General features: G+C 45.7%; 2 long non-coding RNA genes and 9 other non-coding genes across 11 annotated transcripts; 6 read left to right on the top strand and 5 right to left on the bottom strand.

The window, feature by feature from the left end:
- Positions 1 to 25,901: 25,901 nt before the first annotated feature.
- Positions 25,902 to 25,975, bottom strand: trnat-ugu (transfer RNA threonine (anticodon UGU)). Its single transcript has one exon. It is a non-coding gene; the product is annotated as a tRNA-Thr (tRNA).
- Positions 25,976 to 26,573: 598 nt separating this feature from the next.
- trnaa-cgc (transfer RNA alanine (anticodon CGC)) lies at positions 26,574 to 26,645 on the bottom strand. Its single transcript has one exon. It is a non-coding gene; the product is annotated as a tRNA-Ala (tRNA).
- An 878-nt stretch (positions 26,646 to 27,523) lies between these two features.
- trnaa-ugc (transfer RNA alanine (anticodon UGC)) lies at positions 27,524 to 27,595 on the bottom strand. The gene has a single exon. It is a non-coding gene; the product is annotated as a tRNA-Ala (tRNA).
- Positions 27,596 to 33,441: 5,846 nt separating this feature from the next.
- trnat-ugu (transfer RNA threonine (anticodon UGU)) lies at positions 33,442 to 33,515 on the bottom strand. Its single transcript has one exon. It is a non-coding gene; the product is annotated as a tRNA-Thr (tRNA).
- A 4,305-nt stretch (positions 33,516 to 37,820) lies between these two features.
- Positions 37,821 to 39,579, bottom strand: LOC115539233 (uncharacterized). Its single transcript, XR_003975770.1, has 2 exons — positions 39,129 to 39,579; positions 37,821 to 38,782 (listed from the first exon to the last, which is right to left on the bottom strand). It is a non-coding gene; the product is annotated as an uncharacterized LOC115539233 (long non-coding RNA).
- A 6,682-nt stretch (positions 39,580 to 46,261) lies between these two features.
- On the top strand, positions 46,262 to 46,380 carry LOC115539244 (5S ribosomal RNA). Its single transcript, XR_003975777.1, has one exon. It is a non-coding gene; the product is annotated as a 5S ribosomal RNA (ribosomal RNA).
- A 435-nt stretch (positions 46,381 to 46,815) lies between these two features.
- On the top strand, positions 46,816 to 46,934 carry LOC115539253 (5S ribosomal RNA). The gene has a single exon (XR_003975781.1). It is a non-coding gene; the product is annotated as a 5S ribosomal RNA (ribosomal RNA).
- A 421-nt stretch (positions 46,935 to 47,355) lies between these two features.
- Positions 47,356 to 47,474, top strand: LOC115539272 (5S ribosomal RNA). The gene has a single exon (XR_003975798.1). It is a non-coding gene; the product is annotated as a 5S ribosomal RNA (ribosomal RNA).
- A 435-nt stretch (positions 47,475 to 47,909) lies between these two features.
- On the top strand, positions 47,910 to 48,028 carry LOC115539271 (5S ribosomal RNA). The gene has a single exon (XR_003975797.1). It is a non-coding gene; the product is annotated as a 5S ribosomal RNA (ribosomal RNA).
- Positions 48,029 to 48,449: 421 nt separating this feature from the next.
- Positions 48,450 to 48,568, top strand: LOC115539264 (5S ribosomal RNA). The gene has a single exon (XR_003975790.1). It is a non-coding gene; the product is annotated as a 5S ribosomal RNA (ribosomal RNA).
- Positions 48,569 to 68,684: 20,116 nt separating this feature from the next.
- LOC115539234 (uncharacterized) lies at positions 68,685 to 69,446 on the top strand. The gene is made up of 2 exons (XR_003975771.1): positions 68,685 to 68,833; positions 68,944 to 69,446. It is a non-coding gene; the product is annotated as an uncharacterized LOC115539234 (long non-coding RNA).
- Positions 69,447 to 71,928: the final 2,482 nt, after the last annotated feature.

The following is a 71,928-nucleotide window of genomic DNA, read 5'->3' as shown; positions in this document are numbered from 1 at the left end:
GACGCACGTATATGTACGCGCGTATATATACGCGCCTCATACGCCCCTAACGCGAGTAAAATGTTGCTTGGTACGCATGATACGCGTGTACGCACCTCATACGCACGTAAACCAATGGTTCCCTATGGAAAAATTGTATACGCGTCTATACGCGAGGTACGCGCTTGGTGTGTTCGCACCTTAATGGGATGCAGCGCCTCTGCTTGTGGTGTAACTGTTTGACCATTGGGTAAAACTGACCTGAGAGTTTCCAGTGTACAGGGTGGACTCCCCAGTCCAGCAGAGAGCAGCTTCACTCCTGAATCCTGCAGATCATTGGTACTCAGGTCCAGCTCTCTCAGACTAGAGGAGTTGGAGCTGAGAACTGAGGCCAGAGCATCACAGCATCTCTCTGACAGATGACAGCCATTCAGCCTTCACACAAAATAAAGAGAACAGGGGTCTCATTTATAACCGTTGCGTACGCACAAAATGGGGCTGAAATTGGCGTACGTGACTTTCCACGCCAAGGTTGTGATCTATAAAAAACCAACTTTACGGGAAAATGTGCGCAGCCCTAAGCAAACTCTGACCCATGCGTACGCATGGTTTGGAGGAAAAGGAGAATTGGCGACACAGATGGTGTGGTGGTGAACTGAAGTCAGACCAAAGAATTGTAGAGTGAGAACAACGATTATGTTTTATCATCGCCCTTCATAAATTTAATTTCAACCCGTATCATGCGTTAAATCCTAATCAGAATAATTTAAGTCATTTGCGTTATTTCTCAGTTATTACTCCAGAAACATAAAAAAAAATTCTCTATATTTAATCCCGTCACTCCATACTGTCCACTGACGGCGCGACTGCATGGAATAAAGCATCTGTCAACACGAGTCAATAACATAATATTTGTATGTGACACTGTAAACCAGGGGTGCCCAACCTTTTTTGACCCAAGATCTACTTTTCCAGTAGCCAACCTCCCGAGATCTACCAGCCTAGTGTCAACATTGCCAACCTACCTTCAAGCGGCGGCGGGGGGGGGGGTTTCAGTGGGGGTTTCATTCCGTCTGCGCACGGCACCTTCTCAACAATATTCAATAATCTTCCTCCCACTCAGGGTGAAAATGGTAGGTCTTAGCTCGTTTCCCCCTCAGCCATGCCAACGTTTAGGAGTGCGTAACTACTGTTGACGGGCTTTCAACTGCTGTTGACAGCGCATGCGCTACCGCGCGTATATGTCCCGCGCAAATTGTATTTTATTTTTTTAAAAAAAAAGTTTTTTTTTTTTTTCTTCACCCTCGCGGTCGACTTGGGATCTGTCGGCGGTCTACTGGTAGACCGCGATCGACTGGTTGGGCACCCCTGCTGTAAACACATAATCAAATATCAATTAAATCCCAAGTGTGGAAAACCAAGCCACACTCCTCAATCACAAACGTTGTCCGTTACTCTTGATGCTTTTCATGACAAATCACGCATTAAAAAAGGGGTTATGTTCAAGAACATTTTACGGGGTTGATTACAACCTGATTATCCAAGGTGTTCTCGGTCAGTCTTATACCGTAACCCTATAATACAGAGTTCTGCGCCGTGGTAATGCTGCAACTATAGGGCACTTCTGGCGGACCATGCAAATGGCAGGATTCGGAGGGAGAGGGTATTTAGGGACCATAACAATTTATTGGTAGGCTACATAAAAATATGTAGCTCTACGTCAGACCACTTCTTTTTTAATTCTGGGACTGTGCGCTCCGTGCTACTGACAGAGTTCACTGCTGCAGCAACATGTTGCCACTCACTCTGCTTTTTGTTGTTGGCGATCCCAATCCCGTGGCCGCCGAACAAAACTACCTTTCGGGCCTCCATCTCACCCACAAGTGTCTCCACTTCAACCTCCGTGAAATTTCGCTTTTTTGCTTTTCTCAGTACTTCTGCCATTGTTTCCGAAAAGACATAATACTTGCATCTGAGTCTGTTTTATATGCAGATCGAATTCATGAGGTCATTTGCATTGACCATTTATGGTTAAAAAGGGGCGTGTACAGGGCGGAACGTGAAGCTGATTCAGCTGCGCACACTTGTAGGCACACTGTGATTTATAAAGCAAACATTGCGTACGGTGTACGTACGCAGGGTTTTATAAATCTGAATATTTTTTGGCGCACGCAAAACTTGGCTTCTGGGCGTACGCACATTTTTAGTAACGATCCCACGCACAGTTTTATAAATGAGACCCCAGGTGAGGAACTGTGATTAAAATAACATGCATCTTTAAGTTATTAAATAATGAAGGAATGTTATTGGTTTAACAAAAAATACCAAATAATTAGATGTATAAATGTTACATTTTTGTTTAGTTGAGATTGAAAATGTTTTTTAAATGAATACTCCTTCTATATTCTATTGTTGTGAATATTCTCTTATGTGTACTGTAATACATTACACGTTAAAAGGACACCTACAGAGATGTTTTGTATATTATTACAACTTTATTCTGTTATGAGAAGAATAGTAATACATGTTCTTATGAACCTACAGAGATCTTTTTCATATTATCTAACCTTATATTCCAGTTGTAATTATATTGTGTAGTGTGTATTGTAATACATGTTATTAGTGAACCCACAGGGATGTTTTGGAGGCTTTGATCACTGGCAGCAGCCTCAGAAGACCCTCCTCTGAAGCAGAGTATTTTTTCAGGTCAAACACGTCCAGCTCCTCTTCTGATGTCAGTAAGATGAAGACCAGAGCTGACCACTGAGCAGGGGAGAGAGATTCTCCGGAGAGACTTTCTGATGTCAGGTACTGTTGTATATACTTCACTAGAGAACAGTCGTTCAGCTCATTCAGACAGTGGAACAGATTGATGCTTCTCTCTGGAGATAGATCTCCTTTTATCTTCTCCTTGATGTAAGTCACTGTTCCCTTATTGGTCTGTGACCTACTTCCTGTCAGTCGCAGCAGACCTGTTTTGATCTGAGTGGTCAGTGATCTTTTTTTCTGTCCCAGCAGACCTCGTAGGACAATCTGATTGGTCTCCAGAGAGAGGCCCAGGAGGAAGGCGGAAGGAACAAGTCCAGGTGTCCGTTCTCACTCTGTAAGGCCTTGTCCACAGCACTCTGGTAGAGGAGGAGTTTATCTTTGCTGGAGGTCGGTGGTTCTTCTGAGAGCAGATTGACACCAGTATCGATGAAGGACAGAAAGACATAAAGGGCAGCCAGAAACTCCTGGATGCTCAGATGTACAAAGCAGAACACCCTGGTCTGGAACAGCCCACACTCCTCTTTAAAGATCTGGGTGAACACTCCTGAGTACACTGAGGCTGCTCTGATATTGATGTCACACTCTGCCATATCTGCCTCGTAGAAGATCAGGTTGCCTTTTCTCCAGCTGGTTAAAAGCAAGTTTTCCAAGAGAAAACAATGATATCCCTGCTCTCTGAACTCCAGTCTGGATCTGTTTCAGATCTCCCATGGTACTTCCTGTCCCCCTGTATGGACCTGAAACCCTCAGGAAGTGGCTGTACATCTGAGTCACGGTCTTGGGCATCTCTTTCGATCTGGGATTTTTTGAAGATGTCCTCCAGAACTGAAGCCGTGATCCAACAGAAGACTGGGATGTGACACATGATGTGGAGGCTTCGTGATTTCTTGACGTGGGAGATGATTGTGCTGGCCAGCTTCTCCTCTCTGAATCTCTTCCTGAAGTACTCCTCTTTCTGTTGGTCGGTGAACCCCCTCACCTCTGTCACCATGTCAACACACTCAGCAGGTATCTGATTGGCTGCCGCAGGGCGTGTGGTTATCCAAATGCGAGCGGAGGGAAGCAGGATGCCCCTGATGAGGTTGGTCAGCAGCACGTCCACCGAGGTGGACTTTGTGACATCCGTCCAGATCGGGTTTCTCTGGAAGTCCAGAGGAAGTCGACACTCATCCAGACCATCCAAGATGAAGACAACTTGGAAATGGTCGAATCTGCAGATTCCTGCTTCTTTGGTGTCAATATAGAGGTGATGAAGAAGTTCCACCAAGCTAAACTCTTTCCCTTTCAGTAAATTCAGCTCTCTGAAAGTTAGGAGAAATGTGAAGTGTATGTCCCGGTTGGTTTTGCCTTCAGCCCAGTCCAGAGTGAACTTGTGTGTTAACAAGGTTTTACCAATGCCGGCCACTCCAGTTGTCATCATTGTTCTTATTGATTGATCATTTCCAGGTAAGGGTTTAAAGATGTCCTCACATCTGATTGGTGTTTCTTCCTTGGCTGGTTTCCTGGAAGCTGTTTCAATCAGTCTGACCTCATGTTCCTTGTTGACCTCTCCACTGCCTCTCTCTGTGATGAAGATCTCTGTGTAGAAGTCATTCAGATCTGTTCGCTGTCCTGCTTTAGCAATTCCCTCAAACACACACCTGAACTTCTTCTTCAAATTAGACTTGATTCTACGTTGGCAATCGACAGCAGCAGATCCTAAATGAGAAAAAGAACAAATGACATCAGTTATTGGATGGTGATCAGTGGAACCATGTCAATATTTCCTGTTTAGTTATCATCTTCATGGTATTTAGTGGTGTCATTACTTGTGGTCGGAAAAGCTGGTTGTGAAGGACGATGTTAGAGATTCAAAATGTTAAGGACTATTATTTCCACAGCAATATGATTGGTCTAATTATAGTAATAATGATAGTGAATCAGTGTAAAGTGATTTGCTATGCTGATACAACAAGACAGGGTTTCATCACTTCCACTGAGTTGTTCTGCTGTTGGTCTGCACTGCAGTATAATGTTTAATGCTAATGTGGCTTCATAACTTGTGGTCGGAGAAGCTGGTCGTGAAAAAGACTGCATGTTACAGATTCAAAATGTTCAGGACTTTTCATTTTTACCACAGCGATATGATTGGTCAAATGACAATAATAATTTATGATGAATGGTGGTGAATTGGTGTAAAATAACATGCTGATATAACAAGATAGTGCTGCATCTCTTCCACAGATTTATTCTGTTGAACTGCAATTTACGTTTAATGTTATTATATCTGATAGACCCACAATAACCCTACAGATCTTGGTCAAACAATCTAACCTGATACCCCACAATAACCCTAAATATCTGGATCAAACCATTCAATCTGATACCCCACAATAACCCTACCTATCTGGATCAAACCATTTAACCTGATACCCCCACCATAACTCTACATATATGGACGGAACCATTAACCTGATACCCATTAACCCGACACCCTCTAACCCCAAAGAGGAAAAATACTGCACCTTAAAAATATATTTTTTTTCTGAATTTTTAAGATAGTATATCTTTTGTCCTTCGAAATAATAGTCTCCTCTGTCTTCAAAGTAAGAGTCTCTTACCGCCCCCTAGTGTGTCAGCCAGTTCCTTCTGGTTCATCTCCAGCTCTGTTTGATGCTGCTGTACAGACTGAGCACTGGTGACCTTTGACCTCTCTTGGTCTCTGTGGAGAACACACACACACACACACACACACACACACACACACACACACACACACACACACACACACACACACAATTTCATTTTCCCTGATTTGGAGACATCAGTACCAGTAAAGTCTGATAACAAGAGCCTGCTCTCTCCTGCTGGACTCTTCGAGAAAAACAAGAACCAGGATTTATGGACGTTTAATAGAAGCTGTATCTTTATGATCTTTGATATTCCTCACATCTTCTCAATAGACTGATTTCCATCTTTAAACTGGCCAGGAGGATCCATAGAGTGGTCACTCTTCATGGAGACACAAATGGGTCCAGGGGAGTCTGCTCTCTCCTTCTGGACTCTTCAAGAAAGCAAGAACGAGGATTAATGGATGTTTGATCGAAGCTGTACCTTTATAATATATGATGAATCCTCACCTCTTCTCAATAGACTGATTTCCATCTTTAAACCCAACAGGAGGATCCATAGAGCTGTCACTCTTCATGGAGACACATCTGGGTCCAGGGGAGTCTGCTCTCTGCTGCTGGACTCTTCTAGAAAACAAGAAACAGGATTTCTGGAAGTTTGATAAAAGCTGTACCTAAATAATCTCTAGGGCTGTCAAGTTCTGGTCGGTTGGTTGACTGGTTAATTGATATGTACTTGTTGGACCAAATTCTCATTGGTCGGACAATAGCTGGTGTTCCTTTAATAAGAACAAAGAGGTTCTTAATCCATTATTTTAGGGCCGGGAGGGATAAATGCAGACTGATGTGTTTTATATTTGAGAGAAGGGCTATAATGTGTGTAAGAAATAACATTAATTATTAATAAAAATAAGGTTGAAGGCTCTGTAGTTTCTGTTTTAATAATCATATGGTTTAATAAACTATAAGACTTATTAGACAAGAGGTCAAACCCTCAGGTTTCTCAACGTTGAACTGGCCCATAAGGAAGACCGCTAGTCCTAACTTACTGAACCTTTACTCCGCTACTAACTCATTGATTCCAACAAAGTCATCGATCTGGCAGCATTTGGTTAAAAAGGACGACAAAAAAGCATGCAAAGTGTAGAGTAAGTTTGTGGGCAGATCAGCTAAAATGGTACGGCATGGGTACTTTTTTCTTAATATGTCCGTGATTCTTCATCTCCCTTCATGTTTAACGCTCGCCAGGCTTTGAGTGGGAACACATCAGAATTGGCTTCTTGGCACGAATCCCAGCAGCATCCAGTGGGCCCCGTTATATTACATACAGATAAACACTAAAATCTTTATACATGCCGTCTATAAAGGACGCTGCCCGACACTCCATGGCTCGTCCGCTGTCTGCTTCATATTGAAGCTCTGCTCTAACCGAGTCGACTCGGAACAAGAGGGGATCTGAAACCCACTGCCCTTCTCCAAACAGCCCTTATGTGTTATTGAGGCTAGCAGGTAGAGTACAACGCACTGTGGTAGATTATGTTGATCCAGAGATAACGTGCACTTTGTTTTATAATAATCTTTTCACCATCGACCAATCGATTGGTCAGAGAGTTGGTTGGATTTAAGACTACAGCCCAAATCATCATCTCTAATCAATGCTTACCTTTTCTCAATAGACTGATTTCCATCTTTAAAGTTATAAGGTTGTTCCATAGAGCGGTCACTCTTCATGGAGACACAGCTGGGTCCAGGGGAGTCTGCTCTCTCCTGCTGGACTCTTCTAGAAAAACAAGAACCAGGATTCATGGTCGTTCGATAGATGCTGTATTTTTATAATCTCTGATAAATCCTCACCTCTTTTCAATGGACTGATTTCCATCTTTAAACCCAACAGGATCATCCATAGAGTGGTCACTCTTCATGGAGACGCTATCTGCTCTATCCTGTTTCTCTGGGCTTCAACACACAAACACACACACACACACACACACACACACACACACACACACACACACACACACCTTTTACTCAGACTAATGATGGAGTCATGATGTATCACTAGTGAGCTCTCTGTCAAAGACAGAGAGATCCTCTTCTTACCTTTTGGCTTTGCTCCGGCGGCCATGTTCCCCAGACAGAGTGGTCTTAGAGGTAGGACCCCCCTCCCCTCTCTCCTCAGCCATAGTAGACTGGAGACCTGGACACAAACACAACTCATATTGTTTCTACTGCCACTCGGCATTGGTTCACTCTCTGTTTTTTTAAATGATGTCCAACCAGTTGGACCACTTCCCCTCCCAGTTCATACTCCTCCCAGACTCTGCTTTTATATGAGCTGCGTATTCCCCTCACAGGGGGGTGTTGTCTCTGTTAACTTTGGACAAGAGGCAGCGTCTCTCCTAGACGCAGATTCGTAGACCCTCTCATTCCCAGAGGTTTCTAATATACATTTAATAACGTAACATCATTCAAAACAGAAGGTCTCAAAAGGCTACAAAATGTGTCTGATTAGATCTAGTTCACCTTGCGGATATCATACCAACTGCTCTCTGTGCTGGTTAAACCGCTCTGGAGGCAGGACCATGTATGGACTTCCTCGTGTGATATGACATCACAACCAGATCGGTGAGGCAGGCCCACAGAGAACAAGACCCGGTAAGAGACGTTTAAACACCTTCGCAAAGCAAGATGGCCGTCTTCCTGTCTAAATAATGTTATCATAATACTGCACTAGAAACAGTTCATTCTGTCCCAAGTACCTACCTTTAAAGTCACCCAAGGACACAAGGAGACACAAGAAGTCATTATTAACGTCATCCTGACACTTGACTCCAGGCTGGAAGGTTCAGGGTTCACACAAACACACACACATAAAAGAAAAAAAGTCACAAACGGTCTACTCTTCTGCAGTCTGTGATTCAATCAACTCCAGCGGTAGTAAAGTGGATCATATTGCTAGTTCCGTTTTGAATCCCTTGAAAAGGTGCATTGCAGCACGACCTGCTGGTGAGAGGATGTCAGTGGGATGGGCTGAGCTGAAGAACACAAACCAGTCGTCACCAGTGACTTCTGTGTTGAGGCGGTTGCGGCAGTGTTAATTCACCTCAAAGGTCATGTCCCTCTCCTACGAGTGATGCTCTCAGATATAGAGTAGGCCTTCACTACTTCAGAATGATGCAGGCCCACAGAGAACAAGACCCAGTACAAGATGACGTTTAGACACCTTCACTAACCAAGATGGCCGTCTTCCTGTTGAAATAATGTAATCATAATACCCCACTACAAATATAACCACTGTCCATTCTATCCTCAGTACCTTTAAAGTCACCACAGGACCTGTGATTAAGAACCAATACTGAATCGGACGAAACAGTCATTATTAACCTCAACCTGACGCTTGACTCAAGGCTGAAAGGTTCTGGGTTTGATCCCCAAAGCCCACAGTCTAACACGTAGCATTATACAGAGCAGGAATCTTCAAAATTATTCAATAGTAATTTTGACAAATAGCAATGCATCCATACGTTGACTAACTTTTTTAACCAAGTGGTTTTACAGGAAACAAACTATCACTACGGTACCTTAGTCGTCTTTGTGCTGTGATGAAGTGAGCCACACCAAACCGTCTGACTCATATCAAGGAAATGATGTCCAACCAGTCGGACCAGTTCCCCTCCCAGTTCATACTCCTCCCAGACTCTGCTTTTATATGAGCTGTGTATTCCGCTCACAGGGGGCTGTTGTCTCTGTTAACATTGGACAAGAGGCAGGGTCTCTCCTAGACGCAGATTCATAGACCCTCTCATTCTCAAGGAGGGCAGGACTATACATGGACTTCCTCGTGTGGTATGACATCACAACCAGATCTGTGATGCGGGCCCACAGAGTACAAGACCCGGTACAAGATGACGTTTAAATGTCTTCACTAACCAAGATTCCTGTCTAAATAATGTCATCATAATACCGGACTGCAAATATAACAACAGTTCATTCTGTCCAAAATACCTTTGAGTCACCCAAGGACGCAAGAGGGCACAGGAAGAAAAAGTCATTATTAACGTCAACCTGACAGCTGACTCCAGGCTGGAAGGTTCTGGGTTCGATCCCCAATGCCCACAGTCGAAAACGTAGCATCCTGTAGAGCAGGAATCTTAAAAATGATCAACTTACTGATAGGATTCAAAGTTATTCATGTTTATGATCTATCACAGATAATAGTGGACTACAGTATCTTAGTCTTCTTCCTGGTGGACCAGTTCCCCTCCCAGTTTAAATCCTCCCAGACTAACCTCAAATAGGCGGCTGATCCACTCAGTGATAAATAATAATCAGCTTATTGAAGCATGAACAGAGAGCTCTGAGCTCTGTCCACTCTGAGTACAGAATACTCAGAGTGGACAGAGTGTTCAGCGTACAGAGTACTCAGAGTACACAGAGTACTCAGCGCGTTCATTCTGAGTACTCAGCGTACAGAGTACTCAGAATGAACACACACACGCACACACAGATCTGACTGGGGATAGTAGAGGTTAATTCACTTGAGGTGGTTTTTAAGCTGTTTATTCTCTTGCCGGATGGACTATCTAGAATAGGCTACTTATAAATATTTATGAATATTTTTACTTTTATTAAAAATAAAATACCCAAAAATTATATTCGGGGCTTTAGCCCCCAATAAAACAGCATAGTGACGCCCCTGGGTTCAGGGTCTGTGTTTTGGATGTCTGGGTTTAGGTCCTGGGTTCAGGGTCTGCGTCCAGGGCCTCATCAACCAGGTAAACACGCGTCCTGCCGTCCTCTGAGCTCCAGGAAACGCACCAAGTTCCAGGTGGTTCATATTTAGCTCAGACCTCATTCACTCAATACATTCATGATCCAAAATCTGACGGCAGCTGACCTCAGATCTGTTGAACTGTGCTTTTATTTCTTTCACTTCATACGTTTCGACCAATCCTGTTGCTGGAGGCAGAGTTTTTTGCAGATGTTGGGCAAAATAACCTGCTGAGTACATCACATGTACATTACAAATATAGCTAACTCCTACCCTAGCCTGATGAGCACATCACATGGCAGGCACATTAATATATAGTCAACTCTTGCTCTAACCCAACAAACACATAACACAAACATGATAATATAGTCAGGTCAAGGCCGGATCCGAAGGCCCCATTTCCCAATCAGGCAAATGGTGGACACTCAGACAATGCACCAGTCATCCTCAAGAACGGGAGAGCCACATCAATTTATCACACAGGAGACACTTTGAGGCGCTCTCCCCCGTTAGGAGGAACACAAGAGATACACATGCATATACCAGGGCCTGAGAGCCAAGGTCAAGCAAAAACACACAGAACCACACACACCTCAAACGCACACACCTCATCGAGAGGAGGATACAGCATAAGACTGTATCACACAGGGACTCTTGATCTTTTTTCTGAAGCAGACCTTCCACGGAGGCGAAGCTCTGGACGAACCATCAGCGCTGATTAGGGACTTAGACATATTCGATCTCTCACGCTTTATGACTCTGTATAACCGTTGCCACTTTACTTAATAAATCCAAGGTCCTCGTGCCGACAGACTTTATTACCTCTCCGTCTCATTTCATCTGGTCCAGTAACTAGACAGACCGTTTTTTCCCCTCAAATTGGTGACCCCGACGTGATTTTTTCTGAATTGAACCGCAACTGGGAAACGAGAGACGGAGAGCGGCACGACCTCGGGACCCCGGAGCACCGGACCGATTCCTGCAGTCTCACCTCGCGTACGCCTAACAAAAGGTAGGCAGAACCTGTTGATAAAATCCAAACTCTGCATAGTTATATAGGAACCACATTAGGAGGTGAGACTGTGAGAGCGGTTCGTAACGGGATATCTCGTGGGGACGAATAGGACTGCATCCCAGCATTTCCCCATAAACCCGATTGACCCTGAACGCGTGACACATCGAATATCGGCTTGTGCATGGTGAAGGAATACCCACGAGACCATAGGGCCTATAAGAATCGGACATAGTGATACAAGACTACCGATGGCCAAGTAATGGATGTGTAATAAATACACCTGTGTCTTAAGGGGGTTAGAGTCCCTCGGGTGGGGTTAGAGTCCCCACCTGTGCCTTAAGGGGGTTAGAGTCCCTCGGGTGGGGTTAGAGTCCCCACCTGTGCCTTAAGGGGGTTAGAGTCCCTCGGGTGGGGTTAGAGTCCCCACCTGTGTCTTAAGGGGGTTAGAGTCCCTCGGGTGGGGTTAGAGTCCCCACCTGTGTCTTAAAGGGGGTTAGAGTCCCTCGGGTGGGGTTAGAGTCCCCACCTGTGTCTTAAGGGGGTTAGAGTCCCTCGGGTGGGGTTAGAGTCCCCACCTGTGCCTTAAGGGGGTTAGAGTCCCTCGGGTGGGGTTAGAGTCCCCACCTGTGCCTTAAGGGGGTTAGAGTCCCTCGGGTGGGGTTAGAGTCCCCACCTGTGCCTTAAGGGGGTTAGAGTCCCTCGGGTGGGGTTAGAGTCCCCACCTGTGTCTTAAAGGGGGTTAGAGTCCCTCGGGTGGGGTTAGAGTCCCCACCTGTGCCTTAAGGGGGTTAGAGTCCCTCGGGTGGGGTTAGAGTCCCCACCAGTGTCTTAAGGGGGTTAGAGTCCCTCGGGTGGGGTTAGAGTCCCCACCTGTGCCTTAAGGGGGTTAGAGTCCCTCGGGTGGGGTTAGAGTCCCCACCTGTGCCTTAAGGGGGTTAGAGTCCCCACCTATGTCTTAAGGGGGTTAGAGTCCCTCGGGTGGGGTTAGAGTCCCCACCTGTTCCTTAAGGGGGTTAGAGTCCCTCGGGTGGGGTTAGAGTCCCCTTCTTTGTTTGTGTATTAAATAATTCTATGTGGTAAGAAGGTTAGAGTCCTTTATCAGGGTTAGAGTCCCTTTGCAGAGGAAACGGTATGCCTGGGGCATGAGTGGCACCCAGAGGAAAAAGGTAAATGAGAATAAGATAAACTAGGCTCGTTGCGTGGTGAAAGAACACCCTCGAGGCCTAAGGCTCGCCGCCCTTGATAAGTGAATCTGAGGTGCCCGAAGAAGCACAACGATTTCTTGGCCATATATTCATTGCATATGCGGGGACTGACGGACAGACACCTGAACTGACGCAGACTAGGGATAGCAAAGACCTCTCACCCCCGCCTTCACGACCAGAGAGCAAGTGCGTGTGTATGGAGTCAAGAACGAGAGTCGGCGTGGGTGGAAGAATAGGAGAGCATGGGTGAGAGAGAGACAGAGAGACAGTGTGTGTATGCGCGTGAGAGAGAGAGACAGAGTGGCTGTGTGTGTGTGTAAGAGGCCGAGAGAGAGAAAGAAAGAGAGCGAGCGTATGTGTGGGCCGGCTAAATATAGAAAATAAATAATCAATGATAACCCTGCTATATGTGCAACGCTTGCTTGCTTTGTTATGCTCAACGCTATTTTGCCGTGTCTGATGATTGTGAGTGCGTAGCAGACGGATAATTGCATTGACCACAGCGGACGGGAATAGTAGACACCTGTTGCCCCTCACTAGTAAGGTGTGAGCGGCTGGGCATATATCTCTGTCCAGACTCCCTGTGCATGTGTGTCAGAAAGAGAGAGAGAAAGGCTGTGAGCGATTCTGTGTGTGCGCGTGTACGCAAGAGGCAATGTTCATGTGTGTGCGTTTGCGGGAGACAGAATGAGAGGAGCCGTGTGTGAAGTCAGTGTGAATGTGCGTTTGTGTGAGAGGGAGCGAGAGAGATAGCAAGGAGAGATAGCAAGGAGAGCTAAAGTCGGAGGACGATCGAGAGGGACCATTTTCCCTCTAGACAGTTGGAGGTAGCGATAGAGTGCGTGTTTTTCTAACAATGAACGGTTGTTTCAGGACCACGAGAAGGGACTCTGTATGGTTTTCAGGCCCAGAGTGTAATCCCCTTTCCCATATGTGTAGTCCTCCCATTTGAGGTCCCCGTCCACCATATTTGAAGTCCTCTACTCCACCTCATGTTGTAGTTCCCCTCCCTAGAATTGTATGGAAGTTAGAACCTGTGAGGGTGTTTTGGTTCGGCCTGACGAGGCCTGTACCAATTTCGGTGGTCAGCTTCGTAGTTTTGTGTATATAGAAATTTGGAAAGGGGGAGCAGTATTAAAGTTATTTATAATAAAGTGAAAAGTTATTTGGGAATGGATGCGGCAAGATGGGATTGTGAATGAAGGTACAGAAGGATCTTTTTGTGTGTGAGAGATAGTTATTAGGTCTTGTTCCATGATGGGGAGTTGAGGATGTTGCATTCCAGGCTTATCTGTTAACGGTCCTAGCTGCTGCTTGACCCTAAGGGGAGTGAGGTAGGGTGAGAGAGAGAGAACACATTTCCCCCCCATTTGTCGACCTACACCATTCAGGCAGTACAAAGAGACACACTAACACACAGTACAGAGAAAGGAAATAGAGTGTGTTCAACTGAAAGCGTGTGGTGGCCATACGCCATAAAATACCACATATCCAAGGAATGCAGGTAGAGCTCTGTTGAGTTTTCAGGCTTTGATAAATTTGTAGTTCCCTGTCTGCCATGTTTGAAGTTCTTTGTAGTCTCTGTCCATAGGTTTCACCTGAACAACCCCTCTGCTGGCCGAGAAAAGGAACTACCCATGGTTTCTCTCACACCCAGCCCCCAGAGCACGCTCGCTTTCAAGGCGTTATGGCCGCACCCAACATGGGAGGGAGACACCCTTATCTGTTGTCATGCACCAAACAGCACCCCGTACTGAGGAGGGAGAGAGAGCGTGTTCTCCTGAAGGAGGGAGAGAATCACAGGGAGACACGCAGGGGATATTCACATTATGGCTAATTTGTTATTCTTTAAGTTTAGTTTTAGTTTTGTTTTTTATTCAGGATGATGAACATCCTGACACAGTTATCATTCAGGATGAAGAACATCAAAGTTCATGAGGAGGTTATAAGGACAATAACGTTGATACTTTACTAGGACTACAGTGATGATAATCTAATGCAATTGGACTAAAGAAGGTGTTGCTATTAACTAAGTGATTCATATTATTTTCACACAGGAAAGAATAATTGAATAAATATGGATATGATTAAAGAAGGAGAATAATAATAAAATAAAGTAATCTTGATAAACTGTACAAGTAGGACTACACCTATTAAAATATGGGGTGTATCTCTTTGGTCAAGGATGACTATTGTCAATTTGGATTCGGAAGTAGTGGGTTTACCTTTCAAATGCCACTACTGCTGCTGCAACACTTTAATAATTTTAACTCTGATAAATTACCTTTTGTTTTATAGTCTCCCTGATGTGTATCCATTACGCACACGCTTGGCTGCATAGGGCAGATGGGGCTGAAGACTCTGTCTCCATCCCTCCACTTTGCGATCTATACCACCATATGGGTGGGGATTGGTTGTATCCCAGGTATGGCATCCTGCAGCGAGCCAGTATGGAAGGCTGGTTAGCCAACGACGGGTAAGATCCCACCTTGACACCCGGGACGACCTAAGGCTGGCACAGTCACGATTACTTGGCAGAGTCGCTGTGGGCACTGGCTCACTTGATCATGAAGTGACGAGCTGCAACAATCATAGGAAGTGCCGGGTGGGGTGTAAGGTGGAGGAGGAACAGGCGTCAGATATGTCAGCTCTGGCAGCAGAGGTGGTCTTGGAACAGGGCATGTCGCGTTTTATTTTATTTTATTTTACCTTTGTGGTATAGAAGCCCACTAACGCATGTACGTTTTTCGGTTTAGTGCATGACTTTGGAACAGCATGGTTTCAGGCGGCTGATGGTAAACCCACCCATATTGGGCTTTGGTTTTGGACATACTGGTTTCGATTTCCCTTCCCAAAAGATTGGTTTTAGTTTGCTGATGGTTAAGGTTAGACGTTTCGACGTTGGTTGTACCAACGACGTTCTTAGATTTGCTTATCATTTAATGCGCATGGTTTTGACCATTGCCCAAGGGGGGAGGTATTGAGGAGAATTAAAAAAAATATATGTATATATATATATATTAGAAAACAAGGTTTTTCTTCACCATACTTGCAAACAATGATTGACATCCAGCTAAATGAGTGTGAAACATAAAACAAAACAAAACAGTGTTCAACAGATGGGTAGAAGCAGTCCCATCAAAAGACCAAAGTGCGGCTACAGTAATCAAGTTTCGGACTAGAGAAGTCATGACTAGGTTTGGAATTCCGTCAGAAATAAGCTCAGACAAAACGTTTATTCAGAGAACACTCAAACAAGTGATTCAACATTTGCATGTCAAATAAAGACTAGATTACGCCCCAATCCTCAACCACAAGGTATGGTGGAAAGAGTGAATGGGACGCTCAAGACAAAAAATTAACAACATTTGTGCAAGCACTAAATTGAATTGATGCACTACCACTGGCACTAATGAGTTATCGCATGAAAACTAACAGAACGACACATCTAACCCCGCATGAAATGCTTAAGGGTCGACCCATGCCTTCACTTAACATTCGAGGGTCCCAAAAGGGACTTCCATTAGAGTAATTAGAAATAGAATTAAGGAAAATATGTTTGAACATCTAACTGTTGTACATAAGTTTGTAATTCCAGCAAGAGGAACACAAAGTTCCAGGGCCGGAGGAGGAGCCAGATGCAGACACGCCCGGAGCCGACCAACTACCCAAGGATGATGCAATCAGATTTCGGCAGGGTTTGAATCAGTCCTGTTTTGGTGGTCCACTATTAACAAAAATGTTGATTGGATAAATAATATATACTATAATCAGCAACGTTTTGTCAATTTTTCCACGGATAAGGTCAAGGGACTATATAGATATAGATATGTTATTGGCAGAGCAAGGAGGGGTGTGTGGGATGATAAAGACGACATGTTGTACTTTTATCCCCAATAACACAGCACCGGATCGGTCGGTGGCCAGGGCGCTGGCAGGGTTACAGTCCCTCAGATTAGAGTTGGCAGAGAGCTCCGGCATTAATGACCCCTTCACAGGATGGATGGAGAGCCCAATGAGCGATGGGCGCTACAGGTGCAGCAGGTGCCATCCAAGCTTACCTGGGGATCGAGTATACACCGGAGAGTTTGGACGCGGGACCACCAGAGGGGCCCGACCTGATCTGGCTGGAGAACATAGAATAGACCCCCTGCACCATTGTCCAAGAGCCCCCACGCAATGCAGCGCACCAATACATGAAGATCATCCGGCCCCTTCCCCACTGTCCACTGTCCTTCCCCCCCCCCCCCCCCCCCCTTCCCCATCCCAGCCACTACAAGCAGACCCCACCACCACACCCCCCTCCCCCCCGCCTGTGACGTGCTAGTAACCTCTCCAGCTGCCCCATTCCCGTCCCCGCCAACGGCACCACCCCCCTCCCACCTGATGCACCCACGTCGCCCGGACCAGGGATCTGCGTTCCGGTACCAGGGGCTGCGGCCCGTTCCCTTAAGGCTTGAGGGTGCCCCTGGATGTATTCGCTTCTGTACGCTTCACTGTTTTTAGCCGCTCCCATATCTATGCCCGCGTCTACGCAACCGACGCCGGGAACGCAAATGCTGTTGTTTATATCGCTGTCCCACTAGATGGAGCTCGGGGATACACACGGGCGAGATTCCAGGGGCCTTGATTGCCCGTTTATCAGATGAGGTCCTGAGCGCAGTTGAATAAAAGGGTCTAATGCCCAGGTGGCGCCTTGCGACCACCTGCCCGTGATGACGCTCAGGACTATTCCGTGGTTTCAGTTGTTCCCGTGCTCCGGGCCTACCCTGGATACCCCATGCGTGTGATTGCTTATTGTTACACGACCAGTTAACTCCTCCTCACATCCTTAGTGTGTGGTCATCTAGGGATGGGTTGAGGGGGATTGCCATTCGTTGTGTACCTCATATCTTTCTGATATTATTATTATTATTTAGGGACACGTTTCATGGTTGCATTTCTTTCCTGTGATTGTTATTGTGTAGTGTCTGTGTGATTGTTGCATTTTTGTTATATCGTTATTGTTTACTGTTAGTTTTATCGTTGCATTTTGTTGTTGTTGTTATGGTTTGGTGTTGGTTTTGTTGTGTATTATCTGCTGCCAGTATTGTTGGTATTGTCTGCTCGCGATGTAAGGCCGGGGTGGATGCCACCCCCTAGGTGGGGTGTGTATGGCATACCCATGTCTGAAGCAGGGGTCGCGTTTCTCCCACGTGGTTCCCCATACACCCGGTCCAGCGAGTTGTTTTAGTCCCATGCTCATGGTTGTTTGTTTTTATGATCATTTTGCCTTCTTTCTGTTATTTCTAATGGTGTTTTGATGGTAGTCCCGCGCTGGAGTCCTATCCCTCGTACCCCTAATGAGTAAAAGTCGTCTTGCGACGACTTGAGGGGGATATGTTGGGAAAAATAACCTGCTGAGTACATCACATGTACATTACAAATATAGCTAACTCCTACCCTAGACTGATGAGCACATCACATGGCAGACACATTACAATATAGTCAACTCTTGCTCTAACCCAACGAACACATAACACAAACATGATAATATAGTCAGGTCAAGGCCGGAGCCGAAGGCCCCATTTCCCCATCCAGGCAAATGGTAGACACTCAGACAATGCACCAGTCATCCTCAAGAACGGGAGAGCCACATTCATTTATCACACAGGAGACACTTCGGGGGGGCACTCCCCCGTTTTAATTTATCACACAGGAGACACTTCGGGGTTACTCCCCCGTTAGGAGGAACACAAGAAGATACACATGCATATACTAGGGCCTGAGAGCCAAGGTCAAGCAAAAACACACAGAACCATGCACACCTCAAACGCACACACCTCATCGAAAGGAGGATACAGCATAAGACTGTATCACACAGGGACTCAGGACCTTCTTCTGAAGCAGACCTTCCACGGAGGCGAAGCTCTGGACGAACCATCAGCGCTGATTAGGGACTTAGACATATTCGATCTCTCACGCTTTATGACTCTGTATAACCGTTGCCACTTTACTTAATAAATCCAAGGTCCTCGTGCCGACAGACTTTATTACCTCTCCGTCTCATTTTATCTGGTCCAGTAACTAGACAGACCGTTTTTCCCCTCACAGGTATGGCCGGTGTGGTCGGTGCTATTGACGGGACGCACATAAAAATAATTGCGCCATCAAAAGACGAGGACGTGTTCGTCAATAGGGAGAAAGGGCATTCCATCAACACGCAGGTTGTTTTTGATGGAAATTTTAACAGATTCAGATTTCAGACTTTATTGTCATTGTGCAAACAACGAAATTGGGGTTCTTCATGAGAGATACAGATTCTCATCAGAGGCTGTTCGTTATTTGATCGTCCTTGTTGGACCTTATGTAGACAATGCTTACTGTGCTAGAGTGGAGGTAGCGCGACAGTCTTGAATTTCTGCGCAGGGGGTTCGACTCCCAAGTGACGCGAATTTATGTGAAGCTTCTCATGCACATGGAATACTTATTCACTAAAGCTTAAGGAATTATATTTGCAATATATATAATATAATATTGCAATACAAGCTGCGCCCGCCGATTTAAGTAGCCGATCTCCGGCTAGACTAAGCCGAAAAACTGCTCCCGACCAGGTTTGGTTGTGAGCATAAGTCACTGGGGCCTGCCCGTAATTCCGACGCCTCATTGTTCCGACGTCTCAATGTTCCGAAATATTTCCCATTAAATCGACATGCCACTATTCCGACGGTTCAATGTTCCGAAAACGAAACCCATTGGTCCGAAGGTCCGTTAGTCCGACTTTTCAAAAAGGAGGCGCATTAGGCCTACGGTTCAATATGCCGAATAGGAAAAATAGTTTTATACCTCGCTCGCTCCCTCTCTCTCTCGACCCAAGAGAACTTTTTTCGGTCGTTCCGCATCCCACAAGTGGCCAGAGTCGTGGATGGAACTTTGATTCCAATTCTCACGCCCCACGTTGATGGCCACGTCTACATCTGCCGGAAGGGATATGCCGCTGTCAACTGCCAGGTGGTGTGCGACCATCAGGGCATCATCCTCGATGTCGTAGCGAGATGGCCTGGAAGCACTCACGACTCCTTTGTGTTCCGCGAGTCCTCCATCGGACGGCTGGCTGCAGCCTCCAGGGGAGAGTGGCAGCTCCTCGGAGACAGTGGCTATCCGCTTAGGCCTCACCTGTTCACCCCAGTGGCTAACCCGGGAGACGTCCACGAGGAACAGTACAACAAAGCCCACCGTCTGGCCCGGTGCATTGTCGAGCGCACGATCGGCAGGTGGAAGTTGCGCTTCCGATGCCTCCACAAGTCCGGCGGAGGGCTCCAGTTTGCGCCAGCCAAGTCGTGCACTGTGATCTGCGTGACAGCAATGTTGCACAACATTGCAGCCAAGGCTGGGGTGGCGTTGGGTGAACCGGACGAGGACGAGGTCGAGGAAGATCCATTCTTTGGAATTTGGTTTGGAATCACGCCGAAGAGTGATCGCGGCTTTTTTTTACCCCCCCCCCCCCCATGTCACTAAACATCCCCGTCAACGTGACCAATCCCCGCCATATCCCAGCCTTTTGCCTGCTCCTTTTGCCTTTAATTTTTTTTTTGTGGCCTAAATATGTTTTATAGCCTAAATAGCCTAAAAAGTAGCCTATGTCACAAATCCCCCCACTTTCTCTCACAGATTTTGAGTGCCCTGCCTGCGCAGGGCACTTCTGGACTGTCCCGTTTTATTGTGGCCATTTTAACGTCTTTATTAATAAATTAATTAATAATCTTTATTAATCACCAAACTAAGAACATAAAGGCGCAATGCGTTTTAATAAAACGCATCCAATACACGGAATGTCCGATGGTGACGCCACTGAGGCTATAGCTAACGATGCTCTTAGCGTCCTACGAGTACCTACGAGTACCCCTGGAGTACTCGTTAGTTCCGAGCGTTTTCACGACGTTCGTTACCAACGATGCTTTCGGGAAATGCGGTGAAAACTCTACAATGCCCTTTCGACGCACTTCACGATCCACTTAGGCTAACAACGCTTTCGGGAAACGGGGCCCAGGACTCGGGCGCCTTGTTGATCTTTGGTAGAAGATGAAACAGGCGTTCGCGTGGAGTGTCTGGACCGTCTAAATATATTTTCTGTCAATGTGTGATGTATTTACGTTTTTGGAGATCAGTAAATATATTGCGAATTTGATGTTGCGTGGCCAATTGGAGTGAATCCAGTATGGGTCTGTAATGTAATGTGTTCCCTAACTGTCTGTGTGCTTCTAAGAGGTATTGTTGTGTATCTAAGATGACTATTTTGGACCCTTTGTCAGCGGGTTTAATGACTGTGTTTGTAATTACGCAGGTGTCTAAGGCTACGTTTACATGATGACGGTCTGAACAGAAGACTCAAAAGTGGCGTTGCGTCTTCACTTTTTATTCTGCGTTTAGACGAGCGTTTTCGGGAGGAAATCTGCGTGCATACGGTGTCGCAAAAGTGTGTGGAATTCGATTGGGTATGCATGCCAGGCTGCTAGGTGGTGCTGTGATAGACTATCACACAACACCGCCATGTCTGAGCGCATGCGTAGAATCTTCCTTCTCTTATCCGTGCCGCAAAAACCAAAAAGATCCTTCTCTGTTCAGTAATACTATCTGTAAATATCCTGTACATTTCGTGGAAATACTCCTGTATGCTTGTTAGAGCTGCCAGAGCAGCTTGAAGGTCCGACGCATGGAAATAATCAGACATGTTAGTTTATTTCCTTTTACTGGCACATGTATGTGACGTAAGCGCGTACGCGACGTGAGCAGATCTGAGCAGTGTTTTGCGTCTTGGCAGTTTAGACGGAAACGCTACGGCGGAGCGTTTTCAACTTTTCCACTCTGGAGGGTAGTTTCAGATTTATGCGTTTTCATGCCCCAAAAACGCCGTCACCGTCTAAACGAAAGGCACTTCCGATAAAATATTTTGTCGTTTTCACCCGCAAGCGTCCTCGTGTAAACGGGGCCTAAGTGCCGTATATTTTTGTTCAGTAATGTTGGGTGTCTCTAAAATGTTGGTTGAGTGGTTATGTATGGTGTGGCAACCCGGCCCGGGCCAATTAAGGACATGCAGAGGACCAGGTGGAGAAGCAGTGCTTAAATAGCCTGCTTCTCCACTCATTCAGGGCTCACCCAGCCATGTGGCTCCTCTACGGAGAGACCGGTCCTCGTGGTTGACGGGATTAAACATGCCTTTTTGGCTTTTGCCCAGCAAAGATGTGTCCTGTTTCGGGAAGTGGTGGTTCGCTCACCGTGCTGGGTTACCACAATGGCTATGTGTATTGTTGTGGAGGAGTGCGGTGAGGTTCCCCGACAAGACTGGGCCCACCGGGACGGCCATGGAAATGTTACATAAGTTTGAGGGACCGGTTATATTTATGGACGTCTCTGAGAAATTTGAGTTTATCTGAAATACGAGGGGTGGGGATGAAACTGAGGCCCCTCTCCAGCAGCTGAGTTTCCGTTTCTGAGAGATGGAAGATGGTGAATAGGTTCAGAATGTTAGATTCCTGGGTACGGGGGTGTCCCTGTTGGGACTTAGCCCCCGCCCGAAGTTTAACTGATCCAGCCTGTGAAGATGTGAATGGCACCTTCACTGTTTTAAACCATGTTTTAAAAGATGCACATATTCCTGTCTGGCTGTTAGCCGTCTGCAGCTGTGGCTCATAGGCTAATTGAGCCACACCCATTCTGGTGCTCCTTGACCCGAGGATTCCAAGGGACGCGTTACGGCAACGTTACGGCTGCGACTCTGACCTGCTTGCATTTCCACCGGGCGCGTTACGGCAGCGCAACGTGCGTTGCGAGCCAGCCGTATTCACGCGAGATCACGAGATCACGCGATAATTCCTAAACCTAATGTACTCAACTTCTACTCCCAAAACGACTGCAATTAAATGCCACGCTTTGACCTTCCGGCCATTGCCCTTATAAAAATGATGATTTGGTACATAAATGAAGCTGTGATAGGCTACATGAGCTGAGTATTTCGTTTTATTTTGAAAATTGACCGGATGCTCTATGGCTTTTACTGTTTCACTTCCTGCCCTTCTGGATCTGCTCTGTTGAAATTGACGCGGTTCAGCAACGGCTTGCGGCAAAATAGAAATGCTACGGAATGATAGCGCTGCGGCAAGGCGAGCCGCTCCTGGGACGCTGCTGAGACGTTCCGCAGCCGCGCCCGGTGGAAATGGTCTCATTGATTAGAGTGGAACCTATCTGCTGCGGTGACCGATCGAGGAAACTCTTTTTCACACAGACAATGTTGAAGTGCGTGTGATGCAGTGTCTGCTGTCCAATATATGTCGTCATGAGTTGTGTGAAATTCAGAATGGTGTATTTCGAAAAGTGTGTTGTATTTTATAGTGATGAATAAATTAAGGCGTGTTAATAGGGTCTGATGTGGTGCAGATAAATTATGTGAGAAATTAATGAGGGGGACATAGATTGTGGCCTGCGGGTATTTTTCTACTGTTTTGCGGTGCAGGGCCTGGAGAATGCCCGTTGTCGACTCAAACAGGTTCTCCCTGTGGTTGATGCCCAGAGAGAGCACCACAACCTTTGTGTGTGAATTGGGGGGATTTTTATCTAAGATCCGTGTGATGTGTTGGTGTTTGGCACTGGGATAGCTGTCAATTTGGACGTCTATGTGTGTGTGGGAAGGGATCCGACTCAGGTTTGAGTCACCTGTTACGTATTTTAAGAATCTAAGCTACCCACACATAGACCCAATGAAGCAGGACCAAACATATAAGCCGTAAATACTATACATAGCCACGGAAGTACCAGCCAGGCTCAGGAGGGGATGGTTTGGGCTCCAGTGGAGGGTGAAACCAGCAGGCCTGGATCTTTTGCTTTAGTTGGCCTGTAGGCTCATACAAGCATTTGGAAACCCAGACCTGATCGGCTTCCTGGATCACCCTTCTGAACTGGTCAGGCAGGAAACCTTTCCAGTTGACCCTCTGTGCTGCAGGTTGTGGAGCTGCCGTGTGGTGTGGCGCGGCAGAGCAGGATGAAGAAGGGGGCAGAGACGGCTTTGATGGTACCCTGAAGTGTGCTGCAGGTGGTGGAGCTGCCGTGTGGTGTGGCGCGGCAGAGCAGGATGAAGAAGGGGGCAGAGACGGCTTGGATGGTACCCTGAAGGCATAGTGAACCACTTGGATGTGGTTCAAAAGACCAACAGTACCCTGCACCTTGGCCCCACAGGTATCACACTGCTCCTCCTTGTGGTGTTCCGACAGGTGCTGGGTGAACCGGTCTCCCTCCACATGCAGGTTGCACAGGCAGCACTGCACTCCCTCTCCTGCTTCTGCGTCTCCTCTCCCTGCCTCTGCGTTGACTGCCCCTGCCTCTGTGTCTCCTCCTCTCGCTGCCTCTGTGTCTCCTCCTCTCGCTGCCTCTGTCTCTCCTCCTCTCGCTGCCTCTGTGTCTCCTCCTCTCGCTGCCTCTGTCTCTCCTCCTCTCGCTGCCTCTGTCTCTCCTCCTCTCGCTGCCTCTGTGCCTCCTCTCGCTGCCTCTGTGCCTCCTCTACCTGCCTCTGTCTCTCCTCTCCATACCTCCGTGCTCCCTGCCTCGTCCGTCTTAACTCCTCCTGCCTCACTAGACCCAGCAGTGCCTGATGACAGATCTGCTGGCTGGGGGGGGGGTGGGGGGGGTTACAAAAAGAGGGCCATGCTATGCTACATGCAACTAAGAATCCTACACTACTATACTAGTTTTCTCCAGAATGGTACAGATACATATTGTTCAATAAATAAATCCACAAAATAGAATGATGTATTGAATAGTGTTTATTCTGACATGTTAAAAGAAAATCAATAAAAAGCAAACAGGCTTTGAAAACATCAGAGGCATTACTGCAAAATCACTGAAGCCCACCAGAGGAAAAAACAAATAAACAAACCAGCAAACAATCAATTAGTAAATAATTTCACCTACCTTGTGGAACCCACAGGAGCACTTAAGGCTTCTCCCAAACAGATCCTTGGTGTTCATTTGCTTCTGCAGCGGGCAAGCGTCTATTTTTTCTAAGGCCTTTTCCATTTTGTGGCCCCTGGCCGTTTGCCTGTGGTAAAATGGAATTGGCCCCGAGCATACTTAAGGCATACATCCCTCCAATAGGAATCAGGCTTTGCTTCCTTCATCTGCAAACATCAAATGTAAAACAGGTTAATGTCGAGCTAGGCTATGTGTGTGTACAGACAGACAGATTGGTAGAAATGATACATGTGTATGTATTTATATATATTATGTATGTTTGTAGGTGGGTAGGTATGTTTTGCATTACTGTTTTATTACTATACAAATAAAGTTCTAATAATATTAATGTTATCATCATTATTTGTATTATTCAATCAATCAATATTTTCATACGAAGACATTGTAGCACAAAGTGCTTCACAAAATAAAAGCAGGCAAACTAGAGGATCATTATTGTTAATAATTAAACTTGGCACAATTAAACTTGTTTCATACACCTGTTTGCGCTGTTCACGCACATAACAAGACTCGATTACCGGAGGGGATGAAACTTGGCACAACTATTTCGTTTATACAACAAATAAATACGTTATTATTGATTCTGTCAAATCATCCCCACCATAGCCACACAGTGCTAGCATGTATCAGGTAGAATGTAGCTATTACAGTCAGAAGCTCGTTAGCAAAGCGACGTAACAAGAAAGTTGAAATACAAGTTGAATATCGTGCTGACGGGACGGGAACATTATAACACTAATACTATTAGAGCTTTCTTTGGTTGTTTTGCTTTTTTTGGTGTCGCTTTTATGAGTATTAATAAAGTTTCCAAACCTTTCTACCGATGTTTTATCTCCCGTAAGCGGTGGAAAAAATGGCTGCCACTCTAACGCGATGTTCATCGTATATTCCCGCCCCCTCCCGCGTCACGTGACCTATACTGTTCGGAACTGTGGTCGGATCTCATTCGAAACTCTTTGATCTCTGAAGGAATATGTTCGGACCTGGTTAGGAGCAGGTTAGGACCTCGTTCGGATTTGTTCGGACCTTTTGTAATGTGTTAGGACCTCGGAGGCAGTCCAAAAACCGGCAGGTACGGCCACGACAACACACTTGTAGAGTTCCAAGTCTCTGGCTTTTTGGAACAGGAAGAGCCTGGAACACTTAGGGTAAATCTAATTTTGAAATAGTCTTCAAATTGACGGAAGCTAGCTTTGATCACATCTTGGAGACGGCAGGCATTGAACCTCAGGCCTTCTACATGAGAAGCATACGCTTTGCCGTTGAGAGAAGTCCCCTGTGTTACTTCAATTGTACACCTGTAAAACCGGTTTCCACAAGCTTTGCTTAACGATAGAAGGGACAAATAGGTCATCAGTTGGCACTAGGGTATCATACATTTCATAGAGAATTTTGCTTGCCTGCCACCGTTGTCATTGATGGAAAGTCTATTGCATTGATGGAATGCAAGTTTACTACAAGCAAGATTGCCAGTTAGGACAATTCCGTTTTTTTTTAACTGCAAGAAACACTTTTATCACATCTACACCAGATGATGCTGTTGCAAAAAGTGTAGGTACTGCTGGGAGTTGAACCCAGGGTCTCCTGTTTACAAGACAGGCGCTTTCACCAGCTAAGCCACAGTACCCCTATTGTAATGTTTACTTGAGACACCAATGAAAAAGGTCTCATGTAAAGTGACCCGATCATGTGTTAAGCTATCAGAACTGGCGGCTAAAGGAATTCCAATTGAGCAGGTTACTTACATTATACAACTTACTGATGTGATTAGAACACTGCCTCTTCTGTGAACTAGACAGTCACTATGACAGTCCCAGCCACAGCTACCCTCTCAGTTCAGGAGAAATGCTTCAGCAAATTATTGGGAAGACAACGAAAGAGGTCTGCAGTACCATGACATATTTCTGTTGATCCTTTAAACAGTCCCTTAAACATACACTGATTAACCTGTACCGTTGACGGCAGGATTCGAACCTGCGCGGGGGGACCCCAATGGATTTCTAGTCCATCACCTTAACCACACAGTTTCGACATTTCAATTCACTATCTTGTTCAAACATTAGCATTCTGCAACATTTTTGGTAGGTAAAGCATTGCGTGACCTCTTTTTGTTTAAACATTTATTACACAGTAACATTCGGCAATGTTTCGTGATCGGATCACTTTTGACTTCGACCTTATAAATGGGATTCATTCAAAAACATCGCGTCACCTTCAATACAATTTGGAGATGCCGGGGATTGAACCCGGGACCTCATACATGCGAAGCATGCGCTCTACCACTGAGCTACATCCCCTCAAGGTATTACATAGTACATCTCTACTATCAATACCTGAAGCTTTGCTTAATGATACAGCCAATCAATAGGTTGACTTGCATTAGGCCATCCTAAGAGATGAAGATATTTGGCCTGCCTGCTAAAAGCAGAGGTGGTAAACTGGTGTGGCAGATTTCAATCATGGAGCGGGGGATCCAATGGATTTCTAGTGCATCAGCTTAACCTCTTGGCCAGGACAATGGTGCTTATCGACCTCAAGTCTATCAGTTGTTCGAACAGTAACAGAATGCAACGCTTGAGGCTGTGTGATCAAATTGTGAAATAGTCCTACACCCTTGACCACAGCTTGCTTTGATCACATCTTAGTGATCGGACCTCAGCACTCCTACATGAGAAGCTTTACAGATGAGCCGAAAACAGATTACTTCAATTGTACATGTGGCAACCGATACATGAAAGTTTGCTTAACGATACAAGAGGGGAAATCGGTTATCGACTGGCAGTACGGTATCATACATTTCTTAGAGAAGTAGTCTGCGTACAGATAGCAGAAATGGCCAACGCTTGTCGGCAGGCCTGAATCTTTGTCGTGACGCAACAATGTTTTTCTCTTCTGTGGCTGTCAACACTTAGTGCATAAACGTACCGTACTCATATCAATGTGTTGACCGGCACTAGCTTTTGAGCGCACACTAGCTTTTGAGCGCACAAGCGCACAAAAGCATGCGCTTTTGAAATCGCACGCACTGATTAACCTGTATCGTTGACGACAACACAGTTTCAATTCTCTCACTTGTTTCGAACATTAGCATTCGGCAACATCTTTGGTAGGTTAAGCATTGCGTGACCTCATTTGATTAAAATAGCACTCACCTGACTATTCTAGGGCAATCAAATGGAAATGCCGGGGATTGAACCCGGGGCCTCATACATGCAAAGCATGCGCTCTACCACTGAGCTACATCCCCTTACTGCTGAAGATTATACATTTTAAACCTGCTTCGGAACACACCAAGGGTTTTCTCGTCCATGGCATTCTGCACCTGGAAAGGACAACACTAGTCTTCGGATCTATCAGACCTCTATCAGAGTCTTATCTTGAGGAGAGAGAGGTCATGTTTCCCGAAGCTCCGCTGGGCCTTGGAAAGAACTACTTAATTCATCGTTCAGATCTACTTTATCTTATTTTATTTACCTAACAGTATATAGCTTGTTTCCGTCGTCCTCAATCGCTCGATTCAACAATACATTTTGGCACTTTTTACTCCCGGATCAGACCGCAGAAAAAGCCTTGGACTTTCCTATCGCCAACATGCCTCTGTATTCGGATATCTCAGGCACGGAGACTGGGAAATGCACAGACTGCGCCAAACTGAAACAGACATTGGCTTTAATTGAAACGAGACTAGCAGCAGTAGAAAAACGCAAAGGACTATCACAGGATACAGTGCCGATGGGTGAGTTTGCTGAGCTCACTCAGATACAGCAAGATGATCAAAGCTACACTGTATCCTTCCCGAAGCTGGACATGAGAGAGACAGTTCCAGCTGCGTCTCACTGGAACAGAGTCGGCGCTAAGGCAAAGCAACATACCAAAGTAAATCAACAAGTTCACTCAACACCAAATGCTAAGCTACCCAAAGCTAAAGTTATCAGCCGGATTAGCCCGTCACTCAAATCAACCCTGCCACTTAAGAACCGGTTCCTGCCACTTCAAGAGTCCACGAACGCGCCTGCCACCGATGCACCCCTGAGCCCCGAGATGCGTCCGGACGGACAGTGCGGACAGAGACGGAACAACCAGTCGCCACGGAGGCGGGCTGCACATGTGTCTGCCACCGTCCAACAAGGGCCCATCTCAGAGAAAGCAGATGAACCAGACACTCTGATTATAGGAGACTCAACCATCAAGGATATAACCGGTAAGAAGATCAAAACATGCATCTTCCCATATGGAATGGTTGGTAATATCAACCATAAACTAGCCAAAATCATATTGGAAAACCCCAAAATCTCACAGATTGTTGTGCATGCAGGATTTAATGATATTCAAAGAGAACAGTCAGAACTTCTGAAGAGGGATTACACTGATCTATTGGATACACTGGACAAAATACACATCAAGTCTTCCATCAGTGGACCCATACCAACTGTTGACAGGGGAATAAACAGATTCAGTCGTCTACTTGCACTGAATACATGGCTTTCCAGAGTCTGCAATGAAAGAGGAAGGGACTTTATTGACAATTTCAACTTATTCTGGGGGCGCAAATATCTTTTCAGAGCAGATGGCCTACACCCAAACAGGTTAGGCTCAAAACTGTTGAGGGACAATCTACTCTTCTCGCTTTACGCACAGGCCACAATCTTGCCATGGTCTGACGCACAGGCCACAATCAGAGCACAGGTTGAGAAGAAGCGAGACTACAGCCTCCCCCACACAACTACTCTGCCACTATCTGACACACAGATAGCAGACAGCCCACAGACCTTGAAGAGAGACAACAGCCCGCCCGACGCCATCAACACTGTGCCCTCCCCCATCGCTGATGCTGGCTTGGCGAGGAACGGCCACCCCCCTCCTCTGCATTCCCCCATCGATGATGACCTCCAGCCTCATCTCTCCCATAGCCACAACAACAACTCCAGCTCCGATGTCTCCCTTTGCGATTTTCCAGCCGAATTTAAGAAACTGGAACATGCTGGCATCAAACTTGCATCTGTGTCAATGATAGCATCGCCACGTCATGGCCGCAGGCTGCTAACACTGCTAACACCCAGGAGGACGGCGCCCCACCCCCACCCCGATAGTAGTCCTGAGTATTACTGAGACAAAAAAGGGTTCAGCCGTAGACACAGTATAAAGGAAGTTTCTCATAATCTGCTGAACCCAAGGTTGCCTACGTCAAAGCAGGGCAACTTTTGCATTCATGCTGTAACCACTAAGAGAGTAAACAAAGGGAAACTTAGACACACTGCTAACCTCACAAATCTCATATCTATTGCCTCCAAACCAAAAACAACCTTAAAGCCTATCAACAGCACCATCAGGATGGCTCTACTTAATGTGAGGTCTCTTAATAACAAATCATTTTTAGTTAATGATTTTATTAACACTTCCAAACTGGATTTTATGTTTTTAACTGAAACATGGCTGGAACAAAATAACAGTGCAACCGTTCTGATAGAGACAGCTCCTCCCGACTATAACTTTTTTGATGCATGTAGATCTGGAAAAAGAGGTGGAGGGGTTGCTGCTATATTTAAAAATGTATTTCAGGGGAAACAGATGTTATTTGGTGATTTTCCATCGTTCGAATACCTTAGTGCTGTATTGAAATGCTCCCCCAGAGTTCTCCTATTAATTATTTACAGGCCACCCACATATTCTGCAAATTTTTTCGATGAATTCACAGAATTATTGTCTAGCATCTCCACAGAATTTGACTGTCTAGTTATAACTGGTGACTTCAATTTTCATACTGATGATTTGAATGACAAGTGTGCAAAAAAACTTTTTACCATTTTGGACACATTTGAACTGTCTCAACATGTGAAAGAGGCTACTCATTGCAAGGGGCACACTCTAGACCTGGTTATCACAAAGGGCCTCAATGTTTATGATCTCTCTGTGACTGATCCTTCCTTGTCTGACCACTTTTGTGTTTTCTTTAACATATCTTTTATTCCCGACATACAGACAAAATCAAACACTGTCAAAAAACGGTATATCAATGAAGATTCTAATGTACTTTTTAAAAAGGCCATCTCCTTGCTACCACCTCTAAACCCATGTTCTGCTGATGATCTTGTAGAAAACTTTAATTTGAAAATTTTGAAAGTCATAGATGTCATTGCACCTTATAAGGTTAAAACGATTTCTGGAAAGCAAAAGGCACCCTGGAGAAAAGCTGCTTCTGTAACAGCACAGAAAAAGGAATGCAGGAAGGTTGAACGCATCTGGCGTAAAACAAAACTTCATATTCACCATGATATCTATAAAGAGAGCCTCCGTGCCTACAATTTAGAGTTAAAAAATGCTAGAGAAACATTTTTCTCCAATATCATTAAAACCAACACTAATAATGCAAAAACCCTATTTGCAACTGTTGACAGACTGACCAACCCCCCAACAGAAATTCCACCTGATCTCGATTCCACGCAGAAATGCAATGAGTTTGCAGCTTTTTATATTGATAAAATTGAAGGTATCAGACGCGCCATCAATATCTCCACGTCAAACAAAAATGTTGGACTACCACCCTGTTCAGGCAAAAATTACGTGGCAAGGATGGCATGCTTTAATGTCATAGACTCTCAAAATCTTGTGGAAACTGTGACACAACTAAAGCCATCCACCTGTTGCCTTGATACTATACCTACCAACCTCTTTAAGAATGTGTTCGACTGCCTAGCAGTAGACATATTGCAGATAGTTAACAACTCTCTCCAGTCAGGCAAGTTCCCAAAAGCTTTGAAAACTGCAGTTATTAAACCCCTTTTAAAAAAGCGGAGCCTAGATGCCTCTATTATTAACAACTACAGACCAATATCAAATCTACCCTTCATAAGTAAAATCATTGAGAAAGTTGTCCTCCAGCAACTAAATCACTTCCTGGCATCAACTGGTTGCTATGACACCTTCCAATCAGGATTTCGACCCCTGCACAGCACTGAGACCGCCCTTATTAAAGTTGTAAATGACATCCGTCTTAACACAGACTCTGGCAAAACCTCAATACTAATGCTACTTGACCTCAGTGCTGCATTCGACACTGTAGACCATACATTACTTCTGGAAAGGTTAGAAAACTGGGTGGGGCTTTCAGGCACTGTCTTAAATTGGTTCAGGTCCTACCTTCAAAATAGGAACTACTTTGTTTCCATTGGCGACTTTGTATCAGAATCAACCAACGTGACATGTGGAGTCCCACAAGGTTCGATCTTAGGACCCTCTTTATTCAACATCTACATGCTCCCACTAGGGCAAATCATGCAAAATAACAATATTGACCATCATTGCTATGCTGATGACACGCAAATCTATGTATCGCTATCACCAAATGACTATCGGCCCATAGATCTGCTGTGCCACTGCATTGAGCAAGTGAAGGAATGGATGTGCCGAAATTTCCTTCAACTAAATGAGGACAAAACAGAGATAATTGTATTTGGTCCTAAAATGGAAAGGCTTAAAGTAACCCAACACCTTCACTCTCTGTCCCTGAAAACCTCAATCAAAGCCAGGAATCTAGGGGTTATCATGGATTCAGATTTACATTTTGACAGTCACATCAAATCAGTTACAAAATCGGCATATTATCACCTTAAAAATGTAGCAAGACTTAGAGGGCTCATGTCCACCGAAGACTTACAAAAACTTGTACATGCCTTTATCACTAGTAAGCTTGATTACTGCAATGGTCTCCTCACAGGTCTTCCAAAACAAACTCTGAGGAAGCTTCAGCTTGTTCAGAATGCTGCTGCTAGAGTTCTAACAAAGACCAAAAGATTTGATCATATTACACCAATTCTGAAATCGTTACATTGGCTTCCTGTAGGTCAGAGAATTGATTTTAAAATCATGTTGCGAACCTATAAATCCCTACATGGTTTAGGCCCAAAATATTTAACTGATATGCTTCCACTACATCAGCCTTCTAGACCACTAAGATCCTCTGAGACCAATCTGTTAATTATCCCCAGAGTAAACACAAAACATGGGAAAGCAGGATTTAGTCACTATGCAACAAATAGCTGGAATAAACTCCCAGAGGATTTAAGACTTGCCCCAACTCTGAGCACCTTTAAAACAAGACTGAAGACTTTTATGTTTGCTATAGCTTTCTGCTAAAATCTTAAATACATTGCACTTTCTAAAAAGCTTTTTTAACTTTGCCTTTATTTTCTATTTTAATACTAAAATGCCTTTTTCTATATTAACCATTTCTTTGCATATGTTTTTCTTTTACTTATCTATTATTTTATTTTATTGTATGACAATGTTTATATGTGAAGCACTTTGAGTCTGCCTTGTGTATGAAAAGTGCTATATAAATAAAGTTGCCTTGCCTTGCCTTGCCTTAAATATTAACATTTTATGTTTTGAGAACATGTTGTCAGAAAATATCGATTGCTAAGTGCCTTTCCAGATAATGCCAGATTTTAAAAATGGTGCCTTCTACATGCTTAGATTAACATATTTGCACTGATTTCATGCAGTTTCACCGTAATATGTGTATGTGTTGGCTGAACAAGGGAATGAAAGAGAGGGAATGAAAGACCCCAATGGATTTCTAGTCCATCGCCTTAACCACTCGGCCACGACAACACACTATTAGATTTCCAAGTCTCTGGCTTTTTGGAACAGGAAGAGTCTGGAACACTTAGGGTAGGTTAAGCCTTGCTTGATCTAATTTTGAAATAGTCTTCAAATTGACTGAAGCTAGCTTTGATCACATCTTGGAGACGGCAGGCATTGAACCTCAGGCCTTCTACATGAGAAGCATACGCTTTGCCGTTGAGAGAAGTCCCCTGTGTTACTTCAATTGTACATCTGTAAAACCGATTCCTGAAGCTTTGCTTAACGATAGAAGGGACAAATAGGTCATCAGTTGGCACTAGGGTATCATACATTTGATAGAGAATTTTGCTTGCCTGCCGCCGTTGTCATTGATGGAAAGTCTATTGCATTGATGGATTGCAAGTTTACAACCACAAGCAAGATTGCCAGTTAGGACAATTCCGTTTTTTATTTAACTGCAAGAAACACTTTTATCACATCTACACCAGATGATGCTGTTGCAAAAAGTGTATGTACTGCTGGGAGTTGAACCCAGGGTCTCCTGTTTACAAGACAGGCGCTTTCACCAGCTAAGCCACAGTACCCCTATTGTATTGTTTACTTGAGACACCAATGAAAAAGGTCTCATGTAGCCTGACCCGATCATGTGTTAAGCTATCAGAACTGGCGGCTAAAGGAATTCCAATTGACTAGGTTACTTACATTATACAACTTACTGATGTGATTAGAACACTGCCTCTTCTGTGAACTAGACAGTCACTAAGACAGTCCCAGCCACAGCACCCCTCTCAGTTCAGGAGAAATGCTTCAGCAAATGATTGGGAAGACAACGAAAGAGGTCTGCAGTACCATGACATATTTCTGTTGATCCTTTAAACAGTCCCTTAAACATACACTGATTAACCTGTACCGTTGACGGCAGGATTCGAACCTGCGCGGGGAGACCCCACTGGATTTCTAGTCCATCACCTTAACCACACAGTTTCAACATTTCAATTCTTTATCATGTTCAAACATTAGCATTCTGCAACATTTTTGGTAGGCAAAGCATTGCGTGACCTCATTTTGTTTAAACATTCATTACACAGTAACATTCAGCAATGTTTCGTGATCGGATCATTTTTGACTTCTACCTTATATAAGGGATTCATTCATAATCATCGCCTCACCTTCACTACAATTTGGAGATGCCGGGGATTGAACCCAGGACCTCATACATGCGCTCTACCACTGAGCTACATCGCCTTTTTGTATTAATCAGTACATCTCTACTATCAATACCTGAAGCTTTGCTTAATGATACAGCCAATCAATAGGTTGACTTGCACTAGGCCATCCTAAGAGATGAAGATATTTGGCCTGCCTGCTAAAAGCAGAGGTGGTAAACTGGTGTGGCAGATTTCAATCATGGAGCGGGGGATCCAATGGATTTCTAGTGCATCAGCTTAACCGCTTGGCCAGGACAATGGTGCTTATCGACCTCAAGTCTATCAGTTGTTCGAACAGTAACAGACTGCAACGCTTGAGGCTGTGTGATCAAATTGTGAAATAGTCCTACACCCTTGACCACAGCTTGCTTTGATCACATCTTAGTGATCGGACCTCAGCACTCCTACATGAGAAGCTTTACAGATGAGCCGAAAACAGATTACTTCAATTGTACATGTGGCAACCGATACATGAAAGTTTGCTTAACGATACAAGAGGGGAAATCGGTTATCGACTGGCAGTACGGTATCATACATTTCTTAGAGAAGTAGTCTGCGTACAGATAGCAGAACTGGCCAACGCTTGTCGGCAGGCCTGAATCTTCGTCGTGACGCAACAATGTTTTTCTCTTCTGTGGCTGTCAACACTTAGTGCATAAACGTACCGGACTCATATCAATGTGTTGACCGGCACTAGCTTTTGAGCGCACACTAGCTTTTGAGCGCACAAGCGCTATAATTCTCCCATTGGTTTGGGGAAGGAATATCATGTGGACGGACATAATGGAAACGGAAAATGGAAACGGAAAAGGCTTGGATGGAGTAGACTATGGAAAGAAAGACCAGAGGGGAGAAGAGGCTGGAGAGAAAGAGAATAAATATGATAAAGAACTGACCGTGAGTGTTGAACTGATCGGGGAAGATCCAATAACGGTGATGGAGTTCATGAGAGTGACGAAAGAGGTGTGTGGGGAGTTGATGGCGTGCCGTAAAACAGGATTGAAAAAGTATGAATTGACAATGGGACATCTCAGCGGGAAAAAGAAACTTATGGACGGGTTCAAAATAAGAGGGGTTAGTATAGAGGGTTTTCACGGCGCGTCATCAGCGCGTCATCAATCCGGCAGTCGCCATGTTGGAGGTACTCGGCAAGGTAAATAAACCGCACGCCAAGGTAAATAAAGCGCACGCCGCAGTAGATCCCGAATATCTTCGTGGAAAATGGTAAATTATTGCCGTGTTTTTGGCTGTACCAATCGGTCAGACCGCGAAAAACATTTGGAGTATTACAGACTGCCAAAAGTTATAACTAATCAAGGAGAACAATGCCAAAAGTTGTCAGAGGAAAGGAGGCGCTTGTGGTTAGCGAAGCTGAACCAGGATCTACGTGGCAAAAATCTGGACAACGTCCGAATTTGTTCGGCCCATTTCTTGTCAGGTAAGTGACATCTTTTTATGTTGCATTATTGACTTAATATCTGATTAGGATCATATTTAATAGCCTGCTACAGTAGCAACACAGTTCTTAAAATGTAGAGCTACAATGTGCTGTATTTCTCATTGTATTCCAGGTAAAAGGTCTGACCTTTATCAAAAGGATGACCCAGATTGGGTGCCATCTGACTGGTGATTTAATTGAGGCTATGACCAGCGAACTTCAAAATCTTAGAACTGAAAACATCCAGTTGTGCTCTGATGTTGCACATTTGTCCACTACCTATGACCAAAGTGCATTTGTTGATAATGATGAAAAGGTTTTATTTTTCACTGGCCTACCTACATACCAGATACTGTTGGTACTCTTCACATTCCTTAGTCCCCACCTCCCTGTGAAGAAGTCACTTGATAAGTTTAAGCAGTTGATGCTGACACTGATGCGCCTTAGGCTTAATGTTTCCACGACCTTCCTGTCATATGCATTTAACATATCAATAGCCACTGCTTCTAGGATAGTCACTGATGTCATTGATGTCATGTTTATTCGTATGAAACCACTTATCATATGGCCAGAAAGAGAGCATTTACAAAAAACTATGCCAATGCAATTCAGGAAACATTTTGGGAAAAAATGTGCTGTTATTATTGACTGTTTTGAGGTTTTTATAGAACGTCCGTCTAACCTTATAGCCAGAGCAGAAACATGGTCTTCCTACAAGCACCATAACACAGTTAAATTCTTGATTGGTATTACACCACAGGGCACAGTGTCTTACATTTCAAATGCATGGGGAGGAAGAGTCAGTGACAAATACCTAACTGAAAACTGTGGCTTTTTGGACAACATAGTTCCTGGTGATCTTGTCCTTGCTGACCGTGGCTTTAATATTCAAGCCACTTTGGGTTGTATAATGGCTCATGTAAAAATTCCAGCCTTCACTCGTGGAAAGTCACAGTTGGCTCCTGTTGACTTAGAAACCACAAGAAAAATTGCCCATGTCAGGATTCATGTTGAGCGTGTAATTGGTAGCGTGCGCCAGAAATATACCATCTTGGGGGGGATATTACCAATTGATTTCTTGATGTGCAAAGATAGTGATGGTTATTGTACCATTGATACGATTGGACTTGCCTGTTGTGCTCTGGTGAACCTTTGCCCATCCATTGTTGATTTTGACTGAAGAATATTTTTATATGCACTTTGTCAATAAAAAGACTATATAGCCTAAAATTATTTATAAATGGTTGTTAATTTACAGTTTTTGTTAATGTATTGTTGTGGAAGAGAACACATCATAACACTATCATCAGAACACAGATTTATTAAAGGAAAACCACACAGTTATCAGAACAGATAGCTTATAAACTATACAGTACTATAAATTATAGTATATACAGTATACTATAGTGCGAACATAATTTTGTATGTAATTTGAGTTTTACAACTTTTTTTGTCAGTATAGCATTGCAAAATTTCACCAACTTGAAATCAAATGCTAAAAATATTTAAAGAACAGTTTCAAAAAAGGTACACGTTTCTAAATAAATTAAATATTGTTTTAACCAACATTAAAACAAAGTGCCTGAAGTGCGTAACTTCACAACAGTCCACTAAAAAATACAGTTTTGTTTTTTTACTTCAAAGGTTTCTTTCCCTTTTTTGGCTCAAACTTAGGTAGCTTTTGGCACTTTGGGCAATACCATTTTCCCTTTGGTGCAACCTTGACATTAATGCACGAGTAGTGAAACCACTTAATATGACATTTTGCATTGTCACACAAAATCATCTTTCCAAACTCAACCTGGCCACAGAAACACCAGGTTTCTTCTTGGCCACTGGCACTTGCAGCACAATCAGAGCCATGTGATTCAGCCGAGGTAGATACTCCAGGTTGCGAGGACACATTGGCAGATGTAGATGAAAGCCTTGTGTAAAACTTGCCAACTAACTCTGGCATAATGGCTGTGTCAAAAATATTCTTGCTTTTCTGGCATATTGTGTCCCAAAACTCTTCATCAAATAAAATGCACTCAACATGCAAATCCTTTTCTGTCCAAACAACTAAATAGGCAGATTCCAGTTTGCACACCCCAAGTTGAGTTTGCACCTGGTAGAAATACTGGTGGTTTCGGTTAAGTGTCAGTTTCCCTTCACTGTCCTTCTCCAAAAAGGATACACTGTCCAACATGTCACTTTTCACACAGAATGGACATTTCACTCCAATTACACTGACACCACAACAATCACAAGAAACAAGGCCATCGGGAGAAGCACCCAAGAATGGCACACTTGGATTTATGAAAAAACCTGTGTCGTGTACTTTAACATTTTCATGAGATTCCTTATGTACATCTATAAACATATCACGTGCAAATTTCTCATGATTACATCCCCAGGTAGTGGCTTTTGATGTGAATCTGTATGACTCAGGATAGCATACACTTTTGATTAAGCTCTGAGCTGGCTGTTTTGGATCAGTGCAACATGCAGTTTTCATTTTAGATGCTGTGATTCGACCAGCGCGAAATCTAAACCACAGTTTAGAGGAAGCTTGATCCCTTGTAGCGGCCTCAACTGCCTTTGCTTGCTCCTCTGAAACAGAAATTTCAACATCTTTGCATGTGGACAATCACTATAGCTCACTATAGTCCATGTGAACTGCTTCGTCTTTTCGCAATTCCGTCAACACAAGAGGTAAATTTTCTCCAATTGATTTTGGAACAAAACTGTCAGAGTAAGGCTCAATCAGGGACAAAATAGCAGACTTTGATCCAGTCGCGCTAAGAGCACTGAATAATGATGACAGTTCATCACTGGTTGGCTGTTGCGGTTTCCCAACTGTAACAGTAGAAGAAGTGGAAGTATCACTTGGGTCCTCAAGTGGCTGTCCAAGAGCAGCACATTTCATCCTGCCAGCTCTTTTACTTGAGACCTCTTGGTTACAGTGAAGTCAATCTTCCGGCATTCCCTGTATTCCACCTTAGACAGTGCAGTAGGTAACAGCCAATACGCCTTCTCTTGCGTCACTGTCTGAGTCCCTCAAATTCACTGTTTCTTCTATGAGAAACAATAATGCAGCAACATGTGTGCACGTCTCTCCGAGGCCAGCCATACACGTGCAGTGGGCTCCAAGTATCCGACCAGACTTCTCAGCGATTATCCAGGGTTCCAGGGGTGTTTCTCGGATTGATTGAGAATGGAGAACCTGAATAAAAGACATGACAACCAAATAAGTAAGAATAACAAAATAGTTTCTCACCGTTTCACTTTAAAAAAATGAATAACAGTTAGGCTTATCTGCATCACTTGTTCACAATGTGGCCACACAGGCCCCCAGAGGTTATAAACTCTGATAGTGATAAATGCACTATAAATAAAGTTGATAGTGTACAGTGTACATAGCAATCTAGACTGTGGTCTGTGGACTGCATATCAAACTGGGGGTCCTTGAAATGAAAAACGGTTGAGAATCACCTGGCTACACCTTGGGTATTGCAATGATATCATACAGTTATGGTTAGGTTGATTAAAGACATTATTGCATTACTTACTTTGGCCTTCGCAACACATCTGTCGTCGATGACTTGGTATTGAATCTCCCTCACCCATCCACACACCATCTGGTTATAGGCCTCCAAACTTTTGTACGCTTTAAGGTCTTCCGCTGTGTATGGGCTTGGCGAGAAAACCAGGTAGTTGACGATGTCAGGATAACAAACAGACGGAAGACTCTCCGGGTCGTCATTGATCCAAGACGAGGGAGCCAACTCGTAGGGATCTGCACCACCAATCAAATCTAACTTCCTCAAATATCGTGCTTTTTCGCCCGGTCCAAGTCCTTCCCTGTATGCCTTTGCATCTATAACGCCTTTTGACAAGCTTTTCTTGGGTTTATGACCTTTATCCATCGCAGCGTTTTCGTTTATCCAGCGCAGAGTTTACATGCATTACAGCGCAGTGTTTACATCGAGTGCCTCCAACATGACCGCGCATCCGGGTTACTGCCCAAGACGTGACGTCGGTGAAAACCCTCTATAATTGCAAAAGAGCTTACCAGTGACGAAACGGTGGTGTCGTTCTTGGAGCTTCCGGCGTACACCACGGACAATGACGTTATTCTGAAGCTACAGGGGTGGGGGGTCTCAGCTGCCTCACCGATCAAAAGAAGAATGTGGCCTGGCACTAACATTGCAGACGGGACCAGGTTTCTGAAAGTGAAGTTTAATGACTTGGTCAGGTCGTTGCCGTCATAGATATATATAGAACACTAGATACGCCACGCCCCTCTCAGCCGCGGCACACGGAGCCGCCATCTTGTGTGGGTCTTGAGTAGGTATTCTCAGACTGTCAGACAGCCATAGATATATATGTTCACAGCTCATTTCTCAAAAAAAAACAATGACAGTTCATTGTGCTGCTTTCAAGTGTGTACACCGTCGTACAGTACAAACCAGATCAGAGGAAATCACTTTATAATTATATATAGTTATATATAACTATATATGAGAGTTATAAGCTAAATGGATTAGATATTTACTTTTTGAGAAATAAAATGTTCATCTTAGTCCAGCAGAAACATTTCTGATAGTAGATATAATCAGTGGCAAGTTAAATGTCATGTGATAAAAAGTGTGTTTCTTGTATAACATAGAGGAAAAAAAAAATCTTACTACCACTTAAAATCAAACATGGAATATCAACTATGATGTTTTTAGTGTCATCCACTGAGCCATCACCGCTCAAATTTGCTACATCTTTGTATGAATTTTCCATATGGTGTAATGCACTAGACAGCGGGTTGACCCATTCAAGATGGCCGCCGCGGTGGCCGTCAGCCGACCGGAGCTCAACATTGCCGTGACGTATCTAGTGTTCTATATATATCTATGGTTGCCGTATTCTACGAAGTTCAGCACAGCTACGGGTCCCCAGTACTTCCGGGTGATCCACGACAGACAGGAGAAGGTATGTAGGATCCAACCGGGGCACATTCTGAGGGACTGTCCGGAGTTCAGATGCCACAGGTGCCATGGACAGGGGCACTACGCAAGAGAGTGTGGCACAGACGAGGAACAGAGGCGACAAGGAGGAGAAGGCGGGAGACGGGAGACGGACGTCGGCGAGGAGGAGGAGCGACCGAGAGGAGAGGGAGGAGAAGGCGGTAGCGGAGCTGAGGCGACTGAAGCAGAAGGAAGTGGCGTTGGAGTCGGTGGGGAAGGAGAGCAGGAGGACGAGGAGCAGGAAGGAATGGCAGAGGACGTGACGGCAGCGGAAGAGTTAACGGAGACGGGAGGAGAGAAGGAAAGGGAGGAGAACGGCTGCAGCGCGGACAGTGCGGTGAGGGGGACGGACGAGCGAGAGGAGCGGAGCAGCGCGGGTTAGGGAGCGAAAGGAGGGGAGAAGATCGGGGTAAAGAGTGGAATGACTGTGGTGGGACAGGGAGAGGGAAGGTCGGTGGCAAGGGGGATTAAGTGGGAAAAAAAAGTGCAAATTAATAACATAACGTGTGGAATCTCTTCTCATTTATACTTTTAATGATCAGGATAACTTCTTTTAACGCTAATGGGCTAAGGGACAGGAACAGGAGGCAGCAAACCTTGATGGTGTGTGTGAGGCAGAAATAATATGTTTACAAGAGACACATTGGGATGAGGAGGTTATGAGGGTGGTTGAGAGAGAATGGATGGGGGACATGTATGTGAATAATGATGGTGTTAAATCAAGAGGGGTAGCAATTTTAGTGAAAAGGGGAGTGGTTGAGAATGTGACGAAGTGTGTGGATGATGGTGATGGGAGGGTGATAGGAATTACTTTTGAGTACTTGGGTAAAATATGTCGATTGTTGAATGTGTATGCGCCGAATGAGGAGAAGGAGAGGAGGTTTTTTTTTGAGGGATTGGGGGGAATGTGTGTGGAAAACTGTTTGGTGGTGGGTGACTTTAACGTGTGGTGTGGGAGGTTGGATGCTTCTACGAGTGTGTGTTTCAGGAATGACTCGTCAAGAGGTTTGTTGAAAGAGGTTATGAGTGTGAATGGTTTAACAGATGTGTGGAGAGAAAGGAATCCAGAGGGGAGGGTTTTTTCAAGGAGGCAAGTGGTGAGAGGAGTGTTAAAACAGAGTTGGTTAGATTTAGTCTTGAGTACAAATGGCATTGCAGGTAGGATAGGGAGAATTGATTATAAGGTTACTGCGCTTAGTGATCACATGGTGTTGGGGTTTAACTTGGGTCAGGGGTTTGAGAGGAGAGGGGGAGGCGTGTGGTGTATGAATGGTGAGTTGCTGAGAGAAGAAAAGTACAAAAGGAAAGTGAGAGAATGTATTTTGAGGAGGAAGAATGAGAGAATGTATGAGGAGGACATTGGGAGGTGGTGGGAGAGTTTGAAAGGAGAGATAAAGGAATTGAGTATGGGTTATAGTAGAGGCAGGAATATGACACAGAGAGAGAGAGAGAGGAGGTTAAAGGGAGATTTAGCTAGAGAGGCAAAGAGAGCGGATGAGATGGTAGGCTATGATTTGGGGAAGTATATTAGAATTAAGGATGAACTGAAGGAGATAGAACAGAGGAGGTGTATGGGTACAATAGTCAGAAGTAGGGCCAGATATGTGATTGAGGGAGAGAAATGTACAGGATTCTTTTTAGGATTAGAAAAGACGAAGCAGAAGAAGAATTATTTAGAAAAGGTGGAAGGAAAGGAAGGGGAGATGATTACTGATTTTGTTGGGATAGCTGAAAGAGTAGAAGCTTTTTATAGGGATTTATTTAGGAAAGAAGAAGTGGATGAGGAGAGTATGAGGCAGGTGTTGGATAGTGTGAAAGCCAGGTTGAGCGATGATGATAGGGAGAAGTGTGAGACAGGAATAGGGACGGGTGAAATAAATGAAGCGATAGGAGGGTTAGGGAGAAATAAGAGTCCAGGGATAGATGGGTTAATTGGTGAATTTTATGTTGAGTTTAGGGAGGAGTTAGTGCCAGTGCTGGAGAGGTTATTTATGCCGCTTTTCCACTGCATGGTACCAGCTCGACACGACTCGACTCGACTCGACTCAGCTCGCCTTTTTTGCGTTTCCACCGCGAAAACATGGTATCTGGTACCTGAAGTGGCTGCTTTTTCTAGTACCGCCTCGCTCTAGGTTCCAAGCGGCTGAGCCAATGCTAAAAGGTGACGTCGGCAGACGGCCGGCCACTGATTGGCCAGAGAGTGTGACGAAGTCACGAGAGCGACATGGCAACCATGCTGGTAACAGCCATAGCAGCGCCGCAGCCAACATATTCCACTTCTTCAACATGCCAGCTAATAATACGAACACGAATACCATCGCATCGATGTTCTCCATTGTTGTTATGTGGGTTCTGTCCATGTGTGGGTTACGTAGGTGTTGTTTGCGTCGCGTACAAAAATACGTCACGGCCCTTTCGCGCAGCCGACCCCGCCCACGTCCCGGAGGTACTATTTGCGGTGGAAAAGGACCCGCGCTGCTACCGTGTCGAGTCGTGTCGAGTCGTGTCGTGTCGAGTCGAGCTACATGTGCGGTGGAAAAGCGGCATCAGATGGATAGAGGAGAAGGGCGAGATGCCGCTGAGCATGTCGACAGGGTTAGTAACGGTGATACACAAGAAAGGGAGTAGGGTTAAGCTACAGAATTATAGGCCACTTAGTATGTTGAATGGTGATTATAAAGTTTTAGCAAGGGTGTTAGCCAACAGGGTCAAACAGGTAATAGGGAAGGTGGTGGGAAGCACACAGGCATATAGTATACCAGGTAGGGACATAGCAGACACAATTAGCAGTATTAGGGACACAATAGAATATATGAAGAGAGATAAAGGGGGGATAGCTGTAAGTTTAGATTTGAACAAAGCATTTGATAGGGTGGATCATGATTATTTATATAGAGTGTTAGATAAATTTGGTTTTGGGCACAGGTTGGTAGGATGGATAAAGAGGATGTACGACAGGGCAGTGAGTTGCGTTAAAATCAATGGGATAGTTACAGACGCATTTAGACTGGAAAGGTCGGTTAGGCAAGGCTGTCCGCTGTCGGCACTGCTGTACTCCTTGTCGGCAGAGCCGCTAGCGGCCCTTCTTATGCAAAATGATAGGATCAGGGGTATAGAGTTGCCAGGGGGGCGGGTTAGTTTATTATTTCAGTATGCAGATGACACGACAGTTACAGTTAGGGACAGGGAAAGTGTAGTTGAGGTTTTAGGTAGTGTAGAGTTGTATGGCAGGGCATCAGGGGCGAAAATAAACATGGAAAAGTCAGAAATCATGTATGTAGGTGTGGAGAGAGCAGGTAGGAGGGAGATAGGATTGAAAGAGGAAAAGGATTATTTTAGGATATTAGGTGTGAACTTAGGGATAGAGGATAAAGAAGGGAGAGCTATGCAATTTGAAGGGATAATGAATGGTATTAGGAAGACGTTAAGGTTTTGGAAACTTAGAGGGTTGAAGCTGAAGGGGAAGGTGACAGTTGTGAATGCGCTGGTAATGAGCAAGCTTGTGTATGCAATGAATGTGTTGGATGTGCCTGATAGAGTTTTGAAGGAGGTGGAGAGAATGGTGAGTGAGTTTGTGTGGGGTGGGAAGGGGGTTAGGATAGCCAGGGAGGTGATGGAAAATGAGTATGAGGATGGTGGGTTAAAATTGATTAATTTAGAAAGGAGAAAGAAAGCACTTAGGGTGAAAATGGTGGTGAGATATTTAAAGGACAAGAGGGATCATATATGGAAGGTGGTTTTAAGGGAAGCAATTAATAAATGCGGTGGGTGTGGAGAGAGTGGAGTGTATATGGAACTAAAGAAAGGTATGTTGAGTGGAGTGTCTGAGTTTTATAAGGAGGTGTTGGGAGCGTGGGGAGAGTTTGTGAAATGTGTGAAGTATGAGTGTAAGGATGTTAAGCAGGTATGGGAGCAACCAGTGTTTTTAAATCCAAAAATCACATTTGAAGGGAACACAATTTATAACAGGGTGATTTGGAGAGCAGGGGTTAGGAAGGTGAAGGATTTAGTTTATGAGTATGTACCTGGGTTCATGAGGGCACAGGTAATGGTCGACGAGGTGAGGGAAAGAGGGGATGAAATATGGTTGGGTACGGCACAGGGAGTGTTGGAAAGGATCAAGGAGGGTATGCCGAGAGAATGGGTTGGGATGATTGAGAGAGAGGCTGTGGTGAATGGGGAAGGAGAGATAGAAATGTATGTGGGGGAAGGAGAAAGGAGGGTGAGTCTGAAGAGTTTGAAAACGAGAGTCATGTATAGATGTTTAAGAGGGAAAGAAGTGAGGAGACCGGCTGCGGAGAAAGTATGGGTTAGAGTGTTGATTGATATGGATGTAGGGGGAATATGGAGGAATTTAAGAGTGAAATGGAACTGTATTGAATGTGAAGATTTGGATTTCCTTTTGCGGCACAACAGGGTGTTTAACAATTTAATAATCAGTAGGTTTGATGTGAATGTGAGGAAGAAATGTGATGTGTGCGGAGTGGGGGTGGAAACGTGTATGCATGAGTTTGTTGAATGTTGTGAGTTGGAGGGATACTTTGTGAAAATTAAAGGATTAATAAACAGATGTTGGGGAGGGGGTTTGTGGAGAGAATAGAATGGAGAGAGTTGTGGCTGTTTGGGGTGATAAGTAAGGTGGAGGGTTGTAATGTTAATCTGTTAAATTATGTTTTAAGCCACGCAAGGTTTGCTGTCAAGCTCAGGAGGAATTTGGCCCATTATGAGGAGAAGAGAGTTGAGGTATGGAGTGTTTTTAAAAGTATAATGAGAAGAGATGTGAATATGGTTTATAGATATGTTGGGGAAGATGAGTTTCTGGGAGGGTTTGTGGAGGGGAGCACTTTTGTTGTGCTTGGAGGCGATGGGGAAGTGAAATTGGATTTTGGATGAGTTGAGGTCTGCAGGGTGACTGACTATTTTTTTTTTTTTATTTCTTGTTAATTAGTGTTTTAAGTTCATGACTTTTTTGATTTGGTGAGGGGCCAGTGTATTGAAGGTTTTTACAAAAGCATCCTGGCTAACCCAGTATTGTTTGTAGTTATTTTGGTTTGAGATGGATCTGAAGTATCTTTCTTGTTTTATTTGTTTTATGTTTTATTTATGTATGATGGTGTATGTATATATTTTTTGTTAATAAAAAAATAAAAAGGCACGCCCGATCTCGTCTGATCTCGGAAGCTACGCAGGGTCGGGCCTGGTTAGTACTTGGATGGGTGACCGCCTGGGAATACCAGGTGCTGTAAGCATTAAACTTTTTCAACTCGAGCTCATTGGATGCAATGGCCTACCGTGCGCTGATCTTTAGCGCCCACTGTTTTGGAGAATTTAAGCAACATACAGACTCTGACGACGTCTCCTCAAACTCTATTTTTGAAACATGTGGACAGTGTAGTGACGCTGCTAGCAGGGAGCAGCAGAGAGCTGCAATGCCGGCGGTCCACCTTAGTCCATCCCAGGTTTTGCAACGCTACGTTTCTTCAAAAGATCACGCAAACGATGCCGCCAAAGCAGTGTAATGCATTGCGTTCAAATATGTAACTCTCAGTCTGGAATAACGTATTCATTCATTCATTATGGATCTAATCATTGTTTCTGTACAAGTCCCGTCTCTGGCCACGGCAGCGCTCTCACTCCTTACGTCCTCCCCCTGTATAAAAGCTAATATGGTCAAGTCTATAAATGCTTACGGCCATACCACCTTAGGCACGCCCGATCTCGTCTGATCTCGGAAGCTAAGCAGGGTCGGGCCTGGTTAGTACTTGGATGGGTGACCGCCTGGGAATACCAGGTGCTGTAAGCATTATACTTTTTCAACTCAAGCTCATTGGATGCAATGGCCTACCGTGCGCTGATCTTTAGCGCCCACTGTTTTGGAGAATTTAAGCAACATACAGACTCTGACGACGTCTCCTCAAACTCTATTTGTGAAACATGTGGACAGTGTAGTGACGCTGCTAGCAGGGAGCAGCAGAGAGCTGCAATGACGGCGGTCCACCTTAGTCCATCCCAGGTTTTGCAACGCTACGTTTCTTCAAAAGATCACGCAAACGATGACGCCCAAGCAGTGTAATGCATTGCGTTCAAATATGTAACTCTGAGTCTGGAATAACGTATTCATTCATTCATTATGGATCTAATCATTGTTTCTGTACAAGTCCCGTCTCTGGCCACGGCAGCGCTCTCACTCCTTATGTCCTCCTCCTGTATAAAAGCTAATATGGTCAAGTCTATAATTGCTTACGGCCATGCCACCTTAGGCACGCCCGATCTCGTCTGATCTCGGAAGCTACGCAGGGTCGGGCCTGGTTAGTACTTGGATGGGTGACCGCCTGGGAATACCAGGTGCTGTAAGCATTATACTATTTCAACTCGAGCTCATTTGATGCAATGGCCTACCGTGCGCTGATCTTTAGCGCCCACTGTTTTGGAGAATTTGAGCAACATACAGACTCTGACGACGTCTCCTCAAACTCTATTTGTGAAACATGTGGACAGTGTAGTGACGTAGCAGAGAGCTGCAATGACGGCGGTCAACCTCAATCCATCCAAGGTTTTGCAACGCTACGTTTCTTCAAAAGATCACGCAAACGATGACGCCAAAGCAGTGTAATGCATTGCGTTCAAATATGTAACTCTGAGTCTGGAATAACGTATTCATTCATTCATTATGGATCTAATCATTGTTTCTGTACAAGTCCCGTCTCTGGCCACGGAAGCGCTCTCACTCCTTACGTCCTTCCCCTGTATAAAAGCTAATATGGTCAAATCGATAAATGCTTACGGCCATACAATCTTAGGCACGCCCGATCTCCTCTGATCTCGGAAGCTAAGCAGGGTCGGGCCTGGTTAGTACTTGGATGGGTGACCGCCTGGGAATACCAGGTGCTGTAAGCATTATACTTTTTCAACTCGAGCTCATTGGATGCAATGGCCTACCGTGCGCTGATCTTTAGCGCCCACTGTTTTGGAGAATTTAAGCAACATACAGACTCTGACGACGTCTCCTCAAACTCTATTTGTGAAACATGTGGACAGTGTAGTGACGCTGCTAGCAGGGAGCAGCAGAGAGCTGCAATGACGGCGGTCCACCTTAGTCCATCCCAGGTTTTGCAACGCTACGTTTCTTCAAAAGATCACGCAAACGATGACGCCCAAGCAGTGTAATGCATTGCGTTCAAATATGTAACTCTGAGTCTGGAATAACGTATTCATTCATTCATTATGGATCTAATCATTGTTTCTGTACAAGTCCCGTCTCTGGCCACGGCAGCGCTCTCACTCCTTACGTCCTCCTCCTGTATAAAAGGTAATATGGTCAAGTCTATAATTGCTTACGGCCATGCCACCTTAGGCACCCCCGATCTCGTCTGATCTCGGAAGCTACGCAGGGTCGGGCCTGGTTAGTACTTGGATGGGTGACCGCCTGGGAATACCAGGTGCTGTAAGCATTATACTATTTCAACTCGAGCTCATTGGATGCAATGGCCTACCGTGCGCTGATCTTTAGCGCCCACTGTTTTGGAGAATTTGAGCAACATACAGACTCTGACGACGTCTCCTCAAACTCTATTTGTGAAACATGTGGACAGTGTAGTGACGTAGCAGAGAGCTGCAATGACGGCGGTCCACCTTAGTCCATCCCAGGTTTTGCAACGCTACGTTTCTTCAAAAGATCACGCAAACGATGACGCCAAAGCAGTGTAATGCATTGCGTTCAAATATGTAACTCTGAGTCTGGAATAACGTATTCATTCATTCATTATGGATCTAATCATTGTTTCTGTACAAGTCCCGTCTCTGGCCACGGCAGCGCTCTCACTCCTTACGTCCTCCCCCTGTATAAAAGCTAATATGGTCAAGTCTATAAATCCTTACGGCCATACCACCTTAGGCACGCCCGATCTCGTCTGATCTCGGAAGCTAAGCAGGGTCGGGCCTGGTTAGTACCTGGATGGGTGACCGCCTGGGAATACCAGGGGCTGTAAGCATTATACTTTTTCAACTCAAGCTCATTGGATGCAATGGCCTACCGTGCGCTGATCTTTAGCGCCCACTGTTTTGGAGAATTTAAGCAACATACAGACTCTGACGACGTCTCCTCAAACTCTATTTGTGAAACATGTGGACAGTGTAGTGACGTAGCAGAGAGCTGCAATGACGGCGGTCCACCTTAGTCCATCCCAGGTTTTGCAACGCTACGTTTCTTCAAAAGATCACGCAAACGATGACGCCCAAGCAGTGTAATGCATTGCGTTCAAATATGTAACTCTGAGTCTGGAATAACGTATTCATTCATTCATTATGGATCTAATCATTGTTTCTGTACTAGTCCCGTCTCTGGCCACGGCAGCGCTCTCACTCCTTACGTCCTCCTCCTGTATAAAAGCTAATATGGTCAAGTCTATAATTGCTTACGGCCATACCACCTTAGGCACGCCCGATCTCGTCTGATCTCGGTCAGGTGTGCGAGCAGGAAGCAGGAAGTGAGCAGAGAGCAGGCGAGTGTTTGTTGCTACCTTTATGCTTGTTTAAGTGCTTTATTTTTTGATTTTTCTTGATACATCTCCCCCAAACAGTGAGGTACTGTTTGGGGGGAACATAGTTCTCCCATTGTTTTGGGGAAGGATTATTATGCAGACGGACATAATGGGAACGGATCATGGAAACGGGAAAGGCTCGGATGAAGTAGACTGCGGAAAGATAGACCAGAGGGGAGGAGAGGCTGGTGATAAAGAGATTAGATACGACAAAGAACTGACCGTGAGTGTGGAACTGATCGGGGAAGATCCAGTAACGGTAATGGAGTTTATGAGAGTGACGAGAGAGGTGTGCGGGGAGTTGATGGCGTGCCGTAAAACTGGTTTGAAAAGGTATGAATTGACAATGGGACATCTCAGCGGGAAGAATAAACTAATGGACGGTTTCAAAATAAGAGGGGTTAGTATAGTTGCAAAGGAGCTTACCAGTGACGAAACGGTGGTGTCGTTCTTGGAGCTTCCGGCGTACACCACGGACAAGGATGTTATTCTGAAGCTACAGGGGTGGGGGGTCTCTGCTGCCTCACCGATCAAAAGGAGAATGTGGCCTGGCACTAACATTGCAGACGGGACCAGGTTTCTGAAGGTGAAGTTTAATGACTTGGTTAGGTCGTTGCCGTATTCGACGCAGTTCAGCACAGCTACGGGTCCCCAGTACTTCCGGGTGATCCACGACAGGCAGGAGAAGGTATGTAGGATGTGTATCCAACCGGGGCACATTCTGAGGGACTGTCCGGAGTTTAAATGCCACAGGTGCCATGGACAGGGGCACTACGCAAGAGAGTGTGGCACAGACGCGGAACAGAGGCGACAAGGAGGAGAAGGCGGGAGTGGCGTTGGAGTCGGCGGGGAAGGAGAGCAGGAGGACGAGGAGCAGGAAGGAATGGTAGAGGACGTGAGCGCAGCGGAAGAGACAACGGAGACGGGAGGAGAGATGGAAAGGGAGAACGGCTGCAGCGCGGACAGTGCGGTGAGGGGGACGGACGAGCGAGAGGAGCGGAGCAGCGCGGGGGAGGGAGCGAAAGGAGGGGAGAAGAACGTGGGAAAGAGTGGAATGACTGTGGTGGGACAGGGAGGAGGAAGGTCGGTGGCAAGCGGGATTAAGTTTGGGTGGAGGGCTGCTGATATAACAGAAAGTAGGAAGTGGGTGGCTTCGGATATATCAGACAGTGGGGAGGAAAACATGGAGGTGGTGGGTGGAAATAGGAAAAGACCATCGGGGAGGAAGGAGAGAGAAGATAAGGGGAAAAAAAGTGCAAATTAATAATATAACGTGTGGAATCTCTTCTCATTTATACTTTTAATGATCAGGATAACTTCTTTTAACGCTAATGTGCTAAGGGACAGGAACAGGAGGCAGCAAACCTTGATGGTGTGTGAGGCAGACATAATATGTTTACAAGAGACACATTGGGATGAGGAGGTTATGAGGGTGGTTGAGAGAGAATTGATGGGGGACATGTATGTGAATAATGGTGGTGTTAAATCAAGAGGGGTAGCAATTTTAGTGAAAAGGGGAGTGGTTGAGAAAGTGACGAAGTGTGTGGATGATGGTGATGGGAGGGTGATAGGAATTACTTTTGAGTACTTGGGTAAAATATGTCGATTGTTGAATGTGTATGCGCCGAATGAGGTGAAGGAGAGGAGGGTTTTTTTTGAGGGATTGGGGGGAATGTGTGTGGAAAACTGTTTGGTGGTGGGTGACTTTAACGTGTGGTGTGGGAGGTTGGATGCGTCTGCAAGTATGTGTTTCAGGAATGACGTGTCAAGAGGTGTGTTGGAGGAGGTTATGAGAGACAATGGTTTAATAGATGTGTGGAGTTAAAGGAATCCAGAGGGGAGGGTTTTTTCAAGGAGGCAAGTGGTGAGAGGAGTTTTAAAACAGAGTAGGATAGATTTAGTCTCGAGTACAAACGGCATTGCAGGTAGGATAGGGAGAATTGAGTATAAGGTTACTGCGCTCAGTGATCACATGGTGTTAGGGTTTAATTTAGGTCAGGGGTTTGAGAGGAGAGGGGGAGGCGTGTGGTGTATGAATGGTGAGTTGCTGAGAGAAGAAAAGTACAAAAGGAAAGTGAGAGAATGTATATTGAGGAGGAAGAATGAGAATGAGAAGAATGTATGAGGAGGACATTGGGAGGTGGTGGGAGAGTTTGAAAGGAGAGATAAAGGAATTGAGTATGGGTTATAGTAGAGGCAGGAATATGACACAGAGAGAGAGAGAGAGAGAGGAGGTTAAAGGGAGATTTAGCTAGAGGCAAAGAGAGCGGATGAGGTGGTAGGCTATGATTTGGGGAAGTATATTAGAATTAAGGATGAACTGAAGGAGATAGAACAGAGGAGGTGTATGGGTGCAATAGTCAGAAGCAGGGCCAGATATGTGATTGAGGGAGAGAAATGTACAGGATTCTTTTTAGGATTAGAAAAGACGAAGCAGAAGAAGAATTATTTAGAAAAGGTGGAAGGAAAGGATTACTGATTTTGTAGGGATAGCTGAAAGAGTAGAAGATTTTTATAGGGATTTATTTAGGAAAGAAGAAGTGGATGAGGAGAGTATGAGGCAGGTGTTGGATAGTGTGAAAGCCAGGTTGAGCGATGATGATAGGGAGATGTGTGAGACAGGAATAGGGACGGGTGAAATAAATGAAGCGATAGGAGGGTTATGCCCTGTTTACACCTACCCGATAGTGGGCCCCGATGGTGCCCGATGGCTAAATCAGCAGCTATCGTTATAACATCGGGAAATAGTGTGGTTGCATCGGGAAACACCGTTACTCTTCCCGGGAACATCGTTAGACAACGGGAAGAAACGGGAAGAAATGCTCAATGATCGGGCAACAACGGGCAACATCGGCAAAGAACGAACATGTTTGTTAATTTTGGGTCTATCGGGGTAGAATCGGCTACCAGGTGTTTTTATGGGCTAATCGGCTATAATCGGGAATAGAACGGGAGTATAACGTTAGACATCGCAAGTCGTTCGGGAGTTTTCCTGCAGTACATCGGCTATATTCGTTAATCTTCCGCGCTTTATCGTCTTTTATCGTCTTTATATCGGCAACTTCAACACACGAAAGACCCTCGAGAACCCTAGACAAATAACGATTGTGAGTAAACAGATTGTGTTAAGGAAGACCCTCAATCTGCCACTTGGGTATAAATAGGGGGTGATGGATGGATGTCCTACTTTTATAAATACAGGGTACTTCGCCCATTTAGAACCGGCGTTCTATTATTATAAAATCGCTATTGTAATATAAATAAATATATAAATAAATATCAGTCTAAACCAGTCTCCCCTTTGCCTTCTCCAGAAATGACGCCAAACGCGTCATTTGACGTGTTTGGCGTCATTCCAAATGACGTCAAATGACGCCAAACGCACTTCGGGTGTCTTCCCTGGCATAAATCGTTATGTTATCGTTATAACATCGGGTATGTGTAAATGCTACCCCGATAAATTGACCCGATCATATATTTTTAGCCCGATGTCACCCGAATCACCCCGACTTCCACATCGGTGGTCCATCGGCCATTAGCGGCCATTAGCGGGATGGTGTAAACGGGGCATTAGGGAGAAATAAGAGTCCAGGGATAGATGGGTTAATTGGTGAATTTTATTTTGAGTTTAGGGAGGAGTTAGTGCCAGTGCTAGAGAGGTTATTTAGATGGATAGAGGAGAAGGGCGAGATGCCGCTGAGCATGTCGACAGGGTTAGTAACGGTGATACACAAGAAAGGGAGTAGGGTTAAGCTACAGAATTACAGGCCACTTAGTATGTTGAATGGTGATTATAAAGTTTTAGCAAGGGTGTTAGCCAACAGGGTCAAGCAGGTAATAGGGAAGGTGGTGGGAAGCACACAGGCATATAGTATACCAGGTAGGGACATAGCAGACACAATTAGCAGTATTAGGGACATAATAGAATATATGAAGAGAGATAAAGGGGGGATAGTTGTACGTTTAGATTTGAACAAAGCATTTGATAGGGTGGATCATGATTATTTATATAGAGTGTTAGATAAATTTGGTTTTGGGCACAGGTTGGTAGGATCGATAAAGAGGATGTACGACAGGGCAGTGAGCTGCGTTAAAATCAATGGGATAGTCACAGACGCATTTAGACTGGAAAGGTCGGTTAGGCAAGGCTGTCCGCTGTCGGCACTGCTGTACTCCTTGTCGGCAGAGCCGCTAGCGGCACTACTAATGCAGAATGATAGGATCAGGGGGATAGAGTTACCAGAGGGGCGGGTTAGTTTATTATTTCAGTATGCGGATGACACGACAGTTACAGTTAGAGACAGGGAAAGTGTAGTTGAGGTTTTAGGTAGTGTAGAGTTGTATGGCAGGGCATCAGGGGCGAAAATAAACATGGAAAAGTCAGAAATCATGTATGTAGGTGTGGAGAGAGCAGGTAGGAGGGAGATAGGATTGAAAGAGGAAAAGGATTATTTTAGGATATTAGGTGTGAACTTAGGGATAAAGGATAAAGAAGGGAGAGATATGCAGTTTGAAGGGATAATGAATGGTATTAGGAAGACGTTAAGGTTTTGGAAACTTAGAGGGTTGAAGTTGAAGGGGAAGGTGACAGTTGTGAATGCGCTGGTAATGAGCAAGCTTGTGTATGCAATGAATGTGTTGGATGTGCCTGATAGAGTTTTGAAGGAGGTGGAGAGAATGGTGAGTGAGTTTGTGTGGGGTGGGAAGGGAGTTAGGATAGCCAGGGAGGTGATGGAAAATGAGTATGAGGATGGTGGGTTAAAATTGATTAATTTAGAAAGGAGAAAGAAAGCACTTAGGGTGAAAATGGTGGTGAGATATTTAAAGGACAAGAGGGATCATATATGGAAGGTGTTTTTAAGGGAAGCAATTAATAAATGCGGTGGGTGTGGAGAGAGTGGAGTGTATATGGAACTAAAGAAAGGTATGTTGAGTGGAGTGTCTGAGTTTTATAAGGAGGTGTTGGGAGCGTGGGGAGAGCTTGTGAAATGTGTGAAGTATGAGTGTAAGGATGTTAAGCAGGTATGGGAGCAACCAGTGTTTTTAAATCCAAAAATCACATATGAAGGGAACACAATTTATAACAGGGTGATTTGGAGAGCAGGGGTTAGGAAGGTGAAGGATTTAGTTTATGAGTATGTACCTGGGTTCATGAGGGCACAGGTAATGGTCGACGAGGTGAGGGAAAGAGGGGATGAAATATGGTTGGGTACGGCACAGGGAGTGTTGGAAAGGATCAAGGAGGGTATGCCGAGAGAATGGGTTGGGATGATTGAGAGAGAGGCTGTGGTGAATGGAGAAGGAGAGATAGAAATGTATGTCGGGGAAGGAGAAAGGAGGGCGAGTCTGAAGAGTTTGAAAACGAGAGTAATGTATAGATGTTTAAGAGGGAAAGAAGTGAGGAGACCGGCTGCGGAGAAAGTATGGGTTAGAGTGATGATGATATGGATGTAGGGGGAATATGGAGGAATTTAAGAGTGAAATGGAACTGTATTGAATGTGAAGATTTTGATTTCCTTTTGCGGCACAATAGGGTGTTTAACAATTTAATAATCAGTAGGTTTGATGTGAATGTGAGGAAGGAATGTGATGTGTGCGGAGTGGGGGTGGAAACGTGTATGCATGAGTTTGTTGAATGTTGTGAGTTGGAGGGATACTTTGTGAAAATTAAAGGATTAATAAACAGATGTTGGGGAGGAGGGTTTGTGGAGAGAATGGAATGGAGAGGGTTTGTGGAGGGGAGCACTTTTGTTGTGCTTGGAGGCGATGGGGAAGTGAAATTGGATTTTGGATGAGTTGAGGTCAGCAGGGTGACTGACTATTTTTTTTTAATTTCTTGTTAATTAGTGTTTTAAGTTCATGACTTTTTTGATTTGGTGAGGGGCCAGTGTATTGAAGGTTTTTACAAAAGCATCCTGGCTAACCCAGTATTGTTTGTAGTTATTTTGGTTTGAGATGGATAAAAAAGAAAAAAAAAAAAAAGAAAAGGCACGCCCGATCTCGGTAGCTAAGCAGGGTCGGGCCTGGTTAGTACTTGGATGTGTGACCGCCTGGGAATACCAGGTGCTGTAAGCATTATACTTTTTCTACTCGAGCTCATTGGATGCAATGGCCTACCGTGCGCTGAATGATTATGCCGCTACATACCTCATCCAGACATCTGTCTCTATACATCACTTTACTCCGGCTCACACTGGCTCTATAAAAACTTTTATTGCTACTGCCCCCATTCACAGGGACCTTGCAGGGAAATTGGAAGGAAATTGAATATTTGCAAACATTATTTGTATAGGCCCCGTCAACGTGTTGCACAAAGGATCATGGGAAATATCTGAGTGTGTGTTGCAGTCTGTGATGAAGGTAAACGACGGTGCCATGCCGTAATTCCGACGCCTCATTGTTCCGACGTCTCAATGGTCCGAAATATTTCCCAGCCCCTCTCTCTCTCTCTCTCTCTCTCTCTCTCTCTGCACCAAAATACAACCTAGGCCCGCATATCACGTTCACGATGAATATTGGAGAGCAAAGTCGCAAATTTGGTCGAAAACACCCACATTTCATAAACTCGCATGTATACCAACTACAAATATTATTGGGAGAGAGAAAAGACAGCTCTGTCCTCGCAGGACAGTTTATTTCAGCTTGCCACAACATGAGAGAATGACATTCTAGACCAGGCCTCACTGTTTGATTGATAACTGATTGCTAGTAACCTATAATGCCTTTTATGTAGCTTTTCATTTCATTAATTGAATGACTTGAATTATTATTTTTTTTTTTACTATTAATTCTATATGTCAGTATCAGTATGTTATGTTATATTGTTATAGGTTGATATATGTACATATTGTTCTGACGTTCTCTATTGTTATTATGTGTAATATTTGTATTACTGTAACGCTTTTGCAACACTGTTTGGCTTACCAATAGTCATGCTAATAAAGCTTTTTGAATTGGAGAGAGAGAGAGAGAGAGAGAGAGAGAGAGAGAGAGAGAGAGAGAGAGAGAGAGAGAGAGAGAGAGAGAGAGAGAGAGAGAGAGAGAGAGAGAGAGAGAGAGAGAGAGAGAGAGAGAGAGAGAGAGAGAGAGAGAGAGAGAGAGAGAGAGAGAGACAGACTATAACTTTAGTTTGCTGAAGTCTTCGAGCTGTGATTGGACCATCTAGTCACCTGTGGCCACTAGGGATGGGCAAAATGATTATTTTCCGGGAACTAGTTCTTTCAGTTCAGTTCACTATAACGATTAGTTTATTTGATTCGTTCGTTTTGATTCGTTTGTTACGTTCGTTAACGCCCCCCCGCGAGACGGCCGTGAGCATAATTTAAACCACTTCTAGGCTCTAACCCCCTTGGAAATCGAGAAGATACACTAAATAGTATAACCAAACGTCCCACCAATATTTATACCTCTTGCTTACTCTCTATATTTCATTCATGGTTTTACATTTATAATTTTATTTTACTTCACATTTAATTCTTCATTGTTCAGGCATTACAGAACTTTCATGGTCATAAATAAAAAATACGAACTGCAGTTTAATTTCTTTATTTGTTCTTAAATTGACGTAGAATGGAGCAAAGACTCCTGGGATTGGGAAATGCGTTTATCCAATAAACAGATGGAGGTCAAGTCTATTTTCGAAATTTAGGGGGATATATGAGTGGCCCCACGTCGAATGGTATGACCCAAGATACGTCAGACAGAAAGCGCGCATATTCGACGGTACCGCCTTGTCATTTGTTTACCCAGGTGCCATTGCAACACCATTGCTACCTCTCATTGGCTGAATCTTTGAGAACGTTGTAGACTCAATCAATATAAGTCGCGGGGAGACTCTGTTCGTTTGTATATTTTATTTACGTGACCATATTTTTGGTTTATGTTAAAAAAATGAATCAAAGAACCAGTTCTTGTTTTGGGGAACCAGTTCTTGTCGTTCACGTTCGGGATTCGTTCGTTGTAACGAATCGGTCGCGACGACTCATCCCTAGTGCTCAGTGGAACGTGTGTGTGTACGCGTCTACTACTGTCACTGTCACCGCGGCTCGTTTTTTGTAATTGTATGGACATTTTTCACGGTTTGCTATTGCTCTGTTGTACCTGATGAAGTCACTATTGTGACGAAACGTCGTACCTGCATAAACGGTAATTAAACCCAAATAAAAACAGACTTTTTACCGGACCACTCGTGTTTTTATTAGTTTTTAACCTTTCGCCATTTGCCTTTCACGCAACCTACCGTTGATGATGCCTGCTCCGAGCCAGCGCGACGACTGGACTCTGGTCCAGCACGGAAGACGCCACCATAGACCCCGGGACCCATCGGATATCGCCCCTCTGGTTAGTCTACCCATGAGACGCACTTACGCGTCATTCGCGGACCCTTACAGGCGCGACTGGGTTCCCCGCGACCCCCCTCCACGTGACTGGGAAGCCCGCTCACGACCCGCCCGGGACCCGTCTCCCTTCGAGTCGGCCTCGTATCCCCCAGCTTTCCTGCCTCAGGCCTACCGGTCCGGGTTTTTGCCACGACGAGATGAGCGCAGCTACCACGAAGCTAACGCGTGCCAGAACTTCCGCCCGTGACCGAGGCCTACCTACCGGCCCTCCACGACCACGCCACCAGGTGCCCTCCAGAACGGGTCCTAGGCCCCGTGCCCGACCCCGCCCTCCACGACATCCCAGACCTCCGGAGACGTCTGCCGCGCGCTCCAGACCCCTAGCTCCGGACGCCCCACGTTCTGATGACCCGGACTTCGCGCTGAAGAACCGCCTTATCTTCGCGGCCATCAAGGCGGCCCACCACCTGGACAACGCCTCCGGCCCGGACCCTCTCCCCATCATCGCCAGGCTCACCGCCTCCTTGACGGCCTCCATCCGCCCTGCTGTCCCCAACGCCGCGACCCTTGCCTTTCTTGATGGCAACGCTCGCAACTGGGGACACACCACCACCATCCTCCTGCGAGACCACTACAGGGCTACGGTGGCCCCGCGGACGCCCTGCGTGACGGCTCCCTGCCCTCCTCCGACCTGCCGCCTCCCTCCCCGGACCCCGGGGCCCCGGACAGCGATGACCGCGAGGACCGCTCTCCGTCCCAGGCCAGCTGCTATTCCCTCTTCTCCTCTCTGTTCCTCCCCACTTCCTCCCCCCCTCTCCCTCTTCTCCCCCCTCTCCCTGCAGTCTTGAGACCCCCTGCCGCAGAGAACGACACCTACCTCCGTCCTGCCTTGGCTCCGGACCCTCGCTACGCCCCCTCCGCCAGCTCCTGCGTCTCCCGGCACGACACCTCCCCATGTGTTTGCCCAGACCAGCGCTTCCGCCCTGCCACGGCGCCGGACCCTCGCCACGCCCCTTCAGCCAGCTCCTGCGTCTCCCGCCATGACACCCCCCAGTGGGTCTGCCCAGACCAACGCTCGTCGGGACGCTGTCCCTGTCGTCAGCCCCGTTGGCTCCGACCGCGCCCGGCAGACCTTCAACCCTCCGGCTGACAACGCCATCCTGGACACGCCCATACCGCCAGAAGGTCCCGTGTGACCCTTGACCCGCCCGCGGACGGCGTCACGCCGATGGCAGACGCACGCATGTTTTCTAGACGTGCCAGCACCGCCAGGAGGCTTGCCGGGAAGCCTCGTTCGGCTGCTCCACCACTGAGGGGCTCAGATACGGAGGCCTCTCCGTAGAATACCTCCAGGACATCATCTCATAGTGTGGGGTTGGGTTGGAGATAAAGGTTAGTTGTGTGATGATGGCCCGTGCCCCCGGCGTCGCCGCATGTGGCGGCGCCGACCTTTGCTTTTGAACCTAACGCTAACCCTTTTTTTTCGCAACTTTGGAGTTTCTAATTTGGATGTATTTTACTTCTTTTACTTTGTTTTTTTCAAGTTACTTTTAAACAAAGTTTGTCTTAACTTAGTTGACCTGCATTTTGGAGCGAATAAACTTTATTCTTTTTTACCACCTGTGGAAATTACCTTATTCCCTTTGGTTTTAATCGAATCTCCTTCAAATGGCCCCCCCTTTTTTGGCTGGTGAGTACAGAGACATCTACGTGTTCAGCTTTTTTTTAACTTCGGACTGTAACAGTTTTGGGATATTCTACAACCCCCTCGGGCGGATCAACGGCACCCTGTCTCCTAACCCAAGCACAGCCTACCTCCCAGCTAAAAAACACTCGACTGAACCGATTGGGGGAATCGACGTTATCCTGCTTCCTTGCTAAGCTAACCATGCCTCCTAGCTAAAAGACATTGCACCAGCTGACCGGATCAACAGTCTTCTATTTTGCCATTATTATTTTACATTCTTTGTTTATCGTATGGTTATAACTACATCTATTGTTTTAATCTCCATTTTTTTCAAGCTATGGTTTTAACCTTATTTTAGTTTAGTTGATTTTACATCTCTCCATTATCTTTTCCTTATTTTTTCTACGTTGGTTCTTTTTTTTTGTGATCAATTTTTTATTGTATTTTATATTTCATACAAGAAACAGTTACACATATACACAAGTAAGACAACATAACACATATAATACTCAACCATACTCCCCCCCTCCCCCCAAGCCCACCCACCCCCAGGTCTTGCCTCCCACAAAGACAGAATCAATAATTTGAGAAACTCAGCAAATTTGTTCAATAGGCCTAATACTAACATGTGAAATAGATAAAGAAACAAAAAGAAAAGGAAAAGGATGAAAAAGCAGTGAGTAAGGCGTAGATACAGTAAGCCATGACTACCCTCCCAACATACTGTTAATAAAGGTGGACCATAAGTTAATATTTCTAGCTTGGGCGCCATGCATGCTGGCCACAGATCTCTCTAATTTAGCCAGATCTATGACTGTGTTCACCCAATGTTGGTAGGACAGGTCATGAGGAGCTTTCCATCTCTGTGCTACAAGCTTTTTAGCAGCAGTAAGGCCTACCAAAAACCAGCGTTGGTGCATCAGAGAAAGATCTAGACCCGTAAAATCACTCAGCAATAAGATAGTTGGGGAGCAGTGAATGGTACGCCCAAGTACTATAGACATCCTATTGGATACCATACTCCAAAAGTCGCTCACCCCAGGGCACTCCCAGACCATGTGAACAAAGGTACCTATAGTACCTAGAGAGCATAGCTGGCAGTTAGGAGATGGATTTAATTTCATCAAGAATAATTTATGAGGAGTGCAGTAGAGTCTGTGTATGAAATTGTAGTGAATCATCTGATGGTTGGGATTACGCGAAGATAGGTCAAGCTTTGACCAGACTATGGACCAATTGATTGAAGAAGGTGCAATTGAGAGATCATGGCTCCAGCGACTATCCACTTGCAAAGGTTTTTCTGCATGTTTGGACATAAATGTGTATAGAGCAGAGACCAAGCCTTTGGTAGATGAACTGCCACATATTTTATGAATTGGATGAGGCACCATGTTTTCACCCCAGGGGACTCCGTATGCCCGTAAGGCGCTGCGGAGTTGTAGGTAGAAGAAAAAGGAGGTGCCGGGTAAATTGTAATGCGATTTCAAGTCCTGAAAAGATCTGAGCGCATTATCTGACATAATGTCGGAAAGGGTATTAATCCCTTTATCCCTCCACTGAGGGAAGGACATCGGGTGACCACCCAAGCAAAGGGCGAAATTATTAAATAAAGGAAGGTGAGGATGGAATTTAAAGTGATTGCTAGAGTGTGATTCCACAGTTCTCCATATGGCAACAAGATGTGAGATTAAAGAGCCAAATTTGGATTTACACATTTTGAGAGGGATGTTTGAGTAAATAACATCCTAAAGCCTATGTGGTATTACTAGATGTTCCTCTAATGAACGCCAGGCTACCTGAGCCTCTGGATCTAACCAGGTATGAAGAGAACGAAGGGTTGAGGACCAAAAATAAAACTGGAAATTTGGAAGTCCAAGGCCACCTGAGAGTTTGTGCCTCTGCAAAATAGACATTTTAATCCGTGGGCGTTTCCCTTTCCAGACATACCTGGAAACAAATGTATGTAGTTTATCCCAGTGACCAACTGGGGGAGCTAAGCGAAGCATTGAACTACAGAAGTTGACTCGCGGTAGGATGTTCATCTTTACGATAGAAGCTCTTGCTCGAAATGAATTAGGAATGGACGACCAACGCTCCAAATCGGATTCCACCTGCCTGAGAGTCGAGTTATAATTAACCGAGACTGTAGTTTGTAATGAAGGAAAAATCGATAGACCTAGGTATTTAAAATTGTCAACTACTGGAATAATGTTTGGTAAGGAAGCATGCCTCATAGTGTCGTTTAGAGGAAGGAGAGCTGACTTAGACCAGTTTATTTTGTAGCCAGAGATACTCCCGAATTGATCAAATATAGACAAAATATGTGGTGTAGATTTAATTGCATCACCAAGATAAAGCAAAATATCATCACAATAAAGAGAGATGAAATGATCTGTTCCATGGACAATAACAGGAGTATGGGTTGACTGACGCACCGTCTGGGCCAGAGGTTCCAAAGATAAAATGAATAAAGGTGGAGAAAGAACGCAGCCTTGTCTAGAGCTGCGGCCCACTGGAAACAACGAAGAACAGATATTGCCAGTCATTACCATGGCTGAAGGGGAGGCGTAGCGTTTTAATCATGTTGATGAAATGGATACCAAATCCCATATGCTGAAAGACAGCCCATAAATAGTGCCATTCAAGGCGATCAAAAGCTTTTTCTGCGTCCAGAGATAATACAGCACAGGGCGTTTGGACCTCAGCTGAAGTTTCGACAATGTGCAAAAGTCTGCGAACATTATCAGAGGATAAGCGAGATTTTACGAAGCCAGTTTGGTCAGGGTGAATGAGCTTATTCATAAGGGGTTCAAGCCTTAGTGCAAGCACTTTAGCAAAAAGTTTAACGTCAGCATTCAAGAGCGATATAGGACGATAATTTGCACATTCATTTGGGTCTTTCCCTTTTTTATGGAGTAAGGTGATTTTAGCGGTGTTAACATCTCTTGAAAAGGAACCACTTGAAATGGCATGATTGATCATGTTCAGCAATAGAGGGCCAAGTTGAGACCAACACTGTAAATATAGTTCTGGAGGAATTCCGTCAAAACCCGCCGATTTGCCTTTATTAAGACTGCGTAAAGCTCTCTCCAATTCGAGTAGGGTAAATGGTTTGTCCAGAGACGTAGCCTCATGGGGCAGCAATTTAGTAAGATTTAAATTCTTGAAAAATAAATCAAATTTAGAAGAGTCATGAGGAACTTCAGAACTATACAAGTTGGAATAAAAGGAGCGGAATGTCTCATTAATTAATTTGGGGTCCGTTACTAGAGCGCCAGCTGGTGTTTTAATGGCGGGTATGTGCGCAAAGTTTTCACTGGCACGAAGGCTTAAGGCAAGTGACCGGCTGGGGCGGGCCCCCTCAAAGTAATGGTGCTGGCGCGTATGATGGATAAGAAATTCAGCGTGCTGTCGGGATAGGGAATTCAGCTCATCTTTTATTTTATTACGTTGGGTGATTGAGTCAGGAGTTACGTTGTTGTGCATAGTACCTTCTAGTTGCCCGAGATCACCCTCCAGCTCAAGAATCCTGCGTTGACGCGTTTTGTTTAAATTAGAGGAAAACGATATGCAGTTACTTCTAATATAGCCTTTTACAGAATCCCATAGGATACGAGTGTCCTCTACTGAATGCAAGTTAAAAGATATGAATTCTGCTAGGCCAGATTCAAGTTGCACCAAAAAGCTCTCATTGCGCAGCAAAGAGGTATTGAAGCGCCAGCGTGGGGCGCGGTCACGAGATACGGAAAGGTTAGCCCTACAGATGACAGCCTTGTGATCTGAGAAGGCCAGGGGGATCATGTCCGTGCTTACCTTTTCGAGGAGATCCTTCGATACAAAAATGAAGTCTATTCTGGAAAATGAATGATGTCTTGCGGAAAAAAACGAGAAGTCTTGTTTATTGTGATTGGTAACGCGCCATATATCTATTACTGAAAATTCCTGAGCCCATTTCCTCAATGCAACCGACGCTGATCTCTGATCACTGCCCTCTACTACAGCCGTCCTGTCCACAGAGTGGTCCCAAACCGCATTAAAGTCTGCCCCTACGTTGGTTCTTTTTAAACTCCAACTCCCAAACCCCCTCCTGTTTTTGTAAATAGGCCTGGGCCTTTTTTATTTTCATTCCATTTTCTCCCAACGAAATGGCTAATGATTTTAGAAATAGGTTTAGCCTATTGGGTAGGCCTACTCACCCCACAGACCCACAGAAACACTCTTTTGAAATTGACTCCGGTCGGGACGAGTCTTTCAACCGATCTAGACCCGAAATTAATTAAACATTATTTTCAAATACTACAATCAATTCCATCACACAGAAATTTTAGAAGAATCCATTAGAACAGGTATCCCACCATTAGGGATGGCTAGGAAGGTAGCCCCCCGCTGCCACAGCGCTTACCAGTGACCAGGCCGCGTCCGCCTCCGGTCGTCCCACCGGTGCGGACCACCTCGGCAGTCATTGACCCTCCTGGCGTCCTGGAGACGAGCCTTGGATCTCCCACGCCGGACCCCGAGCCCCCAGTCACCATTCTCGCTTCCTCAACCCCTAGACCCAGCCGTCTCTCCCCTACAGGTGACGCGACCCGGAGGCGGCTCTGCCCGCCGTCCTCCTTGCTGGCGCTGACCTCTCCACCACCTGGCCAGGCGGAGGAACCTTCCCTGACAATGAAAAAGATAAACATCATTAATAATGGTTCAATTAAGAAATCTGACCCACTCACAGTTTGCGTTGAGATTCACCCTTGCCCTCTCACGCCTCCTCTGACCACTCCTGCTGATGTTGCCCTTGCCCCAGTGGGGGAAGATCCGAGTCGCCAAGCCCCGACTTCTCCTTCCCTTTTCTCTTCCTCTATGCTCAGTACTTCTTACCGCCAGCCCTGCATACACCCCCCTACGAACCGCAAAGCCACTATGTGGTCCCTCCCTATCAGAAAACCCATAATTATCACGGGCGATTCAAACTTGGCCCGGATTCCAAAAAGAAAAATGGACGACATCCAAATAGACAGCTTTCCAGGAGCTACATTAAGAAACCTAACAGCCGCTATCTGAGACACACATCTCCCAGACCGGACACTAAACTCATTTTGTTATCCATCGGCAAAAACAACTGTCTTAGAGAACAAACAGCCATCACAATAATCAAGGACACCCGACGTTTAATTAGGACAGCCAGAGAAAAATTCCCCCAGGCTGGCATTGCTATTCCCCTCTTAACGGTATCTATTTAACTATCCGCCACCCAACTCCGTTGTGTCAAGGCTTTTAACGACTTTATTAGAGATAATATCGAGGACGTTGACTCACGTGCTGGCTACCTTAACACACTGTCGACACTTAAATTCCAGACCGCCCATGACAACATTCACTGGACTCCGGAGACAGCGAAGTCTATGCTGGATGACTCAGCTGGGTTTATAGCCAGACCACCAGGCGCAGCGCCGTCCCCTCCGTCCTCAGTATCTAACGTCACTAACCTTTCTGCTCTTCATCTGTCCCCGTCAGAACAGGAGATCCTCGAACGAGGCCTCACCTTCATCCCCACACCGTCACTCCCAGACCGTGACCCGTTGAGACTACACCGTCTATCTGGGAACCAGCCATGAAGTCCGTCTCGAAGCCTATACGCCAGCTCATCGATCAGGACCTCCGTTCCTTCCGTGACCTCCGACCTCGACGTCCTGTAGGGGAGGACAATATTACTGCCCATCAACAACAGGCCCTCAAAAAATTAAAATCTCGCCATGAGATAATTATTAAACCGGCGGATAAGGGAGGGCAAATTGTAATTCAGGATCGAACTAATTACATTCTGGAGGCGACACGTCAACTTAATGACCCCCTCTACTATCGCCCTCTCACGCAGCCCATGTACCTGGAGACTCAGACGATGGTTAGGGTCTTAATTATTCTACCTTCTCCCCAAAATACACAAACCCCCAGAGAATTGGACTGTTCCATTCGTGGTCCCTCCGGGACGCCCCATAGTAAGTGACTGTGGCTCTGAATCGTACCATTTGGCGGAGTTTATAGATTTTTATATAAACCCCCTATCCCATACTCACCCGAGCTACCTCAAGGACACATATACATTTGTTAACAAGTTAAAAAATCTCACCGTCCCCGATAACACGTTTATCTTTTCAATCTATGTAGATTCCTTGTACACGAACATCGACACTGTCCTGGGCCTTGAGGCGGTGAAGAAAGCATTGGCTTCGTTACCTGATCCATCTCGTCCTGATACATTTATTTTAAAGTTTTTAGAAATCACTCTTATCCGTAACAACTTTTTATTCGAGAAATCGTTCTTTTTACAAATATGCGGCTGCGCCATGGGGAGGAAATATTCACCGGCCTACGCGGACATTTATCTGGCCGACTGGGAGGAATCTGCATTTCTTAAATGCCTGTCACGCCCCTTAATTTATTTCCGCTATCTAGATGATATCTTTGGACTCTGGGACAAATCCGAAACGGAATTCAACCACTTTATGCATAACCTCAACTCACACCACCCCCGTATCAAACTCAAACACACTCTCCATCTTCAGCAGGTCCCCTTCCTTGACACGATAGTTTTTTTCACAGAGACGAAGGATGGACACAAAACATTAGCCACCAAGGTTTATTTTAAAGACACGGACAGGCTTTCCTTATTATTTAACACCAGCTACCATCCCCGGCATACTTTCAGCTCCATCATCAAGTCACAACTAATCCGTTTCCACCGCATCTGCTCTCTACCCCACCACGTAGAGGAGGCCAGCAGGACCCTTTTCAAGGCCCTTAGACCTTGCGGCTATTCCAAACGTTTTCTTCGGACTATTAAAGGGGAAGTGACCGCCCTCTTCCAGCCAGGCCGGCCCGTTCTCCCTGGAAAAAAGAACACGGAACATAGGTTAATTCCATTCATTACAACATTCTAGCGACAACTAGGCCCCCTCAAGCAAGCTATAAAACAACATTTTAATTCCGCCAAACCTCAAACCGCCCCACTCGCTTATTTTAAAAATGTAATGTCATACCGCCGTAATAAAAATCTGCAGGACATGCTAGTCCATACGGCACACAACAAAGCAATACGCACAACCTTCGACCCCTATTTTACCAACCTGAAGTACATCTTCAACTGTCGAGCCGGTGTCCCCATCTCGCAGACCTTCACACTACTCTCCTGCAATGTCGTCTACGCCATCCAGTGCAAACTATGCAGGAGCATCTATGTGGGCGAAACGGGAGCTACTATCAAACCAAGGTTATAACAACACATTTACCATATTCAGAAAGGAACAAACGATAAACGGCTGTATACTCACTTCATTTCACATCATATCAACAACTTTTCATTGTCCGGTCTAGAGACCAATGTCGGTTGGTCCCTGGTCCAGAGGAGAGCTGCTGTAAGAAGGTGGATCTTTAAGCTTTCCTCCATAGCCCCGTTTGGCCTAAATGATGATCGGTCTCGCCCCTCCATCCGTCCCGGTCCTCATCATAACTTCCCCAGCATCCTTTCTCCTAAAACATAGCCACTCAATCAGTTCCTTACCATAACCTCTTCCCTCCCCCCCCTCCTAAACATAACCCTTCTCCCATATTTTATTTCTTTTATTGATTTTATTTCATTTTGTTTATTTTATGGAAGCAAAAGTATTTAACGTATTTAAATTGCTTGTGCCCGTGCCCTCCTCTCCTCCTGTTACATGGTAGTAGTGCATGGGAGACTACATGATAGTCCCATGTACTGCTGCATGGCGCATGAGGGAGCGCCCTAATCCTAACCCTAACCCTAACCCAGGGTTGGTAGACGCTGGGAATACCAGGAACTCTCCGCCATGGTTCCGGATGAAGCGTCTCGCCGCTCACTGGTCGACCACCTCGAAAACAGAGGATTCTTTGTTGTCGGTGAACCGTTGGAGGACGCGCATGGTGCAGAGCCCAGGTTGGTTGCGCTCACGATTTGATTAGCATTTGAGGGGACTCTTCTTTTTTCATGTCTCAAGTGTACATTGCTTTTATGAATCTGTGATGCATGTCAGCTCTCAGGAGACGGGGCACAGGCCTGGGCACAAGCGTCTGCTGGAGATGGCAGAGGGTCGGACAGAGGAAGCTTGCCATGGGCTCCTAACGGGCGAGCGGTTGCCGCAACATGAGATGACGCTGTACCGGTACTTTTGCATGGCCACCCTGACGATCACGCACCGTGTACCGGAAGAGACGGTGGTGGACTTCAAAGTAACTCATTCCAATGTTCCCTCCAGCCGGTTTCTGTTTCCCTCCAACTTTGACTCTGCTCGGTTCGAGTTGTTTGTATCCTCGCCTACAATAAGAGTCCCCCGTAACAGGTCACTGAGTGGAATGACAGGCAGGTGAGCGCCGGTGTCGGGGCGACGATCTACTTCCGAGACGGTGCGGACAGAGCTGTTTTCAGCGTAGACGAGGAGAGGGTGAGCAGAGCGTGTCTTCTTTTGTTTTCATGTTTTTGTTTTGTTTTTCACATTCAAGTGAAGAATTGAATGTGAAAAAAAGCAAGTGAAGAAAGCGTTTCCGCGGACGGGATTTCACAGCTTGGCCTTTCGTTTCCCACCGACAGTGGTTAGGTGCCTACTTCACGGCCATCAGGCCGCTCTACCTGACGCGGAAAGGGGAAGCAGCGGATGACCAGGGCTGCTTCTTCCTGGGGACCACAGGACTTCCCGTGGCCAATCCCAGGTCCGACTTGTGCCGTCTCTGGAGGCAGTGAGTGTACTCTTTTATTACTTAAACAGGGGTGTGGCAATCGCCCTCACTAAGCGACCAGAACTAGCAGGTTGCTTGGATAACTTGGAGCTGGTAGTGATTAGTTGGTTTTTGTTCTTCACACCTCTCCTCCACGACACAGCTGTCGGAAGATCTGCGAGGGAGCGGGCCCGAATCCGCCGCCCGTTACGGCCGAGGCCACGGGGACGTCTTCCCGGGACAAAAGGTAAACATTGTGCGTTGCGGCGCTGACACAAACACGTCCGACATCACAGCCGCCCGGTTGCCATGCGTGCTTTTCTCTTCCTGCAGTTCTGTGTCGGGGAAAGGGTCCCGTGACGACCAATGGGACGCTTTCGTCAGTGAATTCCCCGTAACAATAGGTGCCCTCGCGCCCTCCAAAGATAAGAGGAACTTGTCGGTGCCGGGTTTGGTGATGAACAGACGCCCTATTTCAATTGGAGGCGAATCCAGCTGGAAAAGCGTGTGCTACATGTCTCCAGTAGGCACCGGCTTGGTCTTTGTCAAACAGATACTGTATGCCGTCTGTGAAGAGCTGCTTAGTGTCTCACTATGACTGCATCTCCTTTTCCCATCGCCTGTGTGTCTTACCGACTCACATACACAATGCCTCACTCGCTCACTCTGTCGCTCAATCCCAGTCTCACTCATTCACTGCCTCAGTCACTGCCTCACGCCTCACTAACTCGCTCCCTCTGTTCTTACCAGCTTCCGCTGGCAGGCAGCGACCGACCGAGGCCAAAGTGGCAGCCATTGTGGCCAAGGAGGAGTGGAAAACGAATGTCCCCTCCCTCCCGGATGTGCTCCAGGCGTGGGTCTCCCCTTTAAAGGCAGCCATTGAGGACGACAAAGGTGTCCTCAAGTCAGTGGTGGAGCAAAGGTGGAAGGGGATCGATTTTAAGGATTTCAGAGAACACAAGGGTAGAGGTGAGGGAAGACAGAAAAGCACAGTGCAAACTTTACTGTGATGACTTTGCCATGGCAGCAAAATAACAGCTGTTTATGTGTTTGTGTTTCTCTTTCGCTCTTCTGTGCAGGCGTCATTGCCACCATGCCGTTCTCCAAAGGTGAAGTGATCTGCGACTGTCACGGAAAGCTCATCTCTGAATCGGTGGGGAAGAAGATGGATGAAATGCAGGAGGGAGTGATGTGCTACCTCTTCTTCGTCAGGGGCAGGCTAGGCAACAAGCTGTGCATCGATTCCCAGAACTTCCCCTGCGAGTGCCGCCCTGGATAGGACACCTTTGGAAGGCGCATGAACGACTCGGGCAAGGCGTCCAATGTGAAGCCTGTGGTGTTCCAGTTGAACTTCGCAGACGGACCCCAAGACACTGTCCTGTTCTTGGCCCAGAGAAACATAGCCGGCAACGAAGAGCTGCGTTGGGACTATGGTGTGAGACGGATGTCCTTCAGAGATGAGGGCATGGACCTGGCATGGCTGGATGACTGAAATGATTTGCGTTGGTTCATTGTGTTCCCTCATTTGTTGTTGCCGGTTGTTGCTGTTCTTGTTGTTGTTTAGTGTCATGTTTTGAATAAATGTTTGTGCTTCAAAGGACAACGCCTTGAATAGATGAACTTTATTAATCCCCGTTCATGTTAACATTACATTGACAAAGAGTGGGTGCCAGAAAAAGTGAAAAACACAACAGTGCTCGTTTAAGGGCTTAAACGTTGAGCTAACATTGCTACTGCAGGAAAAGGGCATGCATAAAATGTGCACTGCATGTGAAACATTCCGTAATGATATATGGGACAATTGCAATCACCAGACATGAGGATGAACAAATGTATTGCCACATAAGCAGCTTCAAGAAAAAAAAAAAAAAAAAAATTAATAAATGAAAACTTGCAGGGCCTGGACAAGCTTACACTGCATATCTACAGACCTACCCACCGCTGCTGGTAACTACCCATATACAGTTGATTGATTAAAATAAATAAAACACGCGCACGTGATGCTGGTTAGGGGCCGCTTCTGCCCTCTGGTGGCTGCTGAGGGGACCTCAACCGAGCACACTTAGGATTTGGCTGTGCAAAGCGGATACGGACAGCAGCATATGTGGTGCCGCGGTAATATCAATAGATGAATATAGATAACAGTGGCGGCTGGTGATCAGAGAAATGTTGGCGGGGCACAGTAATACACAGGGGGTCTGAGGTCGTCGTCGTCGTCACCCCCCATATTGTTTTTTTTTATTTAATAGATTTGATTTGGTGTATTCTGATGCATTCTTGGGATGGCCACTTTTACCTACTGTTCATTCAGATTCATAGACTACAACCCCTCCTCCCCCTGCCCTAACCATAACCCCGCCCCCCCCTGCCCTAACCATAACCCCGCCCCCTGCCCTAACGCTGCACCGAGCACACTTAGGATTTTGCTGTGCAAAGCCGCTACGGCCAGCAGCATATGTGATGCCCGACTCCACATCTCGGGGGGGGGAGGTCACACGGACTCGGGCTTGGCGCCGTTGGAAAGCCGCTCCTCCCTTTGGGGGGGGGGGGGGGTGCGTCTGCCTCCCGTTTCTCTAGCACCTTCCTGTCAAAACATATTCACCGAAAACGGCCTTCACCGGGGTGCACTTCGGTTAAAACCCCCTATCCTAACGGCCTGATTCCACCGGACGCGTTACGGCAACGTTACGGCTGCGGCACGTCTTGGCCGCGGTCACCGCAGCAGATAGGTTCCACCGTAATCAATGAGACCATTTCCACCGGGTGCGGCTGTGGAACGTCTCAGCAGCGTCCCAGAAGCGGTTCGCCGTGCCTCAGCGCTATCATTCCGTAGCATTCCTATTTTTGCCGCAAGAAGTTGCTGAACCGCGTCAATTTCAACAGAGCAGATCGAGCAGGCCAGGAAGTGAAAAAGTAAAAGCCTTAGAGCAAAATAAAACACAATACTCAGCTCATGTAGCCTATCACAACGTCAATTATGTACCAAATCATCCTTTTTATAAGGGCAATGGCCGGAAGGACAAAGCGTGGCATTTAATTGCAGTAGTTTTGGGAGTGGAAGGTGAGTACAATAGGTTTAGGATTATCGCGTGATCTCGTGATCTCGCGTGAATACGGCTGCCGCTGCGCTGCCGTAACGCGCCCGGTGGAAATGCAAGCAGGGCAAAGTCGCGGCCAAGACGTGCCGCGGCCAAGACGTGCCGCAGCCGTAACGCTGCCGTAACGCGTCCGGTGGAATCCCCGGGTAACCCTAACCCTAACCTTGACCTCCCCTTGGCCCTAATCCTAACCCCTCCCACCCCTGGCCCTAACCCCAACCCCCTCCCTCATCTAGCCCTTACCCTAACCCCGCCCCCCCTGGTCCTTAACCTAACCCCTCCCACCCCTGACCCTAACCCCAACCCCTCCCTACCCCCCCCAAAAAGACCACCCTACATGATCCCTATCCCAGCCCCCGCCCCCCCACAAAGGATCGCCTCTTTTTTATTTTCCTTACCATGTGTGTGTTGTTTTTCATTCTGCCCCCCCGCCATTTTAGTCCGAGTTCTTTCTTAATTCTCGGCCTAATTTGCAGCTGTTTGGGTTTTGTGCTCCGCTGGTCTGCTTCGTGTTGTATTTATACTAGTGAAGGGAAAAACGGTCTGTCTAGTTACTGGACCAGATGAAATGAGACGGAGAGGTAATAAAGTCTGTCGGCACGAGGACCTTGGATTTATTAAGTAAAGCGGCAACGGTTATACAGAGTCATAAGCGTGAGAAATCGAATATGTCTAAGTCCCTAATCAGCGCTGATGGTTCGTCCGGAGCTTCGCCTCCGTGGAAGGTCTGCTTCAGAAGAAGGTGAAGAGTCTCTGTGTGATACAGTCTTATACTGTATCTTCCTCCTGATGAGGTGTGTGCGTTTGAGATGTGTGTGGTTCTGTGTGTTTTACTTGACCTTGGCTCCCAGGCCCTGCTGTGTATGCCTCCTAACGGGGGAGAGCTCCTCGTGTCTCTCAGGCCCTTGGTATGGGCAGATAACGGGGGAGAGCTTCAAAGTGTCTCCTGTGTGCGGCTCTCCCGTT

The sequence above is a fragment of the Gadus morhua genome, unplaced genomic scaffold (genome assembly GCF_902167405.1).
Source record: "Gadus morhua unplaced genomic scaffold, gadMor3.0, whole genome shotgun sequence".
NCBI lineage: Eukaryota > Metazoa > Chordata > Actinopteri > Gadiformes > Gadidae > Gadus > Gadus morhua.
Note: the sequence above shows the minus strand (reverse complement) of the source record. Positions and strands in the feature narration are given on the sequence as shown.